The 65,322-nt window shown below is 47.1% G+C and overlaps 1 long non-coding RNA gene across 1 annotated transcript; it reads left to right on the top strand.

Moving 5' to 3' along the window:
* Positions 1-21,361: 21,361 nt before the first annotated feature.
* On the top strand, positions 21,362-39,994 carry LOC142589510 (uncharacterized). The gene is made up of 3 exons (XR_012829861.1): positions 21,362-21,450; positions 24,893-24,988; positions 39,968-39,994. It is a non-coding gene; the product is annotated as an uncharacterized LOC142589510 (long non-coding RNA).
* The last annotated feature ends 25,328 nt before the right edge of the window (positions 39,995-65,322 follow it).

The following is a 65,322-nucleotide window of genomic DNA, read 5'->3' as shown; positions in this document are numbered from 1 at the left end:
TTCTTGGACGTTTCAATATTATTAGTCAAGTTGCGTCGCACTGTAGGCACTCAGTTGGCCATTTCACGCTGCTTTTTCGTAATGCTGTGCGTTAATTCATAACACAAACATGACCATATACCATGCCTTTGTTTAATGTGCTTCTTACCACTGCCTTTTCATTCCAGTAAACTTGCCAGTGTCTAGCATCAACAAGTTCATAGACCAAACCGTCGTGACATTAGCCGGGCAGGGAGCGCAGGCGAACGTCTCAGTGGGCGTTTTCTGCTACTCACCGAAAATCGCAGTCCCGGCGCCGTAGCAGAAATATTCCTCGCGTCTGTGCTTGCTGCGTACCCGAGTTGTAGCCGATGGCTGTCTGCCGGTTCTAAGTTTCGCGAGCCAAGCTTCACGCAGCTTTTTGTCCTGCGGCTACGTGTGAATAGGGCTGACACCGGGGTCAGTTGCGTACGTCCGGCACTGCGGCACCGAGAAGTAGCCTACAATGCTGCACGCCTCCAAAGGCAGCCACTACCTATTATAGCGATTTCAAACGTTATAGTGATTATAGTGATTTCAAATGTTATAGTGATTATAGTGATTTCAAATGTTGTCAAGCAGACATCCAAGGCGGGAAAGCCTCACCACTTAATCAGAACCGCAGCGCAGGTGAGACTTTAAACTTTCGTTTTCTGCTCACTTCGGCGCTTCCGAAGCAGCCGACGCGGCAGCTGTCTCCACGTGATCCCTCATGACACGTCACGCCGACGGTGGCGCCAGCTTCTCCAGCGGCGGAGCTCGCCGCCAATACCGGTGCAGCACACCCAGCGCTCAAAGTGCTTCTACCGCGGAACAATAGATCGTTTTTGGTTAGGGGACGTACGCAAGCGACTTGCTCGCGCAAGAACTAGGGCCGACGGTACTGCGCATTTGCAGACACAGACGAAGTGGTCTGCGCATGCGCAGTACCGTGGCCCCTAGTTATTGCACACGCAAGCCGCTTGCATCTCCTAATACGAATAATTTTCTAATTACTCCGCTGCTAGCTGCAGTTGAGGCGTGCAAGCGGCTTTGTAGCGCTGACAGAAGACATCCAAAGTTTGATATATCCGACCTCAAATTCGTTATTTTACATGAGTATCAGTATTATGTTTCGCGCGTTTGATGTGGAGAATATTTCCCTCTTTCCAGCGGGCCTACTCATATTGGGATTCGACATTACAGCGAAAGCTTATGACAAAGTATTCTTGTCTTCCACTTTATTATCTTGTATATATAGCTCTTTGAATGCAGAATGAAATAGCGGCGAATGCGTCATTAAGCATAAAAAAAGAAGGTTAGTTATGCACTCAGTGCGTGAAATATAGACACAACAGAGTTGTATTGAATACCAGGCGTCAGATATCGAGTATAATTTAAAAAAGTTATTATTCACTTTTTACGGAATTTTGATGACCTCTGCTCGTCGTGAGTGGTTCCAAGTTTTGGCTTATTAAGAGCCGTCCTTGTTACAGATATCGCATTTTGCTGCTTTTTAAAATAACCTATTGTGTGTCGAGGAAACAGATAAATTGTGTATGTTCGATCTCGTTTAGATTATTCCGTTACTTTTATTCATGTGTTGGACAGGAAGCACCGCTCGCGGTTTTCGAGCCTGACATGGACCTACACGTGATTTTGTGAAATGCGCATACAGCGCAGTTTTCCTTTATTTATTTTTTTTTCGATAAAGGGAGTTAAGATTTTGGAAGATTACTGAAGTGGGTATTTCTGTACTTTCATTGAAGATGGCAGCCTCAAGTACTCTCATGCGCACAGAGGGAAACTTTCAAGAATACAATCACGCAAATAAAATGAATAATTGAAATAGACTTCCTATGCTCAATAAATTAATGTAAGAAAGAAAGAAAGTAGAGACCCCGAACAAAAGTTGTACCTAGACAAAATGACTTAAGCGTCCATTATGAAAGAGCAAAGAAAATTCTACCAATAGGGCATAAAAACAAAAACAGAAAACAAACAAACAAGTAAATAAATAAATAAATAAATAACTTTAACAGTTACTAATGTGGTCGGTGGGAGACATATGAGAGACATATATTTCGAATGTACTGAATTCAGGACCACATTCAAACGAGGTTTGGTATTAGGGAACCATACATTTCTACTGATTTTCGCCACTTAGGACGCTCCTTAAAGGGCCCCTGAAACGGTTTGGACAAATTTTGTAGACGCGTAGGGTACAGCTTAAGTAGAACATTGGCACCACAATTTAAGTGAAGCGTTACGTATTAATAGAGCTACAAGCGATTAGGAGTTACCCTCCTCCCTAGCCATGCTTTTCCTCCTCAACTCGTTCGCCGAGCGAGCGGGGCTAAGCTCCGCCTTCACTGGTTCAGCGTCACGATGCGACGTCACATCGTCCACTTCCGGTTGTTTTGGAGCCCGCCCCCGCCCGCGCGAGACCGCTCCGCTAGCCGCTTGGCCGTCGACCCCAAGCGAGAGCTATCGAAGCAGCGTGTGTTGCGAGCATTCTGTCGTAGCGCATGTTCACGCTGGTGCAGATGAATTTCCAAAGTTGTCCTCCTGCGCAGTAAGAACAAACGACGACGAGTCAAACGAAGAGGATCAGTCGATGCTTATCTAATTACCCGCCTCTTCCTTCTCCTTTTTTATCATAGGAGAGCCCTGGCGGATAACATCAAAGGTAAATATTGCGACTTCTGTCATATGACCTTGTGACTTGACGTTCAAATTAAAACAAAGCCGGAGCAAGATAGTGTTATGCCTCGTTGCGACCGAGCGGCAGAAGCTGGAAATGGTAAATCAGTGCTGATACAGAACAATTCATGTTTTCGAATCTATGTAATCTATTATCCTCAAGCGGTCTCGTCAACTTCATCAAGTTTACTACATGTGTTGTGATAAATTTGCTATGTACGCTTCGACTGAGCAATCGTCGTGTAATGCAACACGATAACACTTTACGTTTTATGCAAAGCACATTTGTGAGTCGCGGCACACCGAGTGATGTCACGTCACGCATGCATGTCATGATATGCACATCCAGAATACGCGTAGTTAAAGAACTGCACGTCATGTCATTCAAGTCATTGATGCCTTGTCATCTAATTTATGAGATTGCTGCCATTAGCTGTCGGGCCAATTTAGTAGACAACTTAGTCCTTAGGGTCGGCATAAGATCTTGTCATGGTAATAATGTCATGCCATGCATGCATGCCTGAAATAAATTTATATCATTCGTGTAACGCATGTCATGACATTTAGGGGAATAATGTCATGGCTTGGCGTAAATACGTGTACAGTCGGATAAAACTTCAGAAAAAATGGGGCGTGTACTCCTCCGAGGCGGAGGCACACGAGCATCCACCAATGGGCGCGCACTCTGGACTAACGTCATGAGCCGGACGGTCGGTGACCCCGCCAATGGAGAAGATGGCCGCCCGCGCTGTATTCAGGCTCCCTGTTACGCCAATACGTGTAGCAGTGTAGGATCATGTTGCGTGAATCGCTATTCAAGATATGGCCACTTTTGCTCTTCTTGTCGAGGCTGCTTGGTGGTGTGGACGTCGAGGCGACACAAGGCTCGTTCGGCAACTAAGTCCGAAGTCGATGGGCTCCAGGCGGAATACTCGCACGCAATGCCTTGCGCGAACTGGCGAGGTTGCAGGCTTGCAAAAAAAAAAAAATGAAAAGGAACAAGAATTGTGAAAACACAAACAAGAAATAGAAATTTTATGCTATTTAAACTCAAGAGTATTTGTTTAAAGCGATGAATGAAGCATTTTTGTACCCTCCTGCCTCGACCGTATTCTCGCCCCAGGTTTGTAATCGTGGCGATAAATGCATTGTTTTATATAAGTCCTTTTCCAATGGCAACTGATTCATTTCAAGCTTGGAAAATGAGTAGTAGATACGCCGTGTACATGTGAACAAGCGCAACAGCCTTGCGGAGCTGCTCTTTCTGCTGTTGTCACTTGCAATAAAGCTAAAGAGCAGACGACGGGCAGCGTTGTAGAAGGCACGGGGTTATCTTTCTGTCGCTATCCGGCATGTGCTGTAGGCCATGAGAGCTCTACTAAACTAGTAATCAAAATACAAAAGTATTTATTTATACCGAGAATTACGCGTTTCAGCAGTACGATTTTTCGAGCGGGACTATTTTAGTCGCGGAGGCAATCGGCTGTCGCGCTTCGGTCATCTAGGCGGGGCCTCCCCTTTTTTCTAAAGTTGTATCCGACTATAGTATTCATTCATGACATTCAAGCCAATCAAGTTGTGACATGCATGCCATGACATGCCATTGATATCACATATGCTTATCATTACACGCATATCTAGAATACATCCATTTAATGGATTGCTTGGCATGTCATTCAATTCATTTATGCATTGTCATCTCGTATATGGGTTCCTGCATGTCTCACATGGACAAGTTTGAGCGGTAACTATGGCTTATATATCTAGAACGGGCAAGGTGTCAGCTATACTGCCAGATTGGGCACCTTTTCCAGAGGATGGGAGGTAGAGATTTCAGCTATACATGGTAGCTGATATCCTTTGCGCGGTCGAGTACTCACCGTAACGATGGATGTTCAGCATGGGCAGGCCTTAGAAATATTTGCACTGTCCTTAAAAGGCCCGGGTTTCTGCTCAACACACAGGATGATATCTCATGCACGGACTACTGGGAGAAGATCCCCCAAGGTCTCTAGAACAAGCGTGTTTTTCTGGTTTACTACTCGCTCGTATCTCCACGAGGGAAGGGTTTCGCTAATTACATGTGTTGATAATGTTACGTGAGGGCACGGTAGGGAAACTGTTTACAAGGTGTATCTACATGGTTAGTAAGCAGTGACCAACATGGAAGACAGTCAACATAAATGTCGTCGTCACCAGACCACGCAGTGGCCGCTTATGGCGGGTACGTCCCACTAACCTCCAAGGGTCGATATCGTTTTCTTCGAGTAGTACGCAGCATGACCCCCATCGGCATAAGCGCCTGCTCGGAGCCACCATGGACCCACGGCACCCGAAGGGCAGTAATGCTCGATACGCGGTCGACGTCGCTGGACAACGGAACAGAATATGTAGTGACACTGGCAAACGCAATCTCGTATGTGGCGTAAGTCACTCGTCGAAGGACGCAGTAGGGGCTCGCGTAGCAAGAAGAAGATATTCAGAAACTCCCACATGCCGGAAAGAGGACCCAAAGTAGCGCGTGGGTGCCCGGAGCAAAACGTTCGTCGCGGTGTCACTGGTAGTAAAGGCGTTTGTGATTATCTTGGGAAGCAGCAAGTCTACTGCGGGCTGTCTGCCGCACGTATGTAGGTATGTATGCTTTATTTCCACAAAAACTAAATACAGCTTTGCGGGGGTAAAGTGGGGAAAAAAGCTGCTCGTAGCAGCTTGACTAGCCCCAAATACCCTTAAAAATACAAAAAGAAAATAAGAGAGCAGCAGCGCGGAAATACAGTTTTCCCAAGTACACACATATTCAAGCATTACAACATATCATGCAGACGCATCGCAAATCAGGCGAGGAAAAAAAATACAACAAAAGCAAGATGTGAGCAAGCAAGCAAAAACACGAAATCTCACTGCACTTCAAAAGCACATAGGCATTGTACAACTCACATATGAGAGAAAAAATCAAGAATATCAGGAGGAGAACAAGTTGCAATATCAATTTTATTAACAATAAGATCGTTTAATAACCGAGGTAGTCTGGAGCACAGCATTTGTGATCCATAGTTTGTGCGCGATTTTGGTACGTGCCAGTACTCTGGCTTTCTTGTGCTGTATGGAGTTTCGTGTAGTTTTAAGTTAGCCATAGAAGTAATGTAGTTGATGTTCTTTTTCTGTTCATTTTTATACGCAAGCACTAAACGATACTCTAAAAGGGCCTGTACTTTCGGTGTGTTAAGTTTATGAAATAAATAAGCTGAAGGGAAATCGTATGGTTTATTGCAAATAGCGCGAAGAGCCTTCTTTTGCAGTATGTACAGCCTGTTGATATTTGTGTCAGAAGTGGTAGCCCAGACCGAACAACAATAATTTAAATGGCTGAGAAAAAGTGAATTATACAACAAGCACTTAATAAAGCGAGGAAGATAGTTCAAGGAATAAAATATTCCAGTGATTTGTGAAAGCTTACTAGCAAGAAAATCTATATGGCTCTGCCACGCCATAGTGTGATAAAAAAATACACCTAGCGATTTTACCGAGTGTACAAGTTCAATTTCAGAATTGTTCATTAGCAAATCTTCCTCTAGAGTAATTTGCGTGTTCTTAGCGCGAAATAACACCCCAGCCCAGCCCAGGCAATGGCGTCGCGTGCCTAGTCATTAGTCGAAGTTGCAGAGGAAGGAAAAATGTGGCCAACTGTAAAAATGCTTCATGTTTGAACAAAACGAAATTGTCCAGCAGTGACGTGGCGGGAGGAATTATATGCAACCTTAACGTATAACAGTGCAAGGTTCCAATCACGGCAGTAAACTGGCGCGTACTTTGAAAGCATGTCTGTTAAACGCCGACTCAGGTGCTCGGTGAGCCCGTTCGACTAGGGAAGATATGATGTGGTGATTTTGTGCTGCGTGGAGCAGCGACGCAAGATAGTTCTCGATGACGTTATACAGGAAGGTACGAGGTCAGTAGCTGACGTGGGGCACTGTGTACTAAAATTACGTCACGGAAGAGGAAGTCCGCGATGTCTGTGGCGCAGCTGTAGCGAAGCTCGTGTCATCACGGAGCGCGTCGCGTAATCGGTAGCCGCAGCAACTCCCTTGTTTCCTGAAGCTGATGTAGGAAGGGGTCCTAGATGGTCCAAGCCAAGACGGAAAAAGGGTTCAGGTGGAACGTCGATGGAGTGAAGATACCAGCAGGAAGCATAGACTGTCTGTTTCGCAGTTGACAGAGCTCACAGGCACTAACATAACGCCGCACTTACCAGGCTAAGCCAGGCCAATAGAAGCGACGGCGCACGTGGTAATGTGTGCGAGTGACACAAGGTTGCGAGTGGTTTCGGTGTCGGGAAGCTCCCGAAGAAATGTGGAGTGCAGGTGTGATGGTCTAACTAGGAGAAATCCATGATCGTCAGAGAGAAGGGAAAAGGAAAGGCCGGGAGGTTAACCAAGCTTTGTCCAGTTCCTACCCTATACACGTGGGGAGGGAATGGTGGAGTTTACGGTACGTCGATACATGGTACCATCTTTCCGAGTTAACACGCACACGGAGGTGTCCCTAGGAGAGGATTCCAGGCGTTTGATTATTTCCTTTAAGTAGGCCTCCCGACGCTGCTTGTCAAACTGGCTCACGGAAAAGAAGCAATCCAAGGATTCGGTACCCGAAAAGTCACAGTGGGCCACAGAGTAGCGGGACAAACAATCCGCGTTTTTATGCCGACTCCCTGTCTTTTGTACAAGACATTCCAGAAGTACCCTTGCATCCGCTGTGGCCATCGAGCGAATCTGCCTGTAGGATCTTTGAATGAGGCGAGCCAGCACAGGGCATAGTTGTGGGAACGTATTGCGAATGGTCAGCCTAATAGATGAGGGCAAATGTTGCAACTGCCCATACAAGAGCGAGACACTTACGTTCTTTAATCTGTAAATTTCACTTCAATTCGGACAGGAGCCTGCTGGCATAAGCGATGACGCGATTCGCTCCACGTTGACGTTAGGCCAAGACCAACGTCAGTGGTTATCAGTAACCGCTGACGTCATCGGTTTGGGCTTATGGGTCGAAGTGCATCAAAATGGGAGGCGTTGTGAGTTGTGAGCTCGAAGGAAGCAGCGGCTTGTGCAGGACCGTAGGTAAAATGGGTCTGTTGTTTAAGAAGACCTCTGAACGGTATCGCAATCACTGCCAAATTCTTCCCAAAGTGGCGAAAATTGGAGCACCGTCCGACAAAGCTGCGAACATATTTGGCAGACTTGGGCACAGGGAGTCTTGGGTAAAGGGAGTACGCCGGCCGCGTCAAGGATAGAAAAGCGGGGCTCACCAAAACGGCAGTTCGAAGAATTCAGATGAAGTCCGGCCCGGCGGTACACCTCAAGAATTGCTGAGAGGGGTTCAAGGTGTGTATCGAACGTAGACGAAAAGACACTTGCGTAGTCTAAACACAGGTATGTATACCACTCCAGCACGTATACAGCCTAGAGAAACTTTCAGCTACCCGCCGTGGTAGCTTAGCGGCTATGGTGTTGGGTTGCTCAGCACGAAGTCGCGGGATCGAATGCCGGCCGCGGTGGCCGCATTCCTATGGAGGCGAAAACACTAGTGCACTTATATTTAGGTGCAAGTGAAAGCACCCCAGGTGGTCCAAATTTGCGAAGTCACCCACTACTGCATGTCTCATAATGGCATTGTCGTTTTGGCACGTTAAACCGCGATGTTTAATTTTTTAGAAACATTCAGATATGTACGCCGGAAACTCAAGGGCATATTTGCTTAAAAGGTTGGCCCTTATACTAACTTCTGTATTACGCATGCGAAAAAGTATTTTTCTTTACATTCGTTGCTGGCTGCAAAAAGCAGCACCTCCACGTAAAAAGATGAAGCAGCCATGTCCTCATGTTTGATACAATAAATATTGCTCTTGTTTGCATAAAAACAAAGATGAAGATGCGAAATTATGGGGTGAGTTGCCACGTTTATGCAGCGTCCTGGACTTTCGTGCCATTTCGCGGTATTCGAAAAGCGCTTCATGATTGCTTTTCATTGTCTGGGATGACTCAGTGACCTATATCTAATTAGTTAAATTTTTCAGTAAGTCATAGTTGAGTCGCTTCCATACAGTTCCGTTTTTCATCCGAAATCATATCTCAGGTGTGCCTTCTTTAACTGTGATAAGCGCCTGTGATAAGCGCCTGTGATAAGCCACAGGCAATATGACAGGCGATGCTACTGCCAATTCTAGAGCTGCAGCCACCGTTGGATCAAAGGATACAGCGCACAGCGGTAGAGTCTACAGCGCCGACTCCCGTCAAATTGCCGCAAGAAGACCTGCAAGTGGTTGTGATGCTTCGGTTACTCGTGGGTACCCTTCGCATGCTATGGGTACCCTTCGTATACTATTAAGCAAGCTCAAAGCTACGTTATCGCGAAGTGCTGTACAAGTGCTAGATACTCCTAATGTAGTGCTTGCAACTCACGAGCAAGCCCCGTGGCTCACCCGCTGCCTCCTATTCGCACAACTACGGCCATCTCAGATGTCTCCAAATGCCTGTCGTCAGCTATGGAAAATTGGTGTCACGATGCTTGGCTGTACAGATAGTGTTCACTGTCTTCCTGTTCCCTTCCTTCTATTACCCCTTTCCCTTATCTCCACTGTAGGGTAGCAAAACGGGCGCTCGTCTACTTGACCTCCCTGCTTTTCCTCTCCTTGCGTTGTCTGTTTCTCTCTCCCTTGAACCGTTTCGTGCCAAACTGGTCAACCTTCATTGTTTTTTTCGATAGAGGTTCGGTTCGCTTTCGGGAAAGCTCTAAGGCTATCTGTTAAGGTTCGGTTTGAGTTCCAACAACAATTTCGGGTCGGGTATGGTTTTCGGTTTGCATTCTGCTTTAGTGGGACACCCTTATTAAGGGACCTGACATACAGAAGTGCGACCACAGCACAGTTTCGGTGCACAACATTTATTAAAAAAAAAAAGGATTTATCACAGACGATGTTTAGTTGACGTAAGGGAAAGAATAAATTGCGGTACAGTTCTTAAGCGATGTTGCACGTCCTTTTTTATACATCTGGCCCTATTCCTCGTAATATCGAAGATCCTAATAAAATATTATTCGGCGTCCTGTGCTTATTCCCAGCTATAAAAGAAAGGGAGGACATAACAAGAGCCAGTTTTGAGTATAGGCTAGAAATGGCGCAACCTTTGACACAGTTCTCTCAACAGTTGTGCTCTGTGCCAATGACTAAACTCCGGCACGACAAAATAAATTACACGAGCTATTGTGCTAATTTTGAGATACGCAACTGTTCACAACACAACATTTAGGGGTAGCACGTCTAAACAGGAATGATAGAATGATTGGGGACTGTAGAACAAGCGTGTCGCTAAATGAGTCTGAAGTGCTTTGATAATCGAATTGCATTTCTTGCGCACAATCACACTCAAATGACAAGTAAATGGCAGTGGAAAATGCCGAATACTAGTCACGCGAGTGAAGCCGAAAGTGCTATGCTAAATTCGACATCAATTGGCGCTACCCCCGCTCTCTAGCCTCAAACTACATACTATGGATACTCGTTTCGAAACCGTCACAGTTGGTTATTAGAGATGCTGCCATGGAAAAAATCCTGGTGATTTCTGACCAGCCGTGGTTTTCGAAAGTGCAACCAAATACAAGTGCGCAGGAACTGTTGCGGTCTACCCTCAGCAAAAGTAGGCTTGCGTGGTGCGGAATCTAACGAGGGACCACCTGCTACGTCGGAGTTTGCCTTGGCCACTGAGAAATGGCTGCGGATAGCCAGAAACTATTCTTTTTTTTTTCATCATGTCTCTGGCCAGATTTTATTTTATTAGATTGAGTGTTTGTTTTAGGCCGCCTTCTGTCTCATGCCTCTGGTTCACGCTCGATCAGGCGTGGACCTTATCGCCGGTCAGCAGTCGAACCGTCCGTAAATGCACGCGTGGTGGGTTTGTTGTCACCCCATTCCCTCCCATTCGGATAGTGTGAATATATTACCACCAATCTTTGACACCTAGCGGTGGAGTACTTCTCCAATGCGTGTACTCTGTAACTCATGTCTATTTCGATAAAAGTTTTCGTCGGAATCGCTGCCATCGTACAGTTAAAGAACCTGCGCCACGCTTTAGGACAGACACCGCTATGCATACTTTAGCCATATGCAAATCATTTAGGTTGCAATAGCAGTTATCACCGTCATATATATATATATATATATATATATATATATATATATATATATATATATATATATATATATATATATATATATATATATATATATATATATATATATATATATATATATATATATATATATATATATATATATATATATATATATATATATATATATATATATATATATATATATATATATATATATATGCGTACACCACTGACTCATACGCCTCGTGCAAAATTGTGGCGATGCGTGAAACAATTTGGCGCACCAGCCGAGAGCGTAGATTGTAGCTAATGGTTGATGGGGGCTCGCTTTATCGCGTATCCTTCGGAAAGCACTATGGGTGTGTGAACTGTGCATTGAAACACGGATTCTACAAGCGCTGAGAAGGCTGATCGCTGTGGCTAGAACTGGTGATTCAAATTGCCCCAGAATTTTCGCCCCAACGGGAAGTCTCAGAAGTAGCAGGCGTGATGCAGGTAACGTTCGATATCTGCAAGCCCCACTTTCAACTGATAGCAGCACAATGTTTAATCACAAACCTAGACTTCTCAAAACTGGACTTTCTTTTTTTGTAAACGCGCTCTGCTCGTGCGATTACATCGGACAAATTATCTGGTTTCTCACTGCCACTTTTCCAGAGCCCATAGCCTGTTTCAGGCAGATTGAATAACTTTCTCGAGATGTGGTCGAAAGTTTCCATATCTGTAGGGCAAATATGTAATTGGAGTAATGACAGTTATACATTCTTCATGCGCTAAGTGTACTAATTATTCCTTATCATCATCCGTGAAGCTAAAATAAAGAAATGTAACTCGCTAACATTTAAGTGCGGGCACTCATACGAAATATTCCATTGTACTCCTTCGATTGGTTACAAGCTCGGAAACTAGACATATTTCGGTCTCTTAAGTACCAATAAAGTCGCATCTTTCTCATTGCCTAGTGCGATTACGCAATTACACCATGTACTTGTTGGTTTTGGATGACTGCCGGCCATTTTTGACAGTTCCAGCCCATTTAGGCTGCCTGAATGTTATTTGCTATCTGCTCCTGTTGGATAATAATCGATAATTGGCGTGCATTACCAGGTCCACCCGAGTGCCCTGAAAGGATCAAGCAGCATTGTAGAATAGCAAACAAGACCTGTGTCATGAAGGGGAAACTACCGATTTGTAGAGGTAAGCATGAATTCTCCCTCCAAAGAATTGTTTGTGGAAGCATCGTGAGAAATTGGCGAAGATAAAATGAGCTACTATGCGTTTGGTGCGATTTGCAAAAAGTCCATAAATTTGTTTTACCTATTTCCTCCGAGCAGCGCAACAACTGAATTTTACCAAGTAGAAAAAAAAAAGAAATGGTATAAAACCTAGAACTCAGCTAGATGAGCGCGAATAAAACAAGGACGCAAAGAGACAAATGCCACAGACACGCACGGTTTCCTGCTGGATCCGCTTTCGTGCTTTTTTTTTTATCCTAAACTCGCTCGAAGCACAATGCGCGCTACTTAGATGAACTTTTCCCGTTGCCGCCAAAACCACGGCTTGACAAATTCGAAAATCAGCTATCGACAAGCAGCCAAGGCACCTTGATAGGACAGTACCTATGACGTTATTTTTTTTTTCTGTACAACTTGCTACAACGGGTAGACTACACGGGTTCGGAGAAATATTCGTGTTCGTATAAAAAAAACAGGCCTAATTAATGAGAATGCCTATGCCTGCGTAGGTATAGCTCAGTTTCCACGCGTTGACAGCAACTTAGCTAATTTTTCTGTTCCTCCGAGTAATTACTACTGGACTGGTGGTGAATAAAGCGTGACATGTGTCACGGTGCAGGTTCACATTGTATGACATAAATTAGATATGCAAGCATCTGGCCTGTAACAAAGAGAGAAGTCAACAAATGACTTTTTCCTTAGTTTATAGTTCTGTTTTAAGTAAAAGCAAGTGAAGACATCAATGCTTCGGAACGATGAACAAGGAAAATTTGTGCTAAACGCCTCGGCGAAGTTCATTGCGCAATTCTACGCGGCGTAAATACTTGCGCTGGCCAAACGCGGTCAAAATTCTCCAAATTGCGCACACTTCGTTCCTGGATTAATATTTAGAAATCGAAGTGCGCGGTGTGCTCTTGATGGAGACGCCAGATGTCCGCTGAGCCATGATACGCAACAAAAGCAAATTTCCTGCGCCGTTTACTAGCATGATCCTCGTGCACTGAGAGAATGACAGCATCCATTTGCGACCGCAATGCTGTTGTTACTAAAAAAAAGAAGTGGAGCACGCTTAAGCTTCACCTTTAAGGGTGCAACGCTTCACAGATCCCTCAGTGCTTGTCACGTTTCCCGGCAGCCGAAGCTTTCTTGCGGAGTCGTGGAGCCGTGCGATATGGTGTTGTTGCTAGGAGCCGAGCGGACCGCGTCGCTGGAAAAGGGGTTTGCGTTTGAATTTCCGCGTAACGAAATTATATTTTCTGATATATTCAAATTAAAAACCGGCACTACCATGCCTGTAGGTTGCTTTTAAGCCCTATTTTACAAGTTTTCTGATGTATTTTACTCGGAGAAATTCCATTAGTTCAATAACGCATCTGGGCCACTTGGAGGGCCTGCGTGGTTGTGGTTCGGAATGATTTAGCGCGAAGCAGTGTCTGCTGACGCCGATGTCGAATTTCCTGTGACATGGCGCCATTACCGTAATTGCGTTAAAACTCGCGATGATGAAGGAGTTGATTTTCTTATTTTACATTGTCGACGTCACCATCTCTTTTTGCTTACTGTGTCCTGGCGTGCGTGCTTTTTCTGTTTTTATTCATAGTGGCCAGATGGTCTACCAGCCGATCTGGAAGCTTCAAAAAGCGGTGGTGCTATGGTCCCGCTGAAACAGCGTTTCGGTCGCAGCACGTGATTGGCATGGCCGAGTTCTGAAGTGCAAACTACTGTGCCGAAGTGGCCGTACAGAAAACCTGGCAACTCTCGCCAATCATTCGTAAATTTTTACGAATTCGGTCGTTTGTAGAGATATTACGAATGCTGCGTCAAGTTTTCCGAGAAAAATATTCTGTTCGCGAAAACGCGTAGGTCCCCAGGTATTACGCTAGTACATTTGCGGGTCATGGTGAATGAATGCGAGCAGGGTACTTGTTTCGAGAAATTTATTACAAATCCTTGAAGCAGCCAGGGAAAAAGTCACTGTGACATAAAAACAATCTGTTCCTTGACAGTATTGCTAGACCACTCAGGTTTACTGTTTCTTGTGAGCCGCGGCGAAAGGGAAATCGTTTTCAATACAATGCGTATGCATACTTGAAAAGGCATGTTTTCAGAGCAAACCTCACAAAAATGAACCAGTGATATTCTCTACCCTTTCCACCACTTCACTGAGCCCGATAAGACTTTTAGAGATCTCAAGTTAGCAGGTACGTGTATAGTCATTATTACAGTTATGACAACGTTCCCCAAAACTCGTCAGCCGTAACCATGTTCTTGTGGTGGGTTGATTTAAAAGCAAATACTTCAGTAAATCGCTCAGGTATGTAGCAACCATTTGCATCATGCTTATAAACAGGCTTCCCAGAAGCCTTCCGGTTAAGCCCTCTGGAACAACACAAGTCACAATAGCCTATAAATTTACAGAACCCTCCAGCTGGCATCAGCTTTGCTGTGAAATTGGAATGTTCTACAAGTGAATTTTCTTGTTAAATGCAACAAAAAAAAGCCCATACATGAGATGAACACATGCCGTACTTTCTTTATATCTGAACACATCAAGAATATGTGCCTACAGTAAATGATGCACAAAATACTTTTGTTTTCTTGGCTAACTTGACTATCAAAGATGCATGACCGGAAGTTTTCTGGGGTCATGAATGCACTGCTGCCACAGCGTGGACAAAAAAGGTCTATATGCTTGAACCGTTCGAAAAGAAGACGAAGTGCCTGCGAGCGAGAACGTCATTTCTCTAGCTCAGGTATATTCACCCGATTTCTCTCTCTCTCTATCTCTCTCTCTCTCTCTCTCTCTCTCTCTCTCTCTCTCTCTCTCTATATATATATATATATATATATATATATATATATATATATATATATATATATATATATATATATATATATATATATATATATATATATTATATATGTCAGGAAAGGCGCCGTGGGTTGTCGTACGGATTTACGTTGACACCCCCGGGCCTCTGCTAGGCATGGCAGCTTCAGTGATGGCTGCGTCTAAGACGTGGACCGGCCTCATAGGCGACACCAACCACGAAGATACTATGTCTACTCGCTCAGCAGTGGTGACCTCTCCGATGTCCAATTTCAGCTTGTGAAAAGCCGCAAGACGAAACAAGGAAACACCAGGGCCTAACTGTCTTCAAACATGTCGACTCAAGGACCACCTCGAAATACCGGAGTCGGTAAGATTTTGTTTGTACCAGAACTCACTACCCACCACCTGAGGCGACTCAACGGAAAGTCTGTCACGGTGCTCCTTGAAACGGCGACGCCAAATCAGGTCACTGGCGTCCAAGTCAACGCACAAAAACGCAAATTGCCCATTGGCGTTGGACACAAGACTGCGCTGAACGCTTTGGGAAACTTACGGAACTTGATGGCATGAAGGGCCGCTTGTATAACCTCTGGACAGAGGCTCTACTACTGGTGTCGTCTACGACGTTGACGTATCTATGTCCAGCGCTGACTTGTCGATTCTAGAGAAGCAAGCTGTTGATGGCGTCGCAATAACTCATGTGGCTCGCCTAGGAACGTTCCGCTGTGTGAAAGTAATTTTGAAGGGCGAATAACTTCCCTCACGCGTCAAGGCGGGCCACTTTAGACACATTGTGCGACCATTTATCTTAAGGCCATTCCAATGCCACAATAGCATGAGGCAAGGACACATAAGCGCCGTGTGTGAGAACACCAGAAATATCTAGCGCTGCGCAGAGCCCCACGCTCCAGGATTCTGTGCTGCTAATGTTATGAAATGGCCTCCTCGTTGTCTTGAGTCCTATGATGTTACCTGAAAGGACTGCCCCAAAATGGTATAGGAAAGCGCAGTGTTGAAGTAGGAAACGAGAGATCATTGGTCTCGTCGGGAAGCTGTTGCGGCTGTTAGAGAACGATGCTGCAGACGCCGTCGAGCTTCAAAGATCGCCGATGCCTCTGTGAACAGGGCACCACATTCAACACCTCCTTCTCTGCACCCTAGGCCTGGCGGAGTCGAATCTAACTATGACAAGTTCGTGCCAGCGAGCGTCAATGCTGAAGCTTGGCTCGCGATATCCGAGTTACAGCAGCCACTATGGACGGATCGACAGCCGATGACACAGCTGAAGTAAAGCCAAAGCCACAGCTAAAGCCACAGCCGATGCCACAGCAGATGTCACAGCCAATGCTACAGCCAATGTCGCAGCCAATGTCACAGCCAATGCCACAGCCGGAGCCATAGTTACATCAAAGCATATGGCGCACAGCGGTAGAGTTCTCAGCGCCTAATCAATCTGACAAATTGCCCGAAGACCTGCAAGTGATTGTGATGATTCGGTTCCTCATGGATACCCTTCGCATACTCTTAAGCAAGCTGAATACTCTATCAGCGCTAAGTGTAGTGAAAGTGCTGGATACTCTCAATACAGAATTTGCAAGTCTTGAGCAATCCCCACGGCTCACCCGCTGGCGCCTAATCGCACAACTACCACATGCCCTTGGGTAATCTGAGATGCCTTCAAATGCCTACCACTTGCTATAGAATTTGACTTTGGTTTTAAAACGCTTCACTCCACACACAATGTTAACTGCTTTCCTCTTTCCTCCCTTCTATTCCCTCTATCCCTTATACCCACTGTAAGGTAGCGCACCAGGCGCTCGCCTGCTTGGCCTCGCTGCATTTCCTCTCCTTACGTTCCTCTCTCTCTCTCTCTCTATCTCTTGAGCCGTTTGTGCTAAATCGCTAAGTCACTATTATTTTTTTGTACAGGTTCGCATCGCGTTCAGGAACGTTCTAAGAATATCTGTTGCTGTTTTTGTTCAGTTCCAGCAACAATTTCGGTTAGGTATGGTTTTCGGCTAGCACTCGGGTATAGTTCGACACCCCGGTTAAGGCACCCGACATACAGGTACCGACACAGCACACAACTTCCAGAGCACAGTATTTATCCTGAAAAAGAAAAAAAAAAGATTAATCGCAAACAATGTTTCGTTGACGTAAGGAAAAGAATGAATTGCCGTACAGAGGTGAAATGCTGCTGCAACGTGCCGTTTTACGGTGCCACTGAGATAAATCTTTTTATATACAACTCCGGCCGTGTTCCTCATAAGAAAACATATTGTAATAAACTGTTGCGCGGCGTGGTGTATTTACTTCCAGATGTAAAACAAAAGCGGGAAACGACAACAACCAGCCGTGAGTACTAGCTAGAAATCATTCTCTGTTCATGTTCATTCATGCTTTGTTCCCACAACTCAGGCAGGATAAAATGAGTTACGCAAACTATTGCCCTAATTTATAGTTATGCAAGTGTTCACAACAAAAAGACTTAGGAGTGTGCGCCCAAACAGGAATGATGGTATTTTAGTGTACAATAGGCAAAGCGTTTCGCAAAACGACGTCTGAAGCGGTTTGATAACCAAAACACATTTCTCCTCATGCTCAAATTACACGTAAATGGTAGCGGACAAAGTCGAATACTAGTCACGCGAGAGAAGCCAAAATCACTATGCGTTATGTTGACATAACTGGGCGTTACGCGCGCCCTCTAGCCTCAAATTAGAAACTAGGGATACCTGTCCCGAAATCGTCACAGTTGGTTATTGGAGATGCCGCCGTGGAAACGTCCCTGCGAATTCTGACCACCTGGGGTTCTCTAAAGCGCACCGAAGTCCAATTTTAACAGAACTGTCGCCTTCCACGCTCCCCGAAAGTCGGCTGGCGCGGTGCGAAATCCAATCAGTGACCTCCTGTTGAGTATAGGAGCACGCCGTGGTCACTGAGAAATGGCTGCGGACAGCCGCGAATGTAAGCGTCTTCAAGTTAACTGCACCTGTGCTGCGCTCTGTCATTCGCGGTTCCTTCCGATGAATGCATTCGATGCGGTTCGACCCTGCGCCAGCTCGTCCATATTAAAGTGCGCAGTAACAGAGCGCTAAAAACAACCGCAATGCGCTGTCACGTTTAAGGGTATACTGCGAACTACGTGCAATTCGGTCAACTCCCTGGCCTCCATACACTGCATTTAGTTATCTTGCCGGTTGTGTGCGTGAAAACACGCAACGTACGCGGTCATCTGAGTACCTGCTGCTTTTGATAATGCATTTCAGTACGTGCACACATTCTGGCGACATTGAGAAAACGTTCGCGCAACGTGTTCACAGATGAAGACTGAAGACCGGCGGCGAATGCAAGACAATTTACACGGCGGAAGTGTTTCAATAAAGCTGATGGCGTCAGTCCTTCATATAGGAACAAAACATGCAAGTAGGCTTGAAGTGGCTGAGCTGATCCAAGAGGAAAAGAAAACAAGTCTCTGGAAAAGTAATTTATAAAACAGAAACAAACTAAGTCCTAGTACGGATGCACAAAGCGTTCTTGTAGGTCTTGTTTCGGCATAAGTATACCAACAGGTATTTTGCAACTATAAAGGCACCCTAATTTCTTTCCCAATGCCAAAGAAAATTACTTGTATAGGCGAAGTAGCTCTTCAAGTGGGCTTCACTGTTATCTTAAACCTTTGCACCTTGGTGCTATCAACGGTGTCATTCGAGAAAAGGTTGCGCAAGGCCCGAGAGGACAAATAATAGGAAAGGTAATTATTTTAATGCGATCCTCGGCGTGAGTTGATACAATAGCGAGTACGCGGAGAAGACTGTGAGAAGGCTCTTGCGCCGAAAAGTGATTATAAGGAGCAATAAAGCGTGAGTAACAAACTCTCGCGGGACCTTTCAGTTAAGTCATTTGACTGTCTGACTGAGCAACACACTATTGATTCCCCTTCGGGGCACTGCCGGTGTTAGGAAGCTTGAGCGTGTGGGGGTTGCCTATTTTACTTTAGCAAGAAAAACATCAGGATATGCTGAAAAATGCTTTCGTGGCTTTGATGACAGATTTCGAAGTAACATAACCTTGCTATGCCAACAGATAATCTAGTCCAGCCTAGAGGTTTTAGTTTAAGAAGTAGTAGGTACATTTTCAGCAAAATCAGTAATCAAGTAAAGCAAGTTATATGTGCTTTTATCAAGCCGATAGTCATTTGCAGACATGCCGCTCTAGCAATGTTCTTATACAACACCATCTGCTGATAGGCTACGTGTGGTCGTACATTTACTGATGAGGCGCTGGTAACTCTGCGTGCGAAAGGGTTTAAGCCGTGCGTGAATGGTTTTATTTTATTGCAGCTCCAACGACAACTACTGTGGCTACAACCGCACGTAAGTTTCGTGAAATTCTCAGTCATAGAGGGAAGGGGAAGGGGGCAGTGACGCGTGTAAAAAGGTATCTCGCGAATACACTGCGAACATTTTCTTTTTTAAATACTGAAATCGATTTATTCGATGGTTCTTCGCAATGCGGACCGCAGTGCTAGCGTTTTGAACCGGATGCTTTGAAGTGTAGTAGCACTGTAACTACGCTCAGTAAAAAAGTCCCTGCCGGAAAATCAGCACGGTAACACGCGGTGCCGCGCGTACGATGACCTTTCACGTTTACTGGGACCAGCCTGCCTGGGCAAAAAGCGCTGTAAATTCCCCCCCCCCCCACCAGGTGGCGACAGCTCCTTTCAACTAGTTGTTTCACGTGCTTACTAACATACCTATAAACAAGTCGGCTAGTCACAGGCTTCAGCGGAACTTCGCCGCATTCCCGTCACCAGCATCGACAGTAGAAGATTTCGCGTTGTTCCAGGGTACACCATCGAAATTCTGTAACACTGTCGAGCGAGCGTCCACCGGGATGATCGGCGCAATTGGCGAAATGGTCAAGTGAATGCGCATGCGCGTAACGCGCAGCCCAGTGCAAGTGTCCTCGGCTGCGCTGTTCTGCTTGGCGCAATCAACCCCTGCATCATCGTTCGCTTTTCTTCATTATTCGCATGCTAGAAATATTATATATATATGTATATATATATATATATATGTATATATATATATATATATATATATATATATATATGTATATATATATATATATATATACACAATTTCTAGCACACCAGCTCTGAGGGCGTCGAGTGTAGCTAAGGATAGGTGTGATGCGCTCTCGCTATATCACGTCTCCTTCGTGACACACTGTGGGTGTGTCACGAACACCGATTCTACAAAGCGCTGAAAAAGGCATATGACAGGCCACTGCTGTAACTAAGCGGCTACGGCTGGAATTTCATATTGTCTTAGAATTATGGAAACTTGCATTTATGACCAAGTCACGGCCAGAGTTCAAGAGTTTTTACCCGAAAGGGAGGTCTCCGAAGTAGCCGGCATGATGAAGGTAATGCTCAATATTTGCAAGCGCCTCGTTCAGCTGACAACACTGACAGCAGCGCAATCTTTGATCACAAGGCTAGACTTCTCAAAACTGGACCTTGCTTTTGTAAACTTGCTCTGCTTCTGCGATTACATCGGAGAGATTATGTGGTTTCTCACTGCCACCTTTCCATAGCACATCGCCTGTTTCAGACGCATTCATTCACTTTCACGAGAAGTGGCCCAAAGTTTTCATATGTGTAGCGAAAGAGAATATGTAATTCGAGTGATGAGAGTCATATTTTACGCTTACTATAACCACGGTACCACGTCAATAAAACTCACGTTTGGAACTTAGCGTTTCTTGAGCGCTATTTAAAAAAGTCCTTTCTTGTATATTATTTTTCGGGGATTCAAATTCGTTGTAAAATAAGACGAACTCGGCAAACTCGCCGAATTATTGCATCGACTTTCACCGCAAGCTTTGGGGCAGCATCCCTCGTGGCAATCGACTCTCGCTCTTCCGATGCAGGGCACCGGATTACTCAATCCCATTAACTATACGCGATCTGGCTTCGAAATTTGTTAAGTAGGTCGGTGGATGTTCTCTCGTCGGATTACTACAATATTTTCTAGCACTACGCTTGGTAGTGAGAACGTGTGCATGCTTGATAATACTCCGCCGTTCACGATCCTCGCAGCCACTCATCGGGCACTCATGGGCTTCACAGCTCATAATAAAACAAATTTGTCGCACGCAGGTCCTTCTCATTGCCCCGAGAGGGCGAAACAGATCTGCGCCCAGGTAGGAAAGGACTGTGTCATGCGAAACGAGATTGCCGACTGCGTGGGTAAGCCTTAATTATCTTTTAGTCCTGCAGAGATCACAGCTGATTCAGGGCGCTTTCGGTGCCTGTTCTGTGGCGCAGCGTCATTGCACTTCTCGCGCCAAATCAACTTTTCACCTACTCGCTTGTTTGTTGGTTTGTTTGCTTCATTTTTCATTCTCGCACAGAAAAGAAGAAGCAACCGTGCAACGACATCCTGAAGCAAACTTGCCATGATATAGGCATGAAGTGCGAAGCAGTCCTTGGAAAAGTGGCTGTATGCGTAGGTGAGCAACCAGATTTGAGAATAACTCTACGACTTTAAAACGAAGGTGTAATTGCGAACACAACCGGTGGCAACCTGAAACGCTAAAAGACATGTTTTTTGCCGCAATTGAACACTCAGAAAAGAAAGACACATAAAGACAACACAGGCTCAAAACTGTGTTGTCTTTATGTGTCTTTCTTTTGTGAGTGTTCAATTGCGGCAAAAAACATGTCTTTTAGCAAGCACCAACTAGACCAACAAGCAGTTCTGTTGTAACCTGAAACGCATAAGCGTAAAACGCAAAAAAAAATTGAAGCATGGATAATGCACTACCTTAAATCATTCCCGTCTACTCAAAGAAAGAAAAACCGTGTAGGGCTGAAAATTGAAAGCAATCTGGCAGGTGACGAGAATGATACCTTGTACGTTTGAAATGGTCCGGTCAGTTCTGTCGCTTAGTTTCGTTTAAAACTGTAAAATGTGCTGCATTAAGCACCGCTTTGCAAAAAGTAAGGTTCTATTCTGCACACTTCGCCGTGACGCTCCCAGGCACAAAGTCAGCACTACAACGCTCAATCGTTGCTTCCCACAAAAAATGTTTACTCGGCAATCTCTGACGGTGCTTAACGATCTCAGGAGCAGGGAGTTGAAGGTGAAAAAAATTCTAGGGTTTAAAGTGTAAGACCACGATATCATCATAACGTACGCCATAGTGCCGTAGCTCTGGAACAATTTTGACTACCCGGGATTCCTTAACGTGCCCCCAGTACACCGAACATGGGAGTTTTCACATATCGGCCCCATCGAAATGCGGCCGCTGCGGCCGGTATTCGATCTCCCGACTTCGTGCTTAGCAGCGAAACACCATAGCCGCTAAGCCCCCGCGTCGGGTGAAATTCAAGCTGGAATGCCAATGGGTCCCGTCGTAAGTTAGAATTGGCGGCAACGTGAAACCTCTGCGGCAACGTGAAACCTCTGCGTGCGAGGTGCTGTCCCGTGACCCAAAACGGAGAGAACCAAATAATTCGCAGCAAACTAAGGACATAGTCTGTAATTATTTTCGGGCGCTGCGCAAAAAATGCACGCGAAGCATGTGTGGTTCAACGAGTTACTCACGAAGGTGCGACCCTTGCGTGCCTGGTTATATAGAACTATCTTCGCTTACATCCAGGCTTTGTGTTCAGGACTGGGCGATCTGTTTCCCCACTTTGTACTCTACGTGGTGCGACTGATAATGTGGAACGCTCCATGTGGTTCCACTCACAGTTTGACGAGGTGTGAAAGGTGGTTTTCACAACTTGCCAAAGAAACGTCCTACATGCGCGAGTTATGAAAAGGAAGCGTTTCCTCAAGGGCCTGCAGCAATCAGGGGGAGAGTTGTACAACTGCTGAGTGTCTTACTTCGAGACACGGGGTTGGTCAAGGAATGGTGACCCACCCTCGCTAACAATGTGTGAGGTGCTCCGGCGCAACAATTGCCAGTTAAGCATACTAGGCTAACCTCGGCTGCTGGGACACCACCAGCACTACCACCGCCATCACCAGATATGCGGGTAAAGTTACAAGCGTAGGAACTAAATAGGCCTTGTTGCGATTGCAATTACGTGAATAGGCCACGAGGAATTTTGGCGCCGTCATCGGCGTCGCCGTGAGGTTCCCAATCGAGTCCAAATGCGATAAAATTATGGCCGCGAGCTATATGCTGCAGGTGCGAGAGAGATGGTGGAGAGGAGAATGAAGAGAATGAGCCGAGAGAGATGGTGGCTTGGTGGGCACCGTCTTCTCGCGCATGCCTGGGGCAAGGGGAGGGGAGGACGCGCACCGTGTATTCACGAGCGCGCATGGAAGAGGGCGCGGCAGCTTAGCACGCGTTTTCTTTTCCCGCCCGATGGCGCGTGCCATCTATTGGTGGTAGACTGCAGTGTGCGCAAAGCCTAGACGAGCTGAGATGGCTGGTGGCTTCGTTTGTGCTGTTTTTTTTTCACGCACCTAGTGGGCGTTGAAGCGAGAGGCAGCTTGAAATGAATTCCCTCACAGATGTTGTCTCTCTTCGTCGCGCCAGCGTTGTGGCACCGAGGGTCCGCCGTCGTCGAGCAAGACCAGTTCCTGTTTACGTCTTCGCGCACGCCACCGTGCTTGTTAATTTATTTAGTAAGCGCACCTTTACTGCAATTCATAAGCCGATAAAACTAAGAACCTTACTTCACGTAGTTCTCTAATGATCTACCATCGCTACCAATGCGTCTTTGCATTTCTGGCGAAACGGCAACTTTTCTTTTTTGAAAATAAATTTGATTCCATGCAGATCGGTGGACACAACACGATGTCATAGTGATTTGTTGCACCGTCCGAAGGCGGATTCCGGAGAAAAAAATATCTCTGCACAGAGACCCTTGTTCATTAAAGAAAGGACCCAAAAATGCGAGCGACAGTCCCGATGACACGGGTAGAACGCCGTAGGACTGAGAAACACCTCCTGAATAAAATAGAGAATAAATGCAGCTATACTTAAGGTCACGCGCGATGGCAAAAGAACCACTGAAATGTATCCTTCAGAAAAAAAAGCATAATTCCGCTTAGCGTCAATGATGCCCTTCATTAAAACGTGTGAAATGTAGCCTTCCTGCAAACCATCACTGACAAAAGCTCACAAACCTTTCTTTTTTAGTTATTGACAGACACGTAACTCACTCACTGCTACCGCATGACATTAGAAAAAGAAAACGAGCGGTACATTTCCCTTAAATGTACCCTAAGTAAACTTCGAAATACCATTAGGCAGTGTGTAGTGCAATGCGATTAACTTTCTTTGGCACTGCCCCAAAACCGTAGAAAGAGTTACGCAAGCGTGAACCTGTGAACCGCTTTCACTGTATGCATTAATTTGCGGTTGTTGTCTGTATTATGTGCGTCCCACTGATCCCTGTGCATCTTGCACGTTGCAGACACAGCAGTTGATGACTGCTGCTCCTTTGTGCGCGTGTATATATATATATATATATATATATATATATATATATATATATATATATATATATATATATATCGCAACCTCGTGTGTGTGCTCGGGACTCGGTAAGAAGACGTCACGTGTCCTACCATCCTTTTGTCCCTGTATGTGTTTCAGTGGGTCTCGAGCTATTTCAAGACGCCTTCTTTCTCTAGCTCACTTCGCTTTAGATTTTCCATGATTGTGACGTTGCTTCTTAGGATATTTTTTTATTGCTCGCGTGTGAAAAGGAGCAACCGTAACCATTATAGGGTGAGTAAATTCTCCTCGTCGCATTTTAATATTATGAAGCTGCGTTGTCCGACGCAGGCCTTTCGTATATAAGGACGCTTCTTTTTTGCCGCGTTCAAGGTTCGCCGAGAATCCCTTGAGCGAAACTTAATTTTCTCTCCTTTCTTACGTTTAATGAAGCCACCAAATCTCTTTTCTTTCTTTCCTCCTTTCTCGATAGATACAGAGAACAAGAAGTGCAGCGAAGAAATCCACAGGAAATGCGCGAAACTCGGAAGGGTATGCAGCGAGTACACGAACGGCGTGATGTGCGGTCGTAAGCATATTTCAACGTTTCCTTTCTCTCCCACTTACATTTTTCGAGACCGCAGAAAACGTGCGATGATACGCCGGGTTCGAAATATTGGTTTTGATATAGGCGGAGTATTAGAAACTTTCACAAATTGCATCACCCTATCTGTTTCTGTCAGCTCTCGCTTACTGAAATTGCGCTTTTTTTGTTAACTTCTAACTTGTCGTTCCCCATCAAATCGGGCTTCTTTTGCCCGTTTATTGCATAAGAGGCAGGAATAGGAGGTTATAGTGAAGCTCATTTGTAGCCAACATAATTATCTGCTGAAGACGGTTTATATATTGGGTAATTCCATATATCCAGTCACCTATGAAGAACTTAGTTTGCGAAGCTTTCAATATAGGCGGGAAAACCCGCCAGGGGGCCGTGGAGTTCAGCAGTGTCTCGCATGGGCTCCCGCTTCTCGTGCTTCTCAACCCGGAACAAGGCCAGTGACGAACCCAAGTTTTGCTCCGGTGCGACCGGGAAGACGAGAGTAACCGGCGGACACTAGCGACTTTCGGGTGAGTGCACTTTATCTCAGGATATCAAGCGTTATTCCCGACGACCACCCGCCCGCCCGGTTAAGCCTAACGCCAGGACCAGCTCCCGCAATCTCATCGGCAGAAACACCCTCGCGCCGCGCGCCGCGTGAGCACGCGCACACGAGCGCTCCCACACGCCGCGGCGAAGAGCCCCTACGATGAGCCGAGAAGCAGCTGCTGCAAAGTGTCAAACAGTGCAAAGCGAAGTGTCAAACCAGAAAGAAGATGAAGCAAATGCAGTGCAAACTGACCGGACGGAAGAAAACACCGGGGAAGGTACCTGGAACTATGATGCAGAAAGCGGCCGCACAATCGAAGCGGAAAGCGCCTGGATCACAAGAAACAAGAAAGCCAAGAAGGACACCTCGTATTCAAAGACGCCGGCAAAAAAAACCAACCGATGAGCAAACGCCCAATGCAGCACCTTCACAGCAACAACGCAGACCCAGGATGCCGCCCCTGCCACTTGACGACTTTAAGATCGTCTACCGCCCGCAAGCAGGTCTCGACCTCGCCAAATGGAATACCGTCGCAGTCATGCACGTCATCGGTAGAGCGAGCGGACTTTAATGATAAAGTACGCGTACAAGTACAGAGAATCGAAAATTTAATCATCGCAAGCACGGCCGACAAGGAAGACGCCAAGATGCTGGTCAGCATCAACAGAATCCAGCTCGGAGGCACTTACCACAACGTCAAAGGCAACATACGAAAACCTGACGACGTCTCCCGAGGCGTCATCAATGGCCTCATACCAGGAACAAGCACCGCAGAACTTATGGCAGGAATCCGAGCACCGGCACGATACACCATCCTTCACGCCCGAATGATGGGTCAGTCGACCGCGGCAGTCGTATTCTTCGAACGACCGCACGTTCCCTACTACATCACCTTCAAGAGCGTAGACTTCCACTGCAGACCATATCGCAAGTCAGTGCAGTACTGCCGCACCTGTGGCAACACGGGACACCGCCAAGACGTCTGTCCGAAACCCATCCCAGATTTGGCTACAAGTGCGGCAAGACTGGACAACCACAAGACCATGACTGCAAACCGACCTGCAAGCTCTGCGGAGAAGCGCACGAAACTGCAAGTACAGAGTACAAGAAGAGACTGAAGCGAAGCCCTCCACCCTACAATATACGGCAACAGCGCCTTAACAGACTACAAGAAATAGACAACCGCTGGAGCTCAAGCAGTGAAGAGTTCCCGGAGCTGGGCACCTCGGCCACCAGCTCGAGCAGTGTCAGTGCGCGCAGCTGGCCCAGGCGCAGCAGCTCCAAGCCAGTACTGCGAAGTGCTTCGCGCTCACGTTCCCGCTCAGTCAAACGTGCGAGCTACGTCGATGCGGTAAACGGCTCGAGCGACTCGGGTGGTACGAGCAGCTTGGATGTATCGGCCGAAGCGGCAGTCATACGGGTCCTAGAAAACAAGCAGCAGAACCAGCAGAGCAAACTGCAGAATCAGCACAGCCAATTGCAAAGCCAGCAAAACCTCATAGACAAGCTACTCCGCTGTCAACAGAAACAGCAAGAGCTCACCGACAAACTGCTTCAAAAATGCAAAGAACAACAAGAACTCACAGACAAGCTGCATCAAAAATGCCAGGAGCTCGAAAACATAAACAGACAGTCGGGAACGACGTTGACCAAGGCCGACGCTGAAGCCATAGTAGATGCAAGGTGCCTGATATTTCAAGAAGCCTTTATGAAGAACATTCACGCCACAATGGAAAAAGTTGTCCAATCAGCAGTCGAAAGAACAGCCGCTACCTTCGAAAACAAGATCGCCACGTTAAACGCCAAAATTGATGGGATCGCACCACAGCTCAGCAATTTCATCGCGCATGTAAAGAACAACTACATCACTAAAGCACAGCTCGACAATTCGCGCCACACGACTTGGAAGAAGGCACGGGCGAACAGCCACAGCGACTCTCACTCGGTCTCGCCCATTCGCGATCGCCGATGCGAATTCGAGTCCTACGACGATGGCGACCCCTAACCACAAGGCAAAGAACCAGCATTCAACTATACGCATATGAAAATGGAACTGTCGATCATACTGCACTCGAGACGCCAATCTACAAGAATTCGTCAAGCTGAATCAACCCGATGTCATAGCACTACAGGAAACCAACACGCAGAACGTCCGGCTGCAAGGATAAGCCACATATGCAGAAACCCGACAAACTGCCATACTGGTGAAGAAAACTCTCACAGCCCAAAAACGTGACGTAGAGAACACCCAGACCGAACACACCAAAATCGAGGTTTTACCGGAACGAAAGACGCCGAAAAGTCTATTCGTGGCCAGCGTGTACAGCCCGCCTCGCGACCAGCTACCGGGCTTCGATCACTTTGTGCGAAAAATCAGGAAATTCACGAATGGACACCAACTCGTCATAGTGGGAGACTTCAACGCCTCGCACACGGCATGGGGCTATCATACCACCACAAAGAAGGGTGCTAGAGCGCATGATGCTGCCTAGCAACACAGACTCACCCTCTGGGATGATCCTCTCCAGACCACGAGAATTGGAAACAGCGTCTCCAGGGACACAAACCCCGATCTAACCTTTACTGCGGACGTCCCTTGGACAGAGTGGAGTCGCCTCCAGAAAACCTTAGGTAGCGATCACCATATCCTCCATTTAGATGTAGCACACACCCGTAAACAGACCAAGACCGGAATTGCACGGCTAACCGAATGTAAATCCTTTAGGGACAAGCTAGATTCCGGAGCAAGCTTAATTGACATTGACGAGTGGCTCAAAAATGTATTAGACACAGCAGAACGTTACACCAAGATCATACAACTTGATGCCGATACACCCGCGGTCGACGCGCACCTCCTCCATCTCCGGGAGGCAAGACGTGGCCTCCTGAAGAGATGGAAGCGACAAAAGCTTAACAGAAAGCTAAAAACACGTATCGCTCTCCTTACCAAGCAGGCTCAAGACTATGCGGACCGCCTCGCCAGGCAGAACTGGCACGCTTTCTGTGACAAGCTACAGGGGCTCTGAGCACGAAGAGGACCTGGCACATCCTACGCGCACTCCTGGCCACTGAACCCACCAAAACGAAACAGAAGCAACATCTTCACAGTCTTATCCACAACCACGCCGGATAAGAACACCTCCTGCGAGAACTACAAAAGAAACTATGCGGAGACGCATCCTCTACTGCATCAACTCGCAGCAAAGAATACTCTGGAAAACCGAATCCAGAACTCGACCGACCTTCACGCAAGCCGAAATCCACGTAGTCCTATCCAAGCTGACTAGAAATACTACCAAGACCGGATCGTCAACAAACACCTACGCAACCTACCGCCGCAGGTCACCGAGGCTCTCCTCCGTTACTGCAATGAGTGCTGGGAGAAAGGAGAACTGCCTGCTGTGTGGAAACGCTCGGACATCACCATGATCCCCAAGCCCAACAAACCTCTCAGCTTGGAGAACCTACGCCCAATTTCCCTCACCTCGTGCGCGGGAAAGCTTTTCGAACATATGGTTCACGATCGCATTATCCAGTACCTGGAAGACAACGGCCACCTACCATACACAATGTTCGGCTTCAGGCACCACCTCTCAACGCAGGACGTGCTCTTACAACTAAAAGAAGGCTTCTAGATCACCTAAACAATCGAAGCAAATACTCCATGGTGGCAGTAGACGTCAAGGGAACCTTTGATAACGTCAGCCACGACGCAATCCTCAACAATCTCGAAGACACCGGCTGCGGCACTAGGACCTACGCATACGTCAGAAACTTTCTGATGGACCGCACGGCAACAGTCTGAATCTGCAACATCCGCAGTGAAAGCTTCCTACTTCCAAACAGAGGCACCCCGCAAGGGTCGGTCATTTCACCGCTACTCTTTAACGTAGCTATGATCAAGCTACCCCCACTCCTCGAGGCCATACCAGATCTGCGTCACGTGATGTATGCTGATGACGTCATGCTCTGGGCCAGAGCTACGAACGTTGGAAGGCAAGAAAGTAGCTTACAAGAAGCCGTCGACACCATCGAAAGCTATCTCCGAAACTGCGGTCTCCGCTGCGCCCCAGAGAAGTCTGAGCACCTCGTCCTGAAAGCAAGAACGAGAGGCCGACCACCCAACTACGAAGAGCCTGACCCCACCATCGCACTCAACGGGACAACAATCCCGAAAGTCGACACCATGTGAATACTTGGACTCCACATCCACAAAGACGGATCGGGAGCTGCAAGCCTATCGAGACTAGAACGCACCCTTTCGCAACTCACGCACCTTGTCAAGAGGATCTCAAGCTAAAGAAGCGGGCTCAAGGAGCAAGACACTCTAAGCATAATACAAGGACTGCTCACCAGCCGCATCACATATGGCACGCCGTACCTGGCTTTAAAGAACGGTGAAATAGAAAAGCTCAGCATCATGATAAGGAAGGCAATCAAAGTCGCCCTGCAACTCCCGGCCATGGCCTCTACATCACGTCTCCTTAAGATGGGCGTCCACAACACGTGGCAAGAGCTCGCCGAAGCGCACAAGAACAGCCAGCTAGAACGACTCAAGCTCACGCCCACAGGAAGATCAGTACTGCGACACCTAAACTACAGCGAGACGTATGTCGCAGACACGGACAAGAAAGAGCGAATACCACGGGACGTTCGAGAGAGCGTTTGCATCGCACGTGTCCTGCCCAACATGCATCCCATATATCACAAGAGTAGAAGACAGGCTAGAGCCAACGCCATCAAAGGAAGTTTCAAGCATGACCCGAATGCCCGCTACACCGACGCGGCCAAGTATCCGCATCGAAACGCGTACGCTCTCAGCGTCGTAGACTCCCAAGGCTCCGAGCTAGCATCGGCAACCATCAAGGCACGCAACCCGGAAACGGTTGAAGAAATGGCAATCGCTCTCGCCACCACTACATGCGCAGACTCGGCGGTTATATTCACCGACTCTCAGGCCGCCTGCAGAAACTTCTTGAGGGGCCGCGTCTCGGCTGATGCACTCAAGATACTAAAAAGACGAAGCACTCCGCTCCCGTACACCTCCGTAACGTGGGTACCCGGACACGAGGGACTAGAGGGGAACGAAGCGGCCGACGCCGCTGCCCGCGAGCACGTCAGCCGGGCTCCCTTCTCCCCACGCGCTCTCGGACCCGCGACAGAAGAGGCGGAGGCCGTACCCACCAACTATTCGGCCATATTGCAAAATTACAGGCTTGAGCGTCGAGTGTACCCTCCACCGCACCCTAAACTCGACAGAGAATAAAGCCTGATCCTCAGACGCCTGCAAATACGTACACGCACGGAATGATAATGCATCGCCTCCACCCGACGCTCTACGGCTACCTCTGCCCACTCTACAACGTACCCGACACTCTGGCACACTTGCTCCTGGAATGCCCGTGGCAGGAAGGCAGTGAAATGCGACCAGAGACGCACGCAAAACGAGCAATAGAAGCAAACAACCTATTCGAGACGTGAGAGGCCAAGCTAACTCTCGGGGACCTGGAAGACCAACGACAACTCGTCGCCAGGGCCAAGAGGGCAGTCGAAGCCAGAGGGTTCCTGGACTAAGGAGCCTTCCCACCTTAGGGTGATACCCATCCTCGCTCGGGACACTGTTTCGTATAATAAACGTTTCTTTCTCTCTAATATACGCGGATATTTTTAAACCATCAGCGGATAAAAACGAAAGGAATCATTTCCTTTACAAACTAAAAGTACGCACAAAAGTAAGTGATTTCTTGCCTGCGTATTGAACAAAAAAGATTGTCAGCGTCACTAAGAATGTCTATTATACATGATGTCACTTGCACGTCACTTCTGATACACTTCCTAGCAATGTCGCATACATGCTAGAAAAGAAAATCAGGACAAGAAAGAAACTATAAAAGATACAGTGATGCCCCTTGATGGAGCGTTTACTCTATACCTAGGGGCTTCGTGGCCCTTATAGCGTTAGCTCAGCGTTCGATAGAATGTGGGCTTTGCTTGAGAAGGTCTATTTTTTTGTACATGAGCATGGGTTAGTAACATTTGTGTGTTCACCATGCAGAAGATTTCACTTTGTTCAGGGTTTTTCAGGTATGTAAGCACAAATTTCGAGACCAACAGCGAAAACCTCGTAGACAAGTCGGAGATATTGGGAAGCGAGGCCGTATGCACACACACACACACACACACACACACACACACACACACACACACACACACACACACACACACACACACACACACACACACACTGTTACGTTTCGCCTACGACGCGCGGTTTAGCCGGCGCGACTGCAACAAAGCGGCAGACATTTTGGCCCGTTCGGCGTCGCCGCTACGCTCCCCGCCAAGCGCGTCCAGGCATGTTCCGATGCCACGTGTCTTCATGTGCGTGTGTGAGTGTATGTGCCATTGTGCCCGACCGGAGGCGCTACGAGAGTAGAAGTCACCTTCTCCTCCCAGCCATTGTGCCCGACCGGAGGCGCTACGAGAGTAGAAGTCACCTTCTCCTCCCAGCCATTGTGCCCGACCGAAGGCGCTACGAGAGTAGAAGTCTCCTTCTCCTCCCAGCCATTGTGCCCGACCGAAGGCGCTACGAGAGTAGGAGTTACCTTCTCCTCCCAGTCTTTGTGCCCGACCGGCGGCGCTACGACAGTATGCGTCACCTTATCTCATTGTACAATCACGTGCTCGTCTATTGAGGGGTTCCTTCTTGCCCTCAACTGCGAGAGTATAAAAGCAGCTGCCCCTGGACGCCAAAAGAGGGCTCCGATTTCTTCTGTTGAGTAAAAGTGCTCTCCCGTCTCTCTACTTCGGTCAACCTGACCGCCAACTCTTTGCGATGTTAAAATAAACAAGTTGTTTTGTTGTTACCAGTCGACTCATGCTTTGCCGGGACCTTCGGATGCTTCCAGTTGTACCCCAGGCCGCCAGGCCAACGCTACCCTTGGGGCTTGCGACCCAGGTGCAACAACGGGCGTCAGCGCCGAGTTCCCAACAGGTCGTACCATCGGTGCGACCACAACAACCGTTGCCATCGGTGGGATTCAAACAACTGGTGGCAGCGGTGGGATTCAAACAACTGTCTGCCAGCGGTGAGATCGCGACAACGGAGGCCAGCAGCGAAGAGATGCAGTTGACTGTATGCTGAGCAGCTCAACAACGATCCGGGAGCAGTGCAACGAGCCCTGTGTGATGACTGGTTGCCTGCAGCGGAACGACTGCGCTGAATTCCTGCCTGCGAGGTTTGGTGAGTGCGGGACTTTCTTCTTCTGAGCTTTGCCAGGCTTTTGTCAGTGTTAGAAACAGAGCTGGTAATTGTGGTTGTCGTTGCTGCCGGGTTAGTTTGCGGCAAGACAATAATAGGCAGTAGAGAAAGCAGCATTCAGAGCAACCATGGATTTGAAGTCGTTGCGCAAACCGAAATTGCTGGAGCTTGCAAGAGAGTTGGGTCTGGATGTCTCAGACAAACTCAGAAAACCTGAACTGCTAAAGGCTATTCTTGAGTTAGAAGCTGAGGATGACGAGCTGTCGGAATGCCTTGAGACCATTGAGGAGAGGGAGACTGCAAAAAGACAGGAGCGCGAACTTAAAGAACAGAAAGAAAAAGAAGAGCGCGAAATTAAAGAACAGAAAGAAAAAGAAGAGCGTGAACGTAAAGAACAAAAAGAGCGAGAGCAACAAGAGAAAAAAGAAGAGCGTGACCGTCAACTCGCTTTGGAAATGAAGCGTGTCGAGATAGAGATTGAACGCGCTCGTAATGGAAGTCAGGCACACGGTGCAGGAGAACGAGTATTGTTCAAAATGACTGACCTGATGCGGCCGTTTAAGCTTGGAGAGGACATTGGTTTGTTCCTGGTTAACTTTGAGCGAACGTGCGAGAAGCAGGGGTTCTCTCGGGAAACGTGGCCACAGCGCTTGCTCAATTTGTTACCCGGCGAGGCGGCCGACGTAGTCGCTCGCTTGGATAGAGAGGAGGCAGAGGATTTCGACAAAGTGAAATCGAGTCTGCTAAAAAAGTACAGGCTGTCAGCGGAGGCGTTCCGTCGGAAGTTTCGGGAAAATGAGAAAGGCAAAAGTGAGTCATACACAGAGTTTGCGTACAAGCTTATGTCAAACATGCAGGAGTGGCTCAAAGAAGAGAAAGCGTTCGGTGACCACGATAAAGTTCTGCAGTGTTTCGGGCTAGAACAGTTTTATAGTCGGTTACCGGAGAACGTGCGGTACTGGGTCTTGGATAGGCCAGACGTTTGTACGGTGGCTAAAGCCGCTGAGCTAGCCGAGGAGTTTGTGACGCGTCGGGCTCGCGGAGCTAAGGACGGTCAAAAGGGTGAAATTGGCTCGAAGTTTGAGAGGCCGAAGTTCACACCCATGAGATTAAAGGGGGACACGCGTAGTGAGGATGCGAGTGAAAGCAGTCCGACCAAACGTAAAGAGACGGCGGCAGCCAAACGCAGAAAGCGGTTCGAGATGAGGCGAGCGCGCGTTTGTTATACGTGCCAGAAGCCGGGTCACTTTTCGGCGCAGTGTCCGGAAACAACACCAAAAGTTGTGTTTTTTTCATTATGCAGCACTGACGAGAACATGAAGCTTCTCGAGCCTTACATGCGAGACCTCCTCGTGAACGGGAAAGAGTGCCGAGTGCTTCGCGATTCCGCAGCTACAATGGATGTAGTTCACCCGTCTTACGTAGAACCCCATATGTTCACGGGCGAGTGCGCATGGATCAAGCAAGCCGTGGAAGCTCATAGCGTGTGTCTGCCGGTAGCAAAAGTGCTTATTGAAGGACCTTTCGGAGCACTTGAAACGGAGGCGGCAGTGTCATCTATGCTGCCCCCCCAGTACCCGTACCTATTTTCAAACAGGTCCGATCACCTCCTGCGCGAGAAGGGGCTTTTGTTTGGTGAGGCTAGCGTTCAGGCCTTAACCAGATCGAAGGTTCGGGAGCTCGCTGCAAAGGCGGTAGTTGCGGGGCCGACGTTATCGAACAATGAAAAAGGGTCAGAGGCGCAGCAAGCCGATATTCAGAGCACGCCTGAACTGAATAAAATTGAGTATGTAACGTTAAAGGCACCAGATACTGGAGAGGAAAATCCCGATGCGGGAAAGTTAGAAGAGCTATCTGCAGATTTGCTCATCGCGCCTACGTCAGACGGACTTGATAGGTTGCTAAAAGTCAGCCGGTCGGCTTTGATAGCCGAGCAAAAGAAGGATGGTAGCCTAGAAAACATACGCTGCAATGTCAAGGAAGGTATCGCCAGGAAAAATGCGCGTTTTGTGGAACGAGGTGGAGTCCTGTACCGGAAGTATCTAGACCGCAGAGGAGTGGAGTTCGATCAGCTCATCGTGCCTCAATGCTATCGTCAGGATCTGTTGCGCTTGACGCACGGGGGTTCGTGGTCCGGACAGCTAGGAGTTAAGAAAACTAAGGACCGTCTCTTGCAAGAGTACTATTGGCCAGGGTGTTTTCGGGACGCAGACCACTTCGTGAGGTCATGTGACACCTGTCAGCGAGTGGGCAAACCAGGGGACAAATCGAGGGCGCCGTTGAAATTGGTACCTATCATTACGGAGCCTTTTAGACGGCTCGTTATTGATACAGTGGGACCTCTGCCGGTAACAGCCACGGGGTACAGACACATTTTGACTGTGATCTGCCCAGCGACAAAGTTCCCTGAAGCAGTGCCGCTTAAAGAACTCAGCTCAGTTGAGATAGTCAATGCACTACTGTCCATATTTGCGCGAGTTGGTTTTCCTGCAGAAATCCAATCAGATCAGGGCACAGTGTTTACTAGCGCTTTGACGACAACTTTTCTCGAAAGGTGTGGGGTAAAGCTGCTACACAGCTCAGTGTACCACCCACAGTCGAATTCCGTTGAGAAGCTCCACTCCGTCATGAAGCGCGTGTTGAGAGCATTGTGTTTTGAACATCGAACTGACTGGGAGCTGTGTCTGCCTGGGGTGATGTTTGCATTAAGGACCGCGCCGCATGCAGCTACGGGGTTTTCGCCAGCTGAGCTGGTGTACGGTCGCTCGCTTCGGTCTCCGCTTCGCATGCTTCGAGAATCATGGGAAGGCAGGGGCGACGACCCAGTCGTGGTAGAGTACGTGCTTAAGCTCCTCGAACGCTTAAGAAGGGCACAGGAGTTGTCAGGTGAAGCAATGACAAAGGCCCAGCAGAGGGCCAAGGTTTATTATGATCGGACCGCCAGGGCCCGGCGTTTTGAGGTGGGCGATGAGGTCATGATATTGCGCACATCGCTAAACAACAAACTAGACGTGCAGTGGGAGGGCCCAGCACGAATTGTTCAGAAACTGTCGGACGTTAACTACGTGGTGAGTCTGCCAGGAAAGCGGAAAGCACAGCAAGTTTACCACTGTAATCTGCTCAAACCCTATAAACAACGCGAAGCAGTGGTGTGCATGATGGTAAACGTTCCTGAAGAGCTTCCGGTCGAGCTTCCGGGACTAGGCTCAGTGACGAACAGGGAAGACACCGGTCAAGTCATTAGTGACCTTATCAGTAAAGCACCGCTGTCGCCTGAGCAGAAAACCGAACTACACCAGCTATTACAAGAGTTTCAAGGTCTGTTCTCTTAGAGGCCTGGTAGGACTTCTGTACTTACTCATGATATAGAACTTACCTCCCCAGAGCCAGTACGATCCAAGGCGTACCGGGTGTCACCCCGCCAGAACGATATTATGGAGGCTGAGGTAAAGAAAATGCTACAGCTCGGTGTTATTGAGGCAGGTGAGAGTGATTATACCTCCCCTTTGATTTTAGTTGAGGTACCGGGCAAGGAACCTCGTCCTTGCGTCGACTACCGCAGGCTTAATTCCATCACTAAGGATCAAATTTATCCGATCCCTAACATCGAGGAGCGCCTTGAGAAAGTTAGTAGCGCTCAGTTTATTTCCACCCTAGATCTTGTCAGGGGTTATTGGCAGGTTCCACTTACAGAAGAGGCTAGTAGGTATGCGGCGTTCATTTCACCAATGGGAACATTCCGTCCTAAAGTGTTGAGTTTTGGTTTGAAGAACGCGCCATACTGTTTTTCAAGCCTCATGGATAAAGTGTTACGGGGACAGCAAGAATTTCCTTTACCGAATTTAGACGACGTAGCGATATTCTCCGCATCCTGGTCTGAGCATATGGCACACTTGCGGGCAGTGCTAACCCGCCTGCGCGAAGCGGGCTTGACAGTCAAGGCTCCTAAGTGCCAGTTAGCACAGGCCGAGGTTATCTACCTCGGTCACGTGATTGGTCAGGGTCGTCGCCGCACCTCTGAAATAAAGGTGGCCGCTGTGCGAGACTTCCCACAACCGCGCACGAAGACCGATATTCGGTCATTCTTAGGTGTCGCCGGCTACTATCAGAGGTACATCCCCAGGTACTCTGATATCGCGGCTCCCCTGACGGATGCTCTAAGAAAAACAGAGCCTCAAACAGTCGTCTGGGACGAGACAAAGGAAAGAGCTTTTAGCGCCCTAAAGAGTGCCCTAACAAGCCAGCCTGTGCTACGATCGCCAGACTATACAAAAGGGTTCGTTGTTCAGTGCGATGCTAGTGAGCGAGGCATGGGCGTTGTACTGTGCCAACGGGAAAAGGGAGAAGTAGAACACCCCGTCCTGTATGCTAGTCGTAAGCTGACCAGTCGTGAGCAGGCGTATAGCGCCACCGAGAAAGAGTGTGCATGTCTCGTGTGGGCCGTTCAGAAATTGTCATGCTATCTAGCCGGCTCGAGGTTTATCATTGAGACGGATCACTGCCCTCTCCAATGGCTGCTGACCATCTCTCCCAAAAATGGCCGCCTCCTGCGCTGGAGCCTCGCTTTGCAACAATATTCCTTTGAGGTGCGTTACAAAAAGGGGAGTCTCAACGGTAACGCCGATGGCTTAAGTCGAAGCCCCTAACGTAGGAATCAGCCTCAAAATTGTTTGTTACTGATGTTTTTCTTCCTGAGGCAGGATTTTTTAACATATTGCTTTTGTTTAGTGTTTCAAAGTGATGATATGCTTTCTAGTGCAATTTTCCAATTTGTGGACGCGTTCTGAGTGATGCTAGACTACTGTAAGGAACTAGGCAGTGGTATAAAAGGGGAAAGAGCCTGGCAGGGCTTAGTGAGGGTCGTGCCGTGCTTGCTGACTGAGCGGTTGAGTTTCAGCGTAGTTCTAACGCTTGCCGGGAACGAGAACAAGAATGTGAACTCTCCCGAAGTCACTTTGCAGTGTCCTGTGCGAACCTGAACGAGAGAACGAGGCCTTCTCTGTGCGCTGCGCTCAAGAAACGTCGAGGGACGCCCGACTTCGGTTATGAGCATCATCGAGCGACATCCCTCCGGACAGCGGATGCAGTCCCCTGTCCATCGGGATCTCCCTCCCCCGGCGGGGCGGTCTGTTACGTTTCGCCTACGACGCGCGGTTTAGCCGGCGCGACTGCAACAAAGCGGCAGACATTTTGGCCCGTTCGGCGTCGCCGCTACGCTCCCCGCCAAGCGCGTCCAGGCATGTTCCGATGCCACGTGTCTTCATGTGCGTGTGTGAGTGTATGTGCCATTGTGCCCGACCGGAGGCGCTACGAGAGTAGAAGTCACCTTCTCCTCCCAGCCATTGTGCCCGACCGGAGGCGCTACGAGAGTAGAAGTCACCTTCTCCTCCCAGCCATTGTGCCCGACCGAAGGCGCTACGAGAGTAGAAGTCTCCTTCTCCTCCCAGCCATTGTGCCCGACCGAAGGCGCTACGAGAGTAGGAGTTACCTTCTCCTCCCAGTCTTTGTGCCCGACCGGCGGCGCTACGACAGTATGCGTCACCTTATCTCATTGTACAATCACGTGCTCGTCTATTGAGGGGTTCCTTCTTGCCCTCAACTGCGAGAGTATAAAAGCAGCTGCCCCCGGACGCCAAAAGAGGGCTCCAATTTCTTCTGTTGAGTAAAAGTGCTCTCCCGTCTCTCTACTTCGGTCAACCTGACCGCCAACTCTTTGCGATGTTAAAATAAACAAGTTGTTTTGTTGTTACCAGTCGACTCATGCTTTGCCGGGACCTTCGGATGCTTCCAGTTGTACCCCAGGCCGCCAGGCCAACGCTACCCTTGGGGCTTGCGACCCAGGTGCAACAACGGGCGTCAGCGCCGAGTTCCCAACAGGTCGTACCATCGGTGCGACCACAACAACCGTTGCCATCGGTGGGATTCAAACAACACACACACAAACACACACACACACACACACACACACACACACACACACACACACACACACACACACACACACACACACACACACACACGCACACGAGCAGCAGCAGCAGCAGCAGGACGAGTGCATGTCACACGAGATCTCCATGCGATCTCGTGTGACATGTAATGCGTAGAGGACACGACGGGTTTAATATGTACAGTGTCGGAATGCGAAGAGGTGCGGCACCGAACGCGGCAGGGGATAAGGCGATGTGACGAGATTGGAAAATTTGCTCGCCGATTGTGTTAACGCAGGAGTGGGGTGTCTGGAGATTGCTAAGAGGAGCATCAATCATGCTGGATATAGTCATACGTAAGCCGATGAGCGAGAATAAGTTAATGAATCAATGATTTCTTTAATTTATTCTTGAGAGGGCCAAATATGATTCAGTGTTTTTGGTTACTCACGAAGAAACAATGAGGCAAAGAGGAATGCCAGAGAAATCGAAAGAATAGTTGATTAGATTTAATTGAAATGTTTAATTATCTGGAAAAAGGAAATGAAAGAGGGCGAAGAGGGACTTCTATTTGCCGCCACTTTCATTTCCCTGAGTATTGGAACATTTCAATGAAATATAACGATTGGTTTCTCTTGTGCTCTTTCTGGTTTCGTTGTCCGTTTCTTCGTGGGTTCGTAGGATGATGATGACGATGATGATGACGTCGATCGGTGACTATCTTCACAGACATTGCTTTCAAACACGTGCTCTCCTTGCACGAATTTCATTTGTTTTGTTTTCGCATCTCTGTGTGTTGTTACTCTAACGCAACATGAGCTGTTATTCTCTTATTCTACATTTTAATAGTAAAACCACTACGCAGGCAAGCCTTTGTGGAATAAAAGCGTGCTTAGCTAGTCTATCAAAACGCAACTGTACAAAAATATTGTATGCATTTGTGAAAACCCAAATTGACATTCGTGGCGTTTTAAATGTTGCCATTTCAAATACCTGTTCTATTCATTGCGATTAAGACTGCTTTATGTTTCTTTTTAATTATAGCAAAATCAGCAGTGACAGCTACGAAATGTAAAAGGAGCTGATTTCATGCATGCAATCAGCGTGCTTTGTTATTCTCAACTAGGGGATTACTTGCTAAGTGGACGCTTTAGCTTCAAGTCAACTCAAATGTTCCTATTTCAACCTATGTTAAGCGATTAAAGCTGCATTTCGTTTCCTTTTTATTATAGCAAAACCAGAAGCGACAACTACGAAAGGTAAAAGGAGCTGATTTCCAGCATGCAATGAAGATACTTTGCTATTCTCAACTAGGAGATTACTTGCTAAGAGGATGCTTTAGCTCGAAGTCAACTCGAAATTCTTTGTTCAAACCCATGTAAGACGCAAAAATGTTTTCTAAGGCGAACACCAGATTGATTTGCTGAATGAAATTTGCTGTATTTAAGGAAGAAATTTACATTCTAGAAACGTTAGAAAACGAAGTTATAATTTAGGACAGATATTGTTGCCTAAGCATAGTGAAATATCGGTAAGCTTCAAACATGAAGTTTATAGATTCGAAACTTTGTCAAAAAAGAAAAAAGAAAACAAGAATCGCGGTTCTGTTAACTGGAACTCTTTTAGCATTTGAAGCACACAAATGCGATATATGAATTTGCAGCTTACGTTACATCGTTTAAGAGTTTTTAGCAGTGGTCCCACTCACAAATTTTGTAGCGTATTTCGGAACAGAATAACATAGCCCAGTATCGTAAGTTTAAATTGATTATCACGTGCAGATGACAGAATTATTATATTGTTTTTATTTCTCACTTGCAGAACTGTAAATTTAATACCTGCTTCTTTCTTCCATTCTGCGATCTTAATGAATGTTTGAAAAAAGAACGCCAACAAATTGACAGGCCAGATTAAAAATCTTCTTTCAAGAGTACCTATATTTCAACAATTTGTTTTCTACAGAACAAACCTAATTTAATTCGGTGCCGTGGTTTCCGAGAAAAATACAATGACTCCCTTTCACAAGTACGTAGACAGAAGTCCCAAGCTAAAGCTTGCTATAAAGGTACTCGTATTTATGTAATGTGGTGTCACCCTGAAACGACTGAGCGACTCTGCAGCGTTAATTCTATATTCGTGCCGACAATGTAATGACATATCTGGTAATTGCAATTGCAGCAGAAGCTCTGGTAACGTGAAATTTGTTTTCTTTTCTCGAGCTGTTATGGAACAAGTAATATCCTGGGGAAAACCGATGCCAAGGCTCTTGGTTTCACTACATTGACTTACGCTTAACTAAGGCATTGATTCGGGCTAAATTGCCTGTCATACTGGGTACTCCAATAGTGCTAAACAGACAGCGGCAGACATGAAGCGGCAACACACGACGCGAATGTCCCTTTCTTTATGCTCGCAATTAGGGTGGAGGGAAGAAAGGAAAGGTTACATCATATAATACCCACCCAGCCACCAAGCCAGCCTCTTCGACAAGGTGTGCAATCACAGTGCAGCGTGTGTCACCTTCAGGCTATGTCTCGTCGTTAAGTGTTTGCACTGTCTTATAGTGAGCTGTTAAAATAATTGTGCGCAGTAGTGCCCAAGTGAGATTCACGTGGCCGGTTCCTGCTTTTGTTCACATAGTAATTACACGGACGCTCGAATCACGAAACCACCCGTAGGCGTCGCCACTGCTGCAGTTGTCTTTACTCTACCGCTCGACGGCGAATGGGCGACTCGCCTGGGGAGAATTGGAGGGATTCCAGAAGCGCGAAGTTTGTGTGGCTGCAACAGCTGCAACGAAGCTTGATCTACACTCAATCGCCTCGGTCACGGCGCCATGGGACGCGTTGTGGCTTCCGCTGCTGGCATGAGCATCGCGCACACACGACTGTGAGCACACTATATGCCAACGCCACCCATACGTACCTATACTCGCGGACATCTTTATCCTGGCCTGAAGTGAAAGTTTCGGGGGCGGAGCTTCTGCGCATGTGTTACCGCACTGAGTAGCCCGAAAGCGTTTGGCAGCGCTTATTGCGCTGCTCTTAACAAACGCTATATCGACGCAGCTTCCGGGGTGAGTCGGTTTCGCGTTTACTCAGGCGCGGAAAGGGGAAAAACCCGCACTGAGGGTTGAGGTCAAACTCATCCCTCAGTGATGTGTTTTGTCGGATTCAGCTGTTGATGTTTTCTCCTTCCCAATCTCAACCAACGCGGACGAAAGTGCGCGACTGCTTTGAGGAGCCATCTCGCTGGTGCGCACTTCGCCTCCGCAGACGCCTCCCCTCATTGCCGCACAATGTTTTCCGCAAAAATCTAATATTCCCACGGAGCTTCTCAGTGTATGCACTGCTTTTGACGTCAAGGGTTGTAAACATGAAGCCAACGTCATCTGATATTTATATTGGCGCTAATAGCGATGGTTCCCCGTCAGTCGCATCTCGAATAAACGTGCGCAGGCTAGTACAGCACGAAAAGAAGTTGAGAACGCAAAGGAAAATGTCTTGGTGTCTGGCTTCTCGCGCCGGCTCATAGTTTTCTCACAGCCTCTAACGGGCCACTGGTCATGCTTCTCACCGCGCCAGTGTTGCGTGAGGCCTGGTGGCGGCCAGGGTGCTGTTTCTTCTACCCAACATGGAGCTACCTGGCGCGCTGCGCCACGGCCACAGGTCGCTATGCGTATATAGTTAAAACACCGTCCGAGAAGTTCAATCCCACTAGTAAACTTCGCTAGTGCTTTCAATGCTTCACTCTTGTGGCAGAAATGCCAAAACTCTTACGCGCAAGCGCACATGCCCCTTCTGTGAAATCGGCGAGACTAAGTCGGGGGCCGCCGTGCTGGAAGAGAAAGCGAGCGCCGGAAGATGGTGAACTATGCGCCGGCAGGACGAGGCCAGAGGAAACTCTGATGGAGGTCCGAAGCGATTATCATATGCAAATCGATCGTCCGACCTGCATATAGAATCGAAAGACCAATCGAACCATCTAGTAGCTGGTTCCCTCCAAAGCTTCCCTCAGGATAGCTGGCACTCGATGGGAGAGCAGTCACACCTGGTCAAGCGAATGATCAGAGGCATTGGGGTCAAAACGTCCTCAACCTATTCTCGAACTTTCAATGGGTGTACGGGAGTCCTTCTGGGTTGAGATGAGAGTGCCAAGTGGGCCACTTTTGGTAAACAGAACTGGCGCTGTGGGATGAACCGAACGCCGGAGTAAGGCGCCCGAATCGTTTCACTCATGGGAACCCATGATGGATGTTAATTGCTTAATATAGCAGGATGGTGGCCACAGAAGCCGGAATCCGCTAAGAAGCAACTAGACCCGAAAATGGATGGTACTCTGGCGTCGCGCCTATCCCCGGCCGTCGCCGGCACAAAAGATCGAAATGGGGGGGCGCTAAGCCGCGACGAGTGGGAGGGCCGCAGCGGTGGCCGTTGAAGGTGTCGGCCTGAGCCCGCCTGGAGCCGCCGCTGGTGCAGTTCTTGGTGGCAGTAGCAGATACTCAAGTGAGAACCTTGAGGACTGAATTGGAGAAGGGTTCCATTTGAACAGCAGTTGAACATGGGTCAGTAGGTCCTTAGGGAAATGAGAAATCTTTTAAGAAGCGGGCGCGTTTGTGCAGCTCACTCTGTGAATCTGAGACTCGGCAACCAAATGGGAGCCAAAAGGGAATCGGGGCCCATTGCGCCCACGCAAACCAGCTCGGAGACGCCGCCGGGAGCCCCGGGAAAAGTTTTGTTTTCTCTGTAAGGAGATCAAGTCCCTGGAATGGGTTCACCCCGAGAGAGGCTCTGTGGGGCAGTGTAGCCCTTGCGCTGTCCGGCGCACTCCTGTCGGCCCTTGAAAATCCGGGTGAGGGAGTGTGATTTTTGTGCCGACCGTACCCACATCCACAGCAGGTCTCCAAGGTGAACAGCCTCTAGTCGAGAGACCAATGTAGGTGAGGGAAGTCCCTCACTTTTGTACAGGGGTCAGGGCCTCAGTCAGGTGCATGCTAGCGCCTTTAGTCCTGACCCTTCTGATTTTCTGTAAGCAAACTGGAAAACTTGTGAATAAAACAAAAGTCGGCAAAATGGATCCGTAACCTTGGGAAAGGAGTGGCTCAGAGGGCTGAGCCGGTCGGGCTGGGGTCCAAAGCAGGAACGGCACTGCACCAGGATTGGGCGAGGCTCGCCGCCGTAGAAAGCGGTGCGGTCGAGCCTGGACCAATACTGGAACCTTCCTGTGGAAAGCCACAGCTGCACATTTTCCGTGTGCTTCGCGTCTGAGGTTCTTATTTCGGCCGGCAGAAAATAGAAAACTCAGAAGTGGCACGGACCGGGGGAATCCGACTGTCTGATTAAAACAAAGCATCGCGACGGCCGTTGACGGTGCTGACGCAATGTGATTTCTGCCCAGTGCTCTGAATGTCAACGTGATCAAATAACAAGGAAAGCGTGGGTAATCCGCGGGAGTAACTATGACACTCTTGTTACCCCCTATTTCGTCGAAAGACGTCTCAAGTGTATTCATTCTCTCGAGGGGCCTGCAAGTGCTACCGCTCGGAAATACAAGTCGACAAATCCAACATCGGTCCTTCTGCCTCATCAGAAGACAAGGCTATCCACCATGTGTGGGGGAGAAACAATAGCCAAATGCCTCGTCATCTAATTAGTGACGCGCATGAATGGATTAACGAGATCCCCACTGTGCCTATCTACTGTATAGCGAAGCCACAACCAAGAAAACGGACTTGGAAAAATCAGAGGGGAAGAACACACTGTTGAGCTTGACTCTAGCCTGACACTCTGGGTATAGAACAGCGCCGGGGAACGTACGGAGGAGGCGCGGCGGAGGAGGGAAGGAGGAAACAGGCGCAGCGTTGCCGAGGAGGAGGGTAGGCGGAGGCGAGCAGGGTGTGTAAGGGAAGACGGTATAGCTTAGAAACTCCGGAACTACGCCCAAATGCTTGGCGTCACCCGCGATCACCAAGTGAAACATCGCTATAATTCCTATAAGACGCCAGACAAGCAAGAACACACCCTGTAATCAAAGCGCTTGCCCTTTTTTTTATTCGAAGGCAGTGCTGAAGAGTTATTTTCGTTTCGCCGTAGCTTGGCGAGAAAGGACGCAAAACGTCTGCTTAATTTGCGGGTTGGGTGTAGCGTAATTGATGTGAGTCACTCAGTAAGCTACAGTGATGTACATTTGCTAGACACACATTACAGTGACGCAATACAGCGACGCAATACAGCGACGCAATACAGTTCTTGTACGCGTACAAGTTCCTTTGGTTGCGCTATCGCTGACGCTTGCTCATTGCCGAATAGCTTATATGACAGCGTGCAGTGTTGAGTACTCACTGCGATGCCCACATCATACGTTGCTCACATTCAAGCCTTTCTGCCCCATGTCTTATCTGCTATTTTGCAGCACCCGCCAAGTGCACCGAGGCGATGATAAAGTATTGCGATAACAAGAACCGGGACTGCGTGTTAAAAGGTGGCATTCCGGATTGCGTAGGTAAGCGAGAGCTGCCTGTTACATTTGCATGAGTGGTTACAGATCTTGTGTTACGAATGACAGAAATTACCCACCGTGGTGGATTTAACGCCTATGGCGTTGCACGGGAGGACGAGGTCAGAGGTTTGGTTGCCGACCACGAAATGAAAAAGAAAAAAAAAGATAACTTCGCATACCGTGTAGTATTGCATGTCAAGGGACATCAGGGGTGGGCGAAATTATTCCACTAAGACGTCTCTTATAATGCGCTGCGATGTTTTCAGCCAGCAAACCTAATGTTCTAATTTTCTAAACGAGGAAAAATGCGATGAAAAAAAAATAATAACCACGACTATAGAGATGGGCCGAAGAAATTTTGATATCATATTCGTCATGACAAGAGATTTTATCATTTCAGTTATGCACTCCTAGCCCTGTATTTAGAAAAAAAAATATTCTTACGCGAAATTGTTCGGAATAGCAAATTCCATCCAATCGTGATGCTTTTCATTTTACCAGTGATGGCTACCGTTCAATATCAATGGACGCTTATGAATAAAAGGTTTGTGAATTGGGGCCCTGTGTTTTTTCTTTATTTATTTGCCGTCAGCTTTATAATTTGTTCTCTCGTTGTTTGCAACATTGTATCAATCAGCAGTGCAGAAAAATTGATGGTGAAGTCATTTGCGAGTGCAGATTTCTCGAATGCTCACGTTTACAGTATTTACATGCTCTCCACTTGTCGCGCATAATGTATCATTTTCTGTGCACAATATCTGTGCGTTTAACATGGTTAAAACAATATCAATACAAGTAATTCACAGCGTCTCTCGTGCCTGCGGCGTTTTTTTCTCAGCTTTAAAAAAAAAAAAACATGCACCTACTTTTACGTCTTTTTCTTACGGCCTTTCGCGCTTTCTTGTTTCCTTCCTTCTCTTTTGCACATGCTTCGTAAATATTTTTTCAGTAATAAGGTATTATAGATGAATTCCACGTCGGAATCGTAAGATGTAGGTATCAGGTTGCATGCAAAACTAGAAGTCCTTTTTGAAATACTCAATGGCTTGTTTCGTATCTAGCTTGAAATAATTAGCGCACATAAAATACGTTGCCCAAATGCAGGCGTTTATTGCCGTTCAAATTTATTTACTTTTATTTATTTGAAATGTTCATAGGACCTGTGCGGCAGATTTGGTGATGGAACACCGCAGAAGCCGCAGGCAAATGAATAACCGTATAGAAAAGACATTACCAGTAAAACACAGGACCATTCTAAAACCTAAAAAACAAAAAGACATTCCTATCCAGACAAAACGACATGAGCCTTTGGTACAAGAGCACCAGAATCACACTATAATATAATCCCACTGCTCATGCAAGAATAAGCCAGCGATAGCACCAATGGAATTACAGCTCAGATTTACCTTAGAAGCAACCAACAGGAATGAAGCGAGAAGTACATCTTATAGAAAGCACTATACCCACTGAAATAACGCCGAAATCAATAAAACTCTAGAAACAATTTTAAAATGGCGAAGTGGAGCACGGTATGTAGCCTAACATCTTTTTGAAATGTTAGCTCAAGAATACGTGTTGGAAGACCAATGGATGCTCGCCTGTTGGTCTCAATAATAGCAATATCGGCATCGCCGCTGGGCAAGCGCACCGTATAATTTTTGTGCTATTATTCCTTATAAGCGCTCCTAAGAAAGCTCTACGCGGTCGACATTCACATTTGCGCAGTGGGAAATATTACTGTGCAAACCGCAAGCGAACGGCACACGGAAATGTTGACGAGAGAGGAAGAAGGGGTGTGAGCTAAATGTCCTAAAAATTTCCTGCGCTAGAACACTTCTCACGAGGACGTTGCCAGGGAATCGGGAAGTCCGAATTAGGTGTCGTTAGCAAGGACGACTAGCTAGCGGCTAACCGGTCTCACGAATAAAAAGGTTCACGGATTCCGCATGTCCCTGGTTTGCCTGGGGTGTGCCTGCATGACAGCTGATCGTCAAGTATTAGTGTAGAGCATGCGATTAATAAAGCTATCGGGGATGGCGGTGCGGGATGGAACTCGTGCAACTGTGATGAAAATTTTATAACACGACGTGTGCCTACGAGGAGTTTAGAGGCAAAGATTACGTGATAATTGTTTACCGAACAGACTTGGAGCGATCTTATAAGGGTCGGATAATTTTTTTTCCACCGACTTTTCAACATGCCGAGGGCATTGGCATGCATCGAAGAAGCATAGGCTCTGATGCCTTCTAATTTAGCTCAATATACTTGTGCAAGAAAAAAAAAGTTCATCTTCAGGTGTGTTTGAACTCTGGTCGGCATTGGATTCAATCTACGTTGCCTGCCAAGAAGACAGGGCAAGCCCAAGGGGCCAAAAAACATAACAGAGCTAATAGACAAATGGATGAATGGATGGATGCTATGAGCGTCACCTTTGAAACGAGGCCCGTGGTTTGCACCACCAACCTCTTGTTCTTATTTTGCCTAATGTCCTACCTATCTTTAAAGAAATTACGAGTATCCAACTTGCTGAACCATTATTGAGAACTTTTTTGCAGGTATTTTTGTAGGCCTCCCTTGTTTGAGGTCTCCCTATTTTCTTCCACCAAATAGACATCTACGCGCTCGGGCGCAACCTTGCTTCGACAAGGAAAAAAGGCTAGATGCAGCATGCATTGCCCGCAATCTACTGAAAACCACAACGTAGCTTAGATTAAGCGCACGAGAAAGTGGGACTAGTTTTCGTTATACGCTCAGGCGACCTTCCTGGCGAGTTTCTCAACACTCTGCCCAGCCGCCATCTTGTTTGGACAGCAAATTAGTCTGCACCGTTTTTAGCTTCGATGCTGTTCTTCGCGAAGCTGTTTCTTTTTTAATGCCGGCTTGATCAAAATTGGAACCCGACTTTAGATGGCCGCTGTTGGCTTAGTTGTCTGTATAGCCCGATAGAACGGGTATTTAAACATACCCTTGCTCGACGCGCCCTTCTGTCTACATGATATTTCTCTATATGGTCATCACAGCGGTCGCTATCTACAGCTGCCGTAGTCGTATCCAGGAATTAAAGAAAATTTATCTCAAATTATCCGCCGAATTCCAACAAGATTCAGTATGCGACGTCAAGAGGGCGCTTCCTTCTAATACCATGCGCATTCGCGGCATTTGCTCGTGATTTCCCTGTAGCTGTGGTTTGGTGCTGACAAAAACACGACTGTAACGCTGCAGGGAAGCTACGACGAGGATTAGAAAGAAGCACCCTCTCGACGTTGCTAACTGAAAGATGCTGAAATTCGGCCACCCTCTGGAAGTGCCTCCGATTTAAATAGAGCTCACTGAATTACGTTGGCGCATCGCGGCGAAGTTCGACATATGACCGAAGGGTCGGTATGTAGGTTTCTTACGCATGTGGGGTATCGCATACCCCGCATCAAGGCAGCACTTCCATCCATCCGGGAAACTTAAGTACGTGCTGATGTAGTGCCACCGATGTTCCCCGCCTACTTCTTCTCATGCAGCCCACTTCATTAAAGAGCTATTCTCTAAGCGCCCATGATTTCTCGAGTGTATACACCTGTTAAAATACTAAACAAAAATGTTGTTGAAAGCCTAGTTGAGCATGACGGTTAGTCCTAAATTAGAAACTCATTGTATAAGATTGAATAACAAGGCCAATGTCGGCTAAGTAAAACGAACGGGGTGAGTTCACAAGTTATCACAAAATTGCAACAAGACGTACTTGAAGAAAAGAGCGCTACGAAGACGCGGACTAAAAGAGGAACATGTAGGATGGACATGTTCCTCTTTTAGTCCGCGTCTTTGTAGCGCTCTTTTCTTCACGTATGCAAAACCAACTCGCCCACATCAAGCTTCTGCTGCAACAAAACGGCCTAATGAGACAGTTTGAAGCTCCGACACTGGAAAATAACAGGTATGAAAATTCCGGCGCCTGTCCTGTGTCTTTCTCGGCTGTTCGTGTGTGTCTTCCTGTGCGCTTATTTTTCGTCAATCTGCAATGCGCCATCTAGCCCGTATGCAAGTGTCGTTAAACTATGAAAATTCAAAACATTTATGGCAGTGTTTTCGAAGTTGTCGGGGATCACCGACATCATGCTCTGGCGATATTCCTTCGAGCATGCATCATCCGCCGGCTTCAGGATCGTGGAACGTACACTGGCGTGACGTCACCGAAGCTGCACCCATAGAGCGCGCTGCGTGAAGCTTTAGGAAACACCCGCAGAACAGCTCCGAGGGCAAAGTGTTGCGTACTGCCGTGAGACACGCACGTGTTAATGGCGGGCACCCCTTCGGGGTCAAAGAATGGAGTTCATTTGTGCGAGTGCTTTCTTTAACATGTTCTGGCAGTTCGTTTTAGGGCCGCCTCTTTTATGCTCGTAAAGGGTTTCTCATGGACTCTGCGACAAAGCAAACGGTTTCACAGTGCTCAGACCTGGGTTACCGTTTGTTGTATAGCTGTGCTCCTTGCCGCCTGCACGCAATGATCACTCTCTTCCTGTTTTTTGTTATATTCCCCCTTTCCCGTACCACCAGCGCGTAGGGTATAAAACTGGACGATCGTCTGGCTCACCTCCATGTCTTTCTCTCCTTGTTTTGTCTTCCTCTAAATAACAGTCAATGTTCCGTTACAACACGATGGATGTTTACAACAGGTTTACGGCCGATATACCTTTACAAGGAAAGAACTTTTCCGTTTAAAAAAGAATGTTGCGGTTGTTCATGAACATTAAAGGTGAACGTAAGGTCTGAACCTTCGCTCGTATTCGATCTCTAACTTCGTGTTGCTAGACGGATCTCAGTGCCCCATTAGTTCGTCTTCTTGACGAAACTCAAAATTAATCAGTCTTACTCAGCATCGGCCAATAAGTGACTAACGTATCGCTTTTTTTTTCTTTCAACAGACCGGGATCCTCGAAAATGCAACGCCCAGATGATAAACGTGTGCGCTCGCGAAGGGATGGAATGCGAGGTTATCGACGGTATCTCCGTGTGTACGGGTAAGGTGCTGATAATTTTAAATCTCGATTATAGAAACACAGCGTTCAGCTGTAGCGCCGTGCTACGTGTCGCTGTTGTCAGTACATTTTTTCGCATTTACTCTTTTTTTCTGTGTTTGCCACAGTCGTGCTTTTCTTTTATTTTGTGCACTGTCATGTATTTCTTCTTCCAGTTTACTTACCTTTTTCCAGTTTCTCTGCGTCCTCCCGTCTACTTTTGCTTTCACTTGCATCTTTTTCGCGGCTTCTGGGCCGTTCAGGTATCCATTGAGAAGCTGTTGTTGTTGTTCCTCAATGACTTGGCCGATGGCTACGGTGGACGTGAATCTCCAGCTCCTGCCTCCTCTTTCCCTTTTTACTACAACAAAACTGCTACTACATTGCAGCATTTTATTGACCTTATATGGTAGCTTGCATAACCGTTTCTGAGCTATATTTCGGAGTGGCTACCTAAACCTTCGAAAGTCTTAGGGATGCATGGAAGGCCCAGAGATGTTCCATAAAGATCGCTGCGTTGCAGACAGCAGCTCATTTCTTCAGGTATTATTTGAAGTATTTTTTCCAGGCAGCTCTATACATTGGAAACATTGCCGCTTGGTGGCAAACTTGGGAAATCAGCACGTTAAAAAAGAAAAAAAAACTTCGTCACTGCATCAAGCGAGCATAAAAATATAAAGTCATAGGCAACACGTACCACTCCTTTTTATTCTTGGTCTGGAAAGAAAATGTAATTTCTAAATTGTATTCAGTAATACAGTAAGGCTTAAGAGTCTACTCATTGTTTTATTTTTTTTCCTTTCAAAATAGATCGAAGTGCAACAAAATGCGACGAGGTGTTAAGGAAGAAATGTGACAAAATTGGGAAAGCATGCGACGATGGAGACAACTTCGTCCTGTGCAGAGGTAGTATCGCAAGACACCCACTGCATTATCGAGAAAAACCTTAGTTTTTGTAGTAACAGTTCTGGTTTCTTGAGTTTAGCGATTCAACACCATGGCCCGGCGACACACCTGCCTGTGTGGTATTTTGTTCAATAAGTATTAAGGGAACTTATATTTGAACATTGAAAAACTTATGGCACTCGTTTAGATCCTTAGCGGCAAAAATACGCTGAAACCGAATATTCGAGACTGCGAAGTTTTTGTCAAAGAGAGTCAAAAAAAGAAATGGTGGATAGTTGTATTTTTCATCGTTCCTCTGTGGAAGCTTTTTTTTTCGAAAGAATATTTAAGGAGAACTTGGTGCATATGTGTGGCGACAGCCACTGCTCTTTATTAACATAACTGTGTTGCTCATAAATTTCATAAGAAAAGCTACAAGTGGGGCAAAGGCACAGGGGCATTCGGGTAACAAATCTTGGCGTACAACAATAGAAACATTCTCAGAACACGTATGTTCGCATAATAGGAATCTTATTGAAATGAGGTCGGACGAGTTATTCCTAAAAGTTGCACTTATCTGCGAGCCATATAGGCGGACCCGGTGTGCGATCTACGGGGTGGTAGTGGTGGTAGAAACATTTATTGTCAATGATAAGAATGGTGGGGGCGAAGCCCCTTACATGGCACTTGGGTGCTCCGTTACTGTGAGGGGGCACCCTTACAAATCGAAGGAGAGCCTTTGGAGCGCAATCCTTCTTATAGCACTGGAGATGATCAGGTACTGGTCTTGAGCGGAAGTGAAGGTCAGAAGAGTCTCCCAGTAAGATGCCGCCACGGCAGGTGATGGAGGATGAGGGAAGGTGGGGCATGTGAGGAGGGTGTATAGGAAGTCTCCTGGTTTGCCGCAAAGTTTACATGTTGAGGGGAATTGGTCTGGGTATCGGGCATGTAGTAGTATGGGGTATGAAACAGTCCGGGTTTGCAGTCGTCGCCAGTGTGTGACCTGCTCTGTGGTGAGGGATGGGGCTGGGGGTGTGCATTCCCTTCTTTTGTGCAGGTGGTACGAGAGAATATCACGGAAGGAGAGCAGGCACTCCTCGGCTCGTAGAGGGGGCTCGTCTCCTACTGCCCGGAATGTGAGACCTCGGCAAGGAGTGAGCCTCCTCGTTGCCAGGGAGGCCGGCATGCGCTGGCGTCGAGATTAGGGTTATGTGGTGCCGGGGCTGGCAGAAGCGTAGTAAGCGCGCAGCGGTGCAGGATATGTAGCTATTGGCATAGTTGAGAATGGCGGATTTGCAGTCAGTGATAACTTTGGTGGCAGATGTAGAGATGAGAGCAAGTGCGATGGCTGCCTCTTCTGCCTCTGTGGTGGAACTGGTGATGATTGAGCTGGAGGTTAGAAGCTTTGCTTGATTGTCGGCTACCGCCAGGGCCATACGGGAGCCTTACGTATATTCCGCTGCGTCCACGTCCTCATGGTCATCGCCTTACTGTTTGTGTCGGGCCCGAGTCCTTGCTATTGTGCGGTTCCCGTCTGGCTCAGGTTCCCGTCTCGTTCAGGTTAGAGCGGAGAATAGGAGAAAGGGGGACCCCCTCGGTAGTGTGTGTAATTGGTGTTAGGTTTATTTGTGATAAAAGAGTGCGGCGAGCCTCTGAGTTAGAAAGAAGGATATTTGTGCCGTAAAGGTGGCTTCTCTAAGTTCCTCAAAGGTGTTGTGGACATAGAGTTTGAGGAGTCGGTCATTGGATGTGCTGGGAGGACGGCGTAGAGCTGATTTCGTGCAACTCCGTAGGAGCGCGATTACCCGATCTCTCTCCTTCTGTCGAAGTTGTAGGTGTGGAAGAGCATATGCAGTGCGGCTTATTATGTAAGCCTGGGTGAGGTGAAGCTTGTTTCCCTCGCGTAAGCCAGCCCGGCGGTTCGCTATATCGCGAATCAGTTGGGCGGTCTGTTGAGCGTGCGTTTGGAGAGTCTTTACGATTTCTCCTTGCGCGCCATGAGAGTGGAGAAGTAGTCCTAGCACTCGGATTCTGGATACTAGTGGAATGGGATGGACACCTAGCGTAAGAATGATGGGAGGAACGACTGAATCATGTTGCTTGTGGCGGTAGAGAAAGAGCTCCGATTTTGAGGGGGAGCAAGTCAGGCCACGCTCCCGTACATATGCGTCGATGGTGGTTAGTGCCAATTGTAGGCGTTGTTCTATTTCGGCGTCACTGCCTCGGTTTGTCCAGACAGTGATGTCGTCGGCGCAGAGGCTGAAATGGATGTCGGGGATTTGCGCTAGTTGTTGGGGTAGGTGAAGCAGTGCTATATTGAATAATATAGGGGAAAGGACGGCTCCCTGAGGCGTAACTCGTGCCCCCAGTGTGATACCTGGGAGGCTGTGGTAGCCGAAAGGAAATGTGACTGTGCGGTGGCTGAGGAAATCTCGGATGTAGTTGTACATCCTGGCACCGACTCCCAAGATTGTAAGGTTTTGTAGAATAGCTGTGTGTGTAACGTGATCAAATACCTTAGTAAGATCTACACCTACGATAGCTTTGGTGTCGTTGGTTTGGGAATCTAGAATGTGATGTTTTACAGAAGGGCAGCGGATTGGGCGAGTTGGTGTTGCATGGTAACAATAAAATTCAAACAGCGCTAAACGACAGGACCAGAATGAGGACGAGGAGGAGCGCCGTGTTTGTCTCCTCCTCAATCTGGTCCGGCCGTTTAGCGCTGTTTGAATTTTATTGTGATGTTTTAGCTGGTAGGAAGACGTCCTGTGGGGAAAGCCCATGACGAAACCCAAACATGCAGGTGGGCCTCAGATCATTGCTTTCTAGGTACCAGCAGAGCCTAGTCTGGAGTACGTGTTCCATCAGTTTGCCGATAGAAGAGGTCAGAGAGATGGGTATGAGGTTAGAGGTGAGCAGATGTTTTGCAGGTCTAGGTATGAAAATAACTTTGGCCTCTTTCCATTGCGGTGGGAGGGTTCCCCTTTGCCAGCACCCGTTAAAATATTCGGTAAGGGCCGCAATGGAGTCGGCGTCGAGATTCCGGAGTGCCTTGTTATGCACCCCGTCTGGTCCGGATGCTGAGGATGTGTTAAGTCTCTGGAGTTCGGCTTCAACTTCTGCTTCTGTAATGGGCTGGTCGAGGAGGTCGTTAGGGGTGCCTGCATAGTCGGGGTGTGTTAAAGCAGGCTGTGTGGGGAATCTATGGCGAGTGCAGCCAAATGGGCGGTTTCGAGCGAAGTGTAGGCTCCAGCAACGGCTTATGCGCGTGCGCGTATTTCGATGTATTAGCGAACGAGAAAAAAGAAAGCTGGATTGTTTGCATATCAAACGACATGATTAGTCTGTCGTACGTCGGAGATAGTTGTGCATATCGAGGAAGCCGTGGTGTAGTTTTGTTAAGCTGTCCAATGATTAAACGCATTTCCCATCCAAATTTGATGAAGAGGTGCATTTTTTTCATTTTTTTAAACATACTGAGGGTTGACGACATAGACATATATTACCCTGCATGCTAGTGTATAAGGGAGGGAGAGAGAGAGAGAGAGATGCCCTGAAGGAGAGAAATTGAAGAGACTCAATGGGCATTTGAGTCTGGATGAGATTTTAAGAAACTTAAGAGGCAGACACAGAAGTCAAGTTATTGGACAACAGTTGTACAGCTCTTGTGTACATAATTCCTTTATGCCGAATTGTGCCTTTGCTCTCTTGTCTGTAGAGCTCAACTTACTGTATACAGTCCGCAGAGCCCTAGCCCAGCATTTGCGTAGGTTCTTTGTGATTCCGCCAAGCTCTTTGTGATGTCAAATAAATTTGGTTTCATTTGACAAGGCAAGGAGATAAAAAAAATCCAGAGGCTTCGTGTTGTTTGGATTTGATAGACAATCACAGTTGATTGAGGTTGCCGGTCGTGAGGAGCATCGTGGGTGCGCCCTTCGCCCCTGCATGCATGAACAATGTAGGTCGCGGTCTTCGCGAGAGTCTCGGTCAATGAACCCATCTGGCGTTCCGTGTTCTGCTGCAATACGAGCTTCGCCACCCGAACTGCATCAGAGTCCGTGACACTAGTATTTTTGTGAGGCAAAAAGCTTGACTGGCGAATGTTGATCCGCTGGTGATGTCTTTGACTCTGAAACGCAGCGCTGCGCTTTCCTGACTGCGATGCACTTCAGTTGGTGAAATGTAGCATAAAAAACAAAAGACATAAGAAGAGCAGCAGTTTCATACGGTAGTTCATTTTGCGATTGCTTGAAGAAAGAGAGAAAAGGCAAAGACAGAAATCAAGGGGCCATTGATCATTAGAGGACCTCAGAACCCACTAAATTAAGACCGATTAAAACTTGGTAGCGTGCTCAGCCAAACGTTCGCGCGTCGTAACGTATACTGAACGCGATAGCGCATATTTTTCTAAGTTCAGTGAGAAACATGTTAGTGAGTGCATATAACTTGTAAACTGTACTTACAATACTCGGAAAAGACATATATCGACCCGCTCTGAACGCAAGCATATTTGACTGTGCACTCGACTGTGCATAGCGCAAAGCAACCTTGAGATGACTGCGCCCTCGTGCGCAGGAAACACTCCCCACCAGATAATCCGGTGGAAGAACATCTGCCCCATCAAACTGTAGCTGTCATACCCACGTATTCTCCTCAGGAACCCGCTCTGACCCGCTCCGAACGCAAGCACAGCTGACCAGGCAGCATTGTGGCGGATGTCTCCACCGCTTTTTCGACTGTGCATACCGCAAAGCGACTTTGAGATTGCTGCACAATAGTGCAAAAGGAACAATCGCCGCAAGGTAATCCGGTGCAAGAACGTCTGCCCCGCCAAACTGTAGTTGTCTACCGAAGTAATCTTCTCAGGAACCCCCTAGGTATGCTAATTTATCCCGGTAACAAAAAAGTTCGAAGGCGATTCAACTTCCAGCTGATGTTGATCAAAGGCAATGTCTTCCCGAGCGATCTAGGAATGATAATTGGGCGCAGTCAGTGCATATAAGACACCATTGCATCACCCCTCGCACGCGGAGAAAAGGATCCAGCGTGGGACCGCCTATTTATTATTTTTTTTTACAAAGGAGGTATTCTGTGAGAGTCCACCTAGTGGACAGGTTCATTACATCTACCGCTGAAGTGCTGAAGGGCTGATTGGCTGTGGCGCCTTGTTACTGCGGACGCACTGCCAAGCTCAGCCAATCAGAACTTGAACAGCAGACGAAATGGACATGTCCGTTAGGTGAGCTTTTACGGAATACTTCCCCTGCGCTACCTTAGGGATTACACTTGCGGACTGCACATGCCGAAGGGAACGGTCCACATGACTTACTCTGGACTTTCGCCTGGATCAGATATAGTGCAGTCAAAATATAGAAAGTGTCGAGAAAACGCACACCCGCGATACGGAAAAAAATGCGAGCAACTCGCCCAGAAAGGCATTGTCTTTTAAAATAACACGACTCCTCTAATGCGGGTCACCGCGTTTAGTTGCAATCCAGTTTGCAATATATACAACTGTGCTTGCAGCAGAACGATTCGACATGGTCTCTTGATTTATCGAGTTCGAGTTATATCATAAATGATATAAAGCTGCGTTTGCCTGTCACACAAAAATATCCTCCACTTATTTAGGGAACCTTGCTAACATCGTACAATGCACCTGTTCAAACAGACCCACGGCCCCGAGTTTGTCCGGACGAACACAAGAAAAGGTGCGCTAAAGTCCATCTCAACTGCGTAGAGATCAAGGACGCCCCGATATGCACAGGTAAGACGCCTATTTATGAAAAACTGAGCAAACCTATAAGGGTATGTCCGGAAAACAATGTCAATGGTGCGATCAAAAGAGATTTATTGACCGCATTGGTACGACACATTAAAAGGCTTCAATATAGGCTCCTCCTGCGTTGACACATCGCTTCCAGCGAAATTTCCAGGCATCTAAGGCGCCAGTCTAGGCATCTTCCGAGATGTCCTTTATAGCCTTGGTGCAAGCCGCTTTGACTTTGTCATGTGTTCCGAAATAATGTCCTAACCTGAGAGTTTTCAAACGCGAAAACAAAAAGATGTCTGGCGGAGCCACGTCTGGATTGTAGGGCAGCTGGGGAACCGTTGGCACCTTTGAATCCACCAGAAAGCTAGTCACGAGGAAGGCAGTGTGGGCTGGTGCGTTGTCATGGTTAAGTTTCCAATCGCCCGAGATGTCAGGCGGTACACGACGCACGGTTAGTTTGAGTCTCTTGAGCACTTCTACCTAGAATTAGGCATTGACAGTTTTACCATGAGGCACACACTCATGGCGCACAAGCCCCCTGATGTTAAACAACACAATAAGCGTGGTCTTGACACTTTACTTGCTCATTATGGCCTTCTTGGGGTGAGGAGACGTCGAGGTGTGCTACTCAGCATTTCGCCTTTTTGTTTCAGGGCCGTATTCAAACACCCACGACTCGTCACCTGTGGTGACATTGTCTAAAACGTGAGGGTCACTTTCTCACACAAGTCAAATGCACCTGGCGCGTTTCAACTGAGCTCGATTTTTTTTGGCCTTTCGTTAGCACAGTGTGCACAATTTTCGGACGCACTTTTCGCATGTGCAAATTATCTTTCAATATTTCGTGAACGGTATTTTTTGGAAGGTTTAATGTCTGTGCCACTAAACGAGCACCCAGACGACGTTCCGAGTTCGAACGATTTCTCCCACACGACACATTCATTTTCGGGGATGGTCGTTGGGGGCCGTCCAGCGCAAGCTTCATCGCTGACCTTTTCGCAACCTTCACAATGCTCCGATAAACAATTAACACCAAAGGCCCTCCTTACCAGGGGAAAAGTTTCCAGTGTGGACTTGCCGGGTTTCACACAAAACTAAATGGCTTCCTTTGTTCCCAAGCGCTGCATTAGGGCTTGCACGGGAAATGAAGACAAGTCTCACCGAAAAGCCCGTCCTTACCCTCCAGATGGTCGCAGATGATAGATCGAAATTGTATGGGTCCGCTAACTTCCCCTTCCACCAATCTCAACCGGTCATAGCCCACTGGGACCCATTGTCGCTTCACAATATAATCACTGACATTTCATTTCGGGCGAACCCTGTATAAGGGCGTTCCACGGACGATGGGAAAAGTTGTCATTGAATTGTCGCTTATCACAGTAACTAACTTTTTGGCCTGCGCGGAGTGCTAAACTGAAGTAAAGCAAGATGACTGGAATTCATACTCTGAAGTGTGCAAGTCGATTAAAGAAATATCAAAGTTTTTATCACGCAATGCACCAGATATTAACATCTGCGTTTAAGAAAAGCATTATTATAGCAGAAGCGGACGTCCGTAAATCTGTGGTGCTCGATAACGCTCTACCGGTGGCTACTAATTAACCTACTAATTCGGTTATTCTAGGGCACTTGTTGCAGTTGCGGAGTTACCATTCGGCGCTCGAGGTATGTTCGTTAGGGAGAATTCCCGAGGCTCGCGCAGTTTCAATAAATTCACTCTCAAAGTGATACATGATACTACTCCACGACAAAGACGAAGAGAGAGAAAGAGAAAACCTAAGCCCAAGGCCGCGAGTTCAAATAACTCTCACGCCAGCTGAATTCGATAAGGATGAAATTCAACAATTTCCGTGTACCCTGAATTAGGCGCACGTTAAAGATCCCCCGGTGATCAAAATTAATCTGGAGTCTCCCAGTAGCGCGTACCTCACATAGTCGTTTCTGCAGGTAATTCACAAGAATTTAATTCATTTAGAAACAGTAAAAGGCGGCACAAGTACACCGAACATTCCTACTGTAACAATGGTACTCACAAAACATAATGGTGCTCCTTGCACGTCCGTCTCTCATTGAGAAAATAATACATTTCGGAGATAACTATTAACTGGAACGCTGCAGTGCAACAATCCGCCAGGCAGGGTTGTCCCAAACTATCACTTTGAAGGGAGAGAGCAAAATCAGCTGTACTGCGCAGTAAGAGTTCTCTACGTGTGCCGTCAAGACGATGAGAAATGAATTTATAAACAATTTACGTTAAGGAAATACAGCACTCCTGTGAGGAATCAAGTCGTGGCGAGGTTAACACCACACAAGGACCCCACCTCTTGCATAATCTGCCAAACTTTTGCGGCACGAACGCGAAACAGCGTGGACAAAAATTCACGCGATTCTCGACACGCTCCTGTCCCTGAGCTCATAGGTACGAGTTGACGTTTACGCTCTTTCATGGTCCCTTTCTTTTGCGGGAATAAACTCCGACACCCAAAAATGTACAAGTGACACGGAAAAGAAGTTGAATATACGTATAGAAAGGTTCGTTCGCTTAAGAGATGCCTATGCGCCGGCATGATGTGTTCATGTCGTATAAAGGAACTTATAGGGCTAGCAATTACATGGAAAATATAGCGAATTTCTCCCGTCGGTGTCGCCGTGGACTTCAGAATGCATTTACTTATTTTTATTTATTTATTTACAACACATTGTGGTTGAAAGAGCAAGCAGGGTGGCATAACAAAAGCAGCTGACAAAAATAATTAAAAAAACACACAGAAACAAAAAAAGCGCACTGAAACGGTAGAACACATTATAGTGCATAATTATAGTCAGAAAAGTCAGCAGGATAAAGCAAAAGTGCAAAGCACAACTAATACGTATACGCAATATGAAAAATACCACATTTTGTACCATGTGGTCACAAAGAGAAGGGTACACAGCTCTCAAAGTCAGGATTATTCCCATCACAAAATACTTCCAACGGTAACGCATTCCATTCATGTATGGTCCGAGGAAAAAAAGAATACATGAAAAATATTGTGCGTTCGAATTAAGGTTCAAGAGTATGGACATGTCTATGCTACTTTGCCTAGAAATTCGGTGTGTTAAGTAAGTTTCAGGTTTAATGTTAATTTACCAAACTATACAAAATGGACAATTTTGTATATTTCAGCCTGGCAAGTGCTCTTCGGTTTTATAAAACAAGGATGTTTTTACTAGTTATGAGCGCTGACGGCGAGTCATTTCTTTGGTAAGCAATAAATATAAGATGGACCGCTTTAGTTGCACCCTCTCAAGTTCCCTAATATCTTTCTTGAGGTACGGATCTGAAGCGACACTACCGTAACCTAATGTAGGTCTGATAAATCCATTGTAGGCCAGTAGTGTTATTTGTGATGTAGCTGTCATTAGTTTGTGCCTCAAGAAACCGAGCTTTTAAGAAACGGATGAGTATGTTTTAGTAATATGACGACTATATTAAGCGGTTTGTAATCGTAATACTTAAACATTTATATTCATCAATCTCCGTCAAAGAACAATTATTGAGAGAATACGTGTAAATAAGAGGGCATTTTTTGTGTATAGGGCGCATGAAGACTGATTTATCGCTGTTTAGTTTCATAGACCAATCCTTACACCATTTGGAAATGGCAAAAAGGTTAGTTTGTAGGCATTATCGATCGCTTGGAGTGATAACGGCTTCAAAAAGTACGGCTCCTCTGCAAAAAGCTTTATACTTGTTTTTGACGTAGCTATGGATGTAACAATGCCATTTATGTATACTGAAAAAAGAACAGGTCCAGAAACGCTACCTAGAAGGACTCCTGATGTTACAGGCAGAACGACAAGTGCGCAATCACACGCTTGCACATATTGCTCACGATCAGAAAGGTAGGAACGAATCCAGTTAACCAGGTTAAAAAGTGGGTCTATGCCTTGTAATTTAGAAATGAGTGTGCTGCGCGTGATGAGGTCGAACGCCTTATTAAAATTTAAGATTATAGCATCAAATTGATTTCCCGCATCAAGCGATCCGGCGAACTCGTGAATTGTTGCGACCAAGTGTGTTGTTGATAAGTGTTTCCAAAAGCCGTGCTGGGGAGGCGACAGATAGTCGTTTTCTTCAAGAAAGGAGCGGATGTATTGTGTGACTATGTGTTCCAATACATTCCATGGCGTGCAACGTAAAGAACTACGCCTGTAGTTGCGGACGTAGAGAAGATCGCCATTATTAAACGCTGGCACTATGCGTGCCGTACGCAAATCATCAGTAATTAGGGAGTTTTCGAACAAAAAAGACGGGAGACATGTATCAAAACATATGCGACTGGTTCGGCACACCTGCACAAACATGTATTCGGAATATTATCGGGACCAGCTGAGGATTATGTTTTCAGGTTAGGTAGCCAGCACCGTACACCCTCATATGTTATAAAATCAGGAGACATTTCTGGAAGAGAGTTATGCGTTTCCACGTGCTCGGAAGCAGTAAATACGGAACAGGAATAATGGTTAAATGTGTGCTATACGCTTATCCATGCAGTTTATGTGGGTTACATGCTACACTATTGAACCACTGTAGTTGCTCATACCAGGTGTTTAATTCCTGACTAAATTGTTCCTCGATATCTTCAGAATGCAGACCACACCCCAATGTCATCAAGCATAACGCTCACAGCACATGTTGCTTACCTTAAATCTTCACAGAGTATTAAATAGTCAAATTGCAAAACAATATCAACGCTCAAACTTCAAGGTGATGCAAGTTTACTGTGCGAGTTCACTGTATGCCATTACAGGCACCACACGGCGTGTTAAAGCTCTTAAGAGTGCCAACAATATTGCCGCGCCCCCGTAGGTCGCGTCCGCATCAATCGGATGAGCTTATACTTAGAACACCCTCCGTGAAGTTTGAGCGCAGCGCCAAACATTCCTATCACAGTCAGCGTCAGTGCTTCGCCCTTCGGGATTAACGGCCGAATTTTTTTTCTCTGTACGGCATAGAAGCGCTCTCGCTGCTTTGGCTGTCAGGGTAACTGGTTGACATACACTGTTTTGTTGGTACTACCATTCGGGTCACACATAAGCGTTGTATATATATATATTTTTATATATATATATATATATATATATTCCATAAGGACACTCCACGCCATCTAGCGACACCGCCGCGAAGCCTGCACATGGCCTCCGGAATGCATAGCGCGCCGGCGCGTGCGACGCTGAGAAACGCGTCATGCGGCAACCCCGTTCCTCTCTAGTGCTTCTTTCTGGACACGCTACGCCATCTGGTAGCACTGCCGAGAAGTTCGACCCGGGCCTCCGAGAGAAGTAGCGCGGCTCGCCGGTGCCTGCGAACGTTGAGAATTGTTCCCTCGTTCGCCGCACACCAAGTCGCACGTGCTCAGTGACCCAGGTCACCTATAGGGGTTCATTGAAGAGCGCCACATCTTCAGTGAATTTACGGCGCTGTTCACAAAAGCGTCGGCGTGAAAGGTGCTCACTCGAAGTGGCACATATCGAGTGCATTTCTGGCGCAGCCCGCCACTGCATCGGGTTGCTGTCCTTAAGAAACCTGTACGACGTAGGTTCCATCCCGCTCAGCATTTGATAAATTTTACGGAACTTTCTCGTCATTGTAGAGTGCCACATTCCCTGTGGCACATACCTAGTTACCCAAGTTTGCGCCAAATAGATTCTTTCAAGAGTGGCACGCACCTACAAGCACATAACGAGAGACCCAAGTTGGCATGAGAGAGGATTACTGAAGGGCAGCGCAGGCCTCTTGGACCATACACAGGGGTACAAATCGGCTTGGAAGAGTGTCTTCAAACATCGGTGCCTGCCCCGTCTTGCATCAACTGGGAAACACGCCTGCACGAAAGACGTTCGTTGAAGAGCGGCACGTATGAACACATGACACATACTCAGTGACACACGTTGGTCCTACGGTTGGTTTCGCACCATGATACCTTAGCACACTAACCATTCGACCACGGATTACCCGGCGACCCAGGTAGGCGGCAAAACGGTTAGATGCAAAGGTACATCCATACAGCATTACGTACATAGATAGATAGTCGCCGGAAAGTGAGCGAAGTATACTAAAAATGCGAAGGCATTTGAATTAAACAGGAGCCATCTCCGATGACCATCTATAAGCCTGCGAATAGCCATGACATGAATGCGGCATATCCTGTAGCCGGGCGCCTCTCAGACGCTTCCGTCTGGACATACTGCACCATCTAGCGGTGCCGCTACGAAGTCCGCGCATACACCGTGGCACGTGCAAACACGACTTAGTTGGCATTAAAGGGTTACATTGAAGCGCGCCAATTACCGACTAGCACACACCTAGCGGCCCCATCTGCACATCCGCACTGACACAAAGTAAAACGATTGAATTCATAGCGGCACTAGCCGAGTGCCACACACACGGGAATGGTGCGTCGCACCATGGGACAGAAATGTGTGGAAATGTGAACAATTTTATGACTGTTTATGCATGTGACCTCATAACACAGACATGGGAGTGCTGCTGAACAAAGTGCGCAGACAACTGCACTACCTTCAGGATCAACCCATACGTTTAGATTACACTATTTTCGACATCGACCTACACCTTCGGTCGGATAGCTAGACAGCCGAGAAAAAAAGACTGGTCTCACTCCGAATGGCAAGACTGCTATTTACATTAAAAATCCGGGCTCTCGGTTCCTGAGATTCTTCTCATTCATCGATCAGTCAGTATGTCGAATGTGACAGCCTCGTCACGCCTTGGGATAGCGCAAGGGGGTTTATTGGCCGGCTTCGAACTCGTGCGGGGAAATTTTGCACGACGCCTACGACACACTCGATGTTCCCCATAGAGCGCCATTGTCATAAGGGGCAGCCTAGCGCTCCACAATTATTATTAACTACTAATTCTGGCTGGTTTCTTAAACATCAAAATACTGAGAAAACAGCGCAGACAAAGCACCCGCTTTGTCCTCTTCTACAAACCTTGTCTGCATTGCTCGTTCAGTAGTGCTGCCATCCCTGGGCTATAAAGGTGACATGCATAAATGCTCAGAAAAATGCACAAACGGGCAGTCTTCACCGAAGCCTCATTGAAACAGACCAGCACACCCTTTGCAAAGCGTGCGCATTCGGTTCCAACCAGAAAGAAGTTCATCTTTCAGTTTGATTCCCCCTTTTAATCACATGAAATTCCTGTATGTCGCATGTTATTCGTCTATGATTACCTGTATGGTTTAGCGAAAATTCAGGTAAGCACATGCAATCGTTCACGTAATTGCCTAAATAACATGTTTACGGGTTACCCACATTCATCTATGTCCCTGATTTCACTTCCTTAACTGGCATACCTTCTTGCGGCAGCGTAGCAACATCAGGTGGCTGACATTATTTTTCTTTTTTACTTGCGCAGAACCCAGCAAGCGGACTTGCGATAAAGAAATTACCAATAAATGCCACTTAATGGGAAAGAAATGTGTCGAAAGGGAGAACAAGACATTCTGTGCAGGTATGAAATGTTTCCTCATGATAACTGAAGTCTCGCCGAATTTCCTGAAGGGATAAAAATAAGAGCTCTAGAACAAATACGTACTGCCACATTATATCAGCATCCAGATGGCGCCATCTGGATGGTGTTGCAAGGAAGCGGCCGCACTGCTCCATGAATGGTAGAAACGCCGGAAAAGTCGCTTGGGTTTCAGTTTCCCCGGAACAGAATTAAGTTTTTCTCCAATATTCAGCTCACAGTACGACGTTATCATGTCTGTCGATTGCATACAACTCATATTTAACGAATTTCTTGACGCATTCAACTTTAGGAAATTAGTTAAGTAACGTCTCTGCGCTACACGTAGAGCCTACGTGGCTGTGTATGCATGGTTCTTAATCATCTTTCAATCAAGGTCAGCAGTGGAAGCCGGACGCGGGAAGTCGGACGCCGCATTTTTTTCGACACAGGGACATCAAGGCTATCGCGTTAAAAACGTTCTCCATGAGAAAAAAGGATACTTTAAAGTGTCAAGTAGACAACCATCAAAAAAAGTGTGATGATGAGAAGGAAGAAATATGCAACCTGCAGGGCTAAGTGTGCCTGGTAAAAAACGTTGCCGCATTACTCAGTGGTAAATATTAATTTGAGTTTTACTTCGGCAATTCAACAAACAAACAAATGATTCAAGACGGTAACAGACAAAGTGTAAGAGTACAGCTGAAGATTAATATGTTCAAGACAAAGATAATGATCAAAAGCCTGGCAGGGGAATTCAGGATCGCGAACAGCTTCCGGAGACTGTGAAGGAATACGTTTACTAACGTCAATTACTCACAGGGGACCCTGATCATGACAAAGAAATTTACAGAAGTATCAAAATAGGTTGAAGCGCATGCGGCAGACATTATGACATGCTGACTGGGA

Source organism: Dermacentor variabilis, chromosome 8 (genome assembly GCF_050947875.1).
Source record: "Dermacentor variabilis isolate Ectoservices chromosome 8, ASM5094787v1, whole genome shotgun sequence".
In the NCBI taxonomy this organism is placed as follows: domain Eukaryota; kingdom Metazoa; phylum Arthropoda; class Arachnida; order Ixodida; family Ixodidae; genus Dermacentor; species Dermacentor variabilis.
Note: the sequence above shows the minus strand (reverse complement) of the source record. Positions and strands in the feature narration are given on the sequence as shown.